The following is a 71,263-nucleotide window of genomic DNA, read 5'->3' as shown; positions in this document are numbered from 1 at the left end:
TGTTTGTTTCATGATTTCAGCCTTGTATTTACGAAATTAGGTGACAAAATGCTCTCCTAGTGGGTGTAGCAAATGGCACTCGTTTGATAGTCTATCCAAATTCCTATCAAAGTCGGTTGGGCTTTCGCAGTCTACAAGACCTGGCTCCCTTGCAGATCCAATATCTTTCCCCAAGATGTCGCTAAGGATGATTTCGCATGCTTTGCCCTGAATTCCAAATTCATTTAGTTTTGACATGACATTGTCTTTCATGTGAAGGTCACACAGCAAATGCTGGGCATATGGAAGAGGTCTCCCAAAACCCTCACCCAATGCCTTTTCTCCGTCGGTCCCATAGACCAGGGCATTTTGTGTGTTTTTATTTAGCCTTACCATTGTTGATGAAAGCTTGTAGTAACTTGATGATTCCTTTTCATGATGAATAAGGGTTGGCCCAATCCAGACAGGATTCTTACTGTCTTTGTTTCAGAGAAGATGTCTATCAGTAGTTAGAGTTATATAATATTTTCCAAAATCAAAAGTGGGATCGACTCCTAAAATGCTAAATTGGCTAGGATTGGTGCAAAATCTTTGAATGTTGTTGAGTTGGTGGTCTGTGGTTAATACTACACATGGATCTGATGATGTCTTGACTTTACGTGAGAAAGCGTTTTCTTGGATCTCTTTCTCCTTGCCTCAGCATTTCAATTAGTTCAAGCATAGGATCCTCTGGTTTTTCTTGGGAATTTCTTTTAATGTTTTTGACCTGTTGCACATTTTTGGGATGGTCTGCCACATTTTTAAAGTCTGAAATTGTTCCCTTTTCTTTGATGCTTTTGAAGAAAGCCGTCTTAGGAGGGTCTGACTTTGAAAGCTCTTTTAACCGCTCCATCGTGGTGTGCTAGGTGCGATAATACTCAGAAAAAAAATTTTCTGAATTGCCATGTGGTTTTAGCTTAACCTTGTGCTCCTCACCGTCAAACACGTATTGAACAAAGACCAAATTGTGAATATTGCCGTTGGGGTCTAGAAAAAGAAAACATTGCTTATCTTTCTGTTTTTATAGAATAACATGAATCATGTATGTATTTACTGAGCTTGAGGTTTTTATCAGCAAGGGGGTGAAGCCACTATTGATCAATGGTATAATTAAACGTCTTCCTTTAATTTCAAGGTTACTCAAGAACTTTTTATATGGCCTAAGGCTCAAACCTTTACCATTCTACACATCATTTTGACAAAAAATGTACCCCCTTGATATACTTTTAGTATTAATTGGTACCCCTTTTACATTCGTGCATGACTTCCCTTAATCCATTAAAGTTATACTCAGTGTTTGTGTTCGAAATATTTTAAAATATCACTTTTAAATACAAAAATGTAAATTTTCCATACTCTTTTGTATACTCCAAGTTATAAAATCAGTACCCCGTCATATACCTACAACACTTTCCGGGGTAGCCTTCTCATAAAGTCAACTATAAGAAATACCTTCCCCCAAACCGCCTCCCCCATCTCAATTCCTCCGGGTCTTTGAGACAAGAGATTTGAGGCGTGATCACTGCTCTGCTAGGCTCAGGTGATGTAACGCCTAGTCATGCAAATTTCATTCGGTCAAATACTGTTTCATTTAAAAAAGTTATATGGCCTTACCTGTTAAATAGATAAAAATCCTCAGCAAGTCAGGGGAGGATTCATTTCTGTAAAAGCTTCTGATGCACTTGAAGACATGTGGCTCATTGTCCTCATATTCAACTTGTGAAACCTTTTTTACGGGATTCCTCTTTGTTGCAGCGCGGTAAAATTTCTGCTTCGTCCCTGTCGGGTTCCATGCCCCAAGATCATCTGCTAAAACATTTTTATAGTGTTTCACATGAGGGGCTGATATGTCCACTACAAACACAGAATTAATGGGGACAGCGGTAGGAACAGCACATGCCACACATTCATGACGCAGATTAAACAGAATATACACAACTTTTTTGGTGGCTAAACCTCTACGTAGCCCCCGCCAGTATATGGGGGCCAATGGGTCATCATGGAGGTATTCCATGCTCTCTTCATCCTCGCTGCCACCACTGGAGTGGCTTAGATGGGGTAACAGCACATCCCTTTCGACAATTTCAACAGCGTCTCTGCAAAGAAAGGCGCTAAAAATTAAAATGTTTCTCAACTGAAAGGTGGTTGTTTTTTGATAACTGTGTTTATTGTCTTTTAGCTTCAGACCTGAGCATTTTAATAGTTACACTATACCGTGCCAAGGCCGTTATCACAACTCTATATATAAAGAGTTTAAAAAGGCCAATGGACGGACAACTTCTGATGACTTAAAAGATAAAAATTTAATGCAATTTAAAACGTTTCGGTCATACGACCCTCATCAGTTACAGTGAATAACGGTTTAAAATTCCTTTTTATATGTTTACATTGTTTGTTGCCTGATTAAAAAGTTTAACAATTCCAAAAGGCATAACGTAACAAACAAAAACATAATTGTAATTGTACGTAATGAACAAAAACATAATTGTAAATTAAGGGCTATCATTTTTTGAAGCAAACATAACACAGAATAAAGTATCTTAGAATAGTTTGGTAAAATGTGAGTCTTCGTTCTGTACAAATGGCACTGCAATAAATAGTAATGTAGTGTTTTTTTTCAAGTCAAGTGCCGCTTTAATGAGAGAAGTAGATTTATTTACACAATTATGAGCATCTAGGGCTGTCGGGGGTTTGAAACTGGCTGATATCTGCCATAAAACTTCTGAACTACTAAACCCATGTTGACAGAATATATGTTGTAGGTAAAATTTGTTCTCAGGTCAAACCAGTATTCCAGCTAGGTCAAATCTGTAGTCTGTATTAAAACTAGGTTAAATCCCTAGCTTGTGATTGATGTGTTGTCTTTGATTAAACTAGATTAAATGTGTTAATTCGACTAGATCAAATGTGTACCAAATGTAATTCGGAGAAAATTTTTTAATGTAAATGTATTTCTATCTAGGTTTTCTTGCTCCACAGGTTTTTTTACAAGTTTAAATTTCATTTAAATAATTGCACAAGTTATTATTGTAACCAGTAAATTCTGGTTTAAGGGTTAGCTTTGTGTTAGTGAAAGGGTCAGCTTTTTTTTATTAATGTACTGTCAGCTTGGTGTTAGGGTTCATTTTTATAGGGCAAGAATTAAGGATCATACATTCTTGAAAGTGAAATAAAAGGAAGCAGTTTTTGTTGTCCTGTGTGCTTTATTTTTGGTCTTGGACATAACAACAAATGCTTACATGCTCCAATACTGATTCAATTTTAAATTACTGATCAATTGCTTTCTTTGACACTGTTGAGAATGGTATTTCCTTGGAAAATTCAAATGTAATATTTTTTCTTGTGCATTTGTTTAATCTGTTTGTGGAAATATATGTGGAAATAACACCAAATTTTGTTACCACTTTTGCATAATCATTTTCCATACATATAATTTTGCCTAGTACTACATTGGGGTGGAGCAGTGATGTTTTATCAACTTTATCAATTTTTATTGTTACATACAGTGTAGTCATCAACTTTGGAACTACTTGGTTTGTTTCTGCTAACTTTCATCTTTTTATTGTATTGGCATTGATTATTCATGACTGATTGTGTTATTGCTTTTCTTTTCCTTGATTCTGATACCTCTGTGTTGGCTTGTTCACTTTCAAATTCCTCCTGTTCAGCTCTTGGGGCTTTGTACTGCATCGTGCTGTTTTCATCCAATGTGTTGTTAATTGGTGTGTCATTCTCCATTTCCACTTGTTCAGTTCCTGTAGTTTCATTTTTCATTACACTTTCTTCTTGTGGTGGTTGGTCATTTGTTTTAGCATCATGACATTCTATGTTTGGCTCTTTGCCGAATGCTACATAGTAAGGTGTTTTCTGTATTGCGCTATGCAGTAATATATTTTTTTTGTAGGCAACCTCATGCACTACTTGTCACCACTCATTTGGTTGATTATCCCTTTTTCTTTTGCAACGTTTGTAATGTTTACTTTGATAGTACTGTTGTTGCACTCTACTTGACCTTGAGAAGAAGGATTTCTAGGTGCACCATGTACAAAATTTTATCTTGTGTCTTTTACAGAGATTCTTCATGTCCTTGATTCTAAATTCACCTCCATTGTCTGAATGCAGCGTTTTGGGGAATCCAAGCATGAAAAACAGTTTCTCTAATTCATAAGCCACTTGTTCACTTTGCTTTACTGTAAGGGGTATCATCCAAGAATATATGGTAAAGTGGTCAGAGACATGAAGAAGCCATGTGTGTGTTTTCTCTTTACATTGACATGACAAATTTCTGAAATCTATTAAGTCAATTTGCACATGGTTCATGAAGCATCTGTTTAAATTGGATCAGTAAAGGAACCACTACCAAAGAGACACAAATATATTGTGGAAGATGCTTGGGTAGTATCCCTTCATCAACGGGCATTTGTAATAGCGAACAATGTCAAATAGTAAATTCCCCGGTCAAAGAATTCTTGGAAATTGATCTTTCTAATCAATTAACTCGTCTTTTCAAAGGTAAGCACTGGAGCAACATTTCAATAATACCATGTCAGCATAACATGTTTTAGTTGTTTTACTGTTTTGTTGGTCGTCTGTTTGAATATTTGGGCTTAGCTTGAGCATGCTTTCAGTCACTCTGGAGATGAAAGACAGAAGTGAGATGGCAGCTTTTTGCCACACGATTTGGATTGCTTTTCTCTTACACAGATTTTTATAAATCATTAGTCAATAAGGCAAATCTTAAATTAGTATAAATTAGCTGATGCAAGCAAACTAGAGTGGAACTAACCACAGCAAACCGAGTGCAACTAACCGCAAACTGGAGTACAACTACTTAAGGTGGCTGCAGAACACAGTTTTCCAATCTTTGAAGTACCTGTTATATCCTGTGCGATGTACACAAAGTAGTTGTTAGATATATATATAGTGTGACTTACATGAAGTATGTGTCAGAATTAAACCATGTGCTTTTAGAGTGTACACATTGAGCTCGAGTGAATTTGGAGTGTTACATTCGCGACAAGGAGAAAAACGAGAGAATTATGACAGAACAAACAGCAGCAACAAGTGGAGCAGTACAAGCGATTCAAGTCGTCACAGAGACTAGAAACCTTTGAACACAGCCATTTATCATTCCCAATGAAGCAAACAGCATTGGCAAAGCATGGGAAGAATGGCTGGAGGGAATTGAGCGAGAATTCTGATACTTCAGAATTACAAAGGCCGTTGATAAGAAGGGTGCTATAATAATTTACGGCGGGAAAGAGATAGCTTGATTAGAAAAGAGCCTACCGGATCCAGAGGTGGAAGATGTGTACCTGAAGCTGCGTACTAAGCTGAATGATCACTTCACTCCAAAGAAGAATAAACATCATGCGAGGTATTTATTTTTGAAAATGAGGCCACACATGGGTGAAACCACAAGTGCATACTCGAGAATGTTTCTCGTGTGCATTCCGATTTGCAATACCCCAAACAACAAAGCAGTGGATCCAATGAAACACAGCGGCCTAGGAAAAAGCACAAATGTCAATATTGTGGATTGTTTGGAGTCCATGAGAACGGAAAAGATTGCCCTGCCTATGGTTAGAAATGCCATAAATGCCACAAATTGAACCATTTCTCCTCTGTATGCAAATCTGAGAGTACTCTTAGCCACAAGTTCAGAAGACAGAAGCAAAGTAAAAGGAAAAGCAGTGGGAGAATTAAGAGGACAACTGAAGATGCAGAATCCACGAGCTCGGATGATGATTTTTTCAGCCAGGCAGTGGAACACTTAAAACAGGCCAAGAAGATAAGAGTGATTGGCAAAAATGGTGATGATTAGCGAACTGTTATGGTGAGATTAAATGATGTGGATGTATTGATGGAAGCTGACAGTGGGGCGGGTGTTAATATTATGGACAAACACCAGTTTAAGGCATTCAGCCACAGAACACATGACAAGCCAATCCTTGCAAACAGTAATGTCAAGTTGCGTACTCTCCAGCACAAACTCAAGGTCAAAGGAGAATTTCAAACTGTGATTCGTAATGAGATGTGTGGGAAACCAACCAAATTTGTTGTAGTGTCTGGAAGGATCCAATCACCTCCACTGATTAGCAAGGAAACACTAATAGCATTAGGAATGCTGAAGATTCAACCAGATGACAGCTTCGCTGAGCCCAATGATCTGGCCATATCTGTGGAGAGACATAATGCTAACACTGTTAAACAGGCAGAAGGTGAACAGGATATGAAAGATTTAATCACCAAGTATAGCCGCCTATTTCAAGGCATTGGCAAGATAGAAGACAAGAAGAATGGTGGGGAGATCCTAAGCCGATTCCATATGAAACCCAGAGCAGTGCTGGTAGCACAGAAACCTAGGCAGGTACCATACTATCTTCAAGAGCCGCTGAAAAAGTGGTTGGACTTAGGCATTCAAGAAGATATCTTCGAGAAAGTACCTGACAATGAACCAGTTACCTGGTGCTCCCCTTTGGTGGTGCAACCGAAACCGAGGTTTGCAGGGTTGCGATCGGACCAGCTGGAGCCACACATGATTAGAGCGAGTGTTGACTTGCAAGTTCCGAACCAGTACATGGAAAGGAGCCGGATCTCACAAGTACCAATAGTGGAAGATTTTATTCACAAGTTCCATGATTGCACTATCTGGACAAAATTGGATCTCCGACAGGGATACCACCAGCTAGTACTACACCCAGAATCGAGATTGGTCGCTACCTTCAGTACCCCCTGGGGTAATTTTAGACCTAAAAGGCTTGTATTTGGCGCAAAGGCATCACAAGATGTATTTGATGAGGCAATGTACAGAATTTTCGGCGACATTCCCCAATGTCTTAACCAGAGGGATGACATCTTGATTGGAGCGAGCAATTGGAAGGAACACAATGAAACACTGGAGTCAGTATTTCAGAAAGCTGAAGATTATGGAATCACCTTCAACGAGCCTAAGTGTGAATTTGGCCAGAAGCAAATCACCCTCTATGGTTACCAATTTGGCCAGGGTGATTGAAGACCTACACTGGAGAAGGTACAGGCCATCCATGAGTGCAAACCCCCTCAATCAAAGGCAGAAGTAAGAAGTTTCCTTGGTATGACTGGGTATCTATCCAAATTTATGCCCCGGTATGCTTTGCTCACAAAACCACTGAGAGAGCTTACTCACAAGGAGGCTAAGTTTCACTGGGGAAGAGAGGAAGATGATGCATTTGAAGAATTGAAAGCCAACATCTCCAGCAAGGATGCAATGGCATTCTTCAACCCCAAGCTACCAGTCATGGTGAGAGTCGAAGCTAGTTACAATGAAGGTTTGTCAGCTGGCCTTTTTCAGCAATCTGCCAGGGGCTGGCAACCAGTGCATTTCATAAGTCGTACTCTGACAGATGTGGAAAAGAGGTATAGCCAGACAGAGAAGGATGCTTCATGTGTTAAATGGTCCAAGGATCGATTTTCTATCTACCTTCTTGGTGCACCCAGGTTTACGATTATTACTGCACACAAACCACTCCTGCCATTGTTTAATAAGCCAACGGCGAAGCTTCCCCCCCGAATCGAGAAATGGTGATGTACATGCAGGATGTGGACTTTGAAATGAAATACGAGCCTGGTAAAGATGAGGCTGACCCTCTAGATTTCTTGTCAAGGCACCCATTACCAGTTGTTGGAAACAATGACACTGAGAAGATTTTGAAGGCAAGCATTGAAACGGAGCATGCAGTGGTGCTAGACAGAATTAGAGAAGAAACACATCATGATAGAGCTTTGCAAAAACGAGCCAAACTATCAGGAAAGGTAATTGGGAGACCAGCAAGAAGGATGCTGACCTGGCACCATTCTACCCGATTAAGGACGAAATTTACGAAGCACAAGGTCTGATATTCAGAATGGAAAGAACTGTTTTACCAATGGAGTTACAGCAGAAAGTCATCAGATCAGCCCACAAGCTGGGACATCTGGGAACTACCAAGACGAAACAGATGCTTAGTTTTAAGTATTGGTTCCCCTGCATGAATGCGATGATTGACCAAATGATAGGTCATTGTTTTGACTGTCAAGTTACTACCAAAGATCGCAGACAAGAACCTATCAAACCATCGGTGATCCTGAAGGAACCTTGGGAAGAGATTTCAATCGATTTTGGAGGACCTTACCCAGACGGTCATTACAACTTGGTAGCAATTGATCAAAGAACCCGATACCTGGAAGTAGAGGTGGTGTCCTCAACAGCAGTAAAACCAACTAAAGAGAAGTTGAAGAAAATGTTTGCTCATCACGGTGTACCCAAACAAGTGCAGTCTGAGAATGGTCTGCCATTTAATTCAAAACAGTTTGCAACCTTTGCAAAAGAAGAGGGTTTTGATCATCATCGTGTGACACCAGAACACCCCCAAGCCAATGGCCAGGTGGAACGGTTTACGCAAGTGTTAAACAAGACGGAACAAATCGTCCATCTCCAGGGAAAAACTGGACTTGACAGGAATATGGCTGTCAGTGATATGTTGATGGCATATAGGGACACACCTCACCCTGCCACTGGGGTTACTCCATACTGAGCTATGTCGAATAGGCCTATTAGGACCAAACTTGATCACACAGTACCAAGAGAAAGAAGTGAGCAGGATGAGCTGATCAATGAGAAAGACCGAGTATATAAGGAGAAGATGAGATGCGATGGCGTGAATATCAAAGAACACAACTTCTGTGTGGGAGACTATGTCCTACTTAGACAAAAGAAAGTGAATAAATGGTTGACCGCCTATGAGCCTATCTTCTACACAGTTATCAGAATTAGTGGTTCAACGATCACGGCAAGGCGAGTTACAGATGGTCGTGAGATAACCCGAGATTCAAGCCAGTTTAAATTGGCTAATGCTATCATGCATGAGGAAGGTACCAAAGGAGGAGATAGTGAGGATTGGAGAGAAACACTACTTATGAATTCTGGCAATCCAAGCACAGTCCAGTCCAGCAGTCCAGTCCAAGCCATCCCTGAACAAAGTGATTCTGCTGAAGAGACTGTTGCAAACAGATCATCAGGGCATGCCAACCAACAGTTGGAAGAGCTTCCTACAGTTCAGACAGAAGGTTCTACTTCCAGCTCTCCTACTCCCAGAGTACAGTCATCTAGGCCCAGACGAGAGTGACGTCGACCTGCTTATTTGACTGATTACGTCACATGACATGTTTACATTAATTTTGATCAAACGCCAGAAGCATTTAGAATATGCAATTGAGTTGAACTGCAGTATTAATTGGATAAGCTTTGATATTTTTGTTATGAGCATACTAACCTACTAACCTACTAGTTTTAAGCATCAATTAATCACATTAAGTCTCAAGACTGGTTCTGATTGATTTAAAGACTCTGGAACATTGAATTGGATTTTGCCATCCTGTGTTATTATTTTATTGTGTGTGGACTGTGTAGACAACCGCAAAAAGGGGGAGATGTTATATCCTGTGCGATGTACACGAAGTAGTTGTTAGATGTATATACAGTGTGACTTACATGAAGTATGTGTTAGAATTAAACCATGTGCTTTTAGAGTGTACACATCGAGCTTGAGTGAATTTGGAGTGTTACAGTACCTATCCTTTATTTTGCACTGACAACCAAACGGTTGCATCTGATGAGCTCAAAATTGGCAAGTTACAAGATAAGCTACTACATTCATAATTTTTGCATGCCACTTTAGACCATGATGCATTACCATGGCAACACAGCTGATTATAAATCAACCAAAAAGATTGAATTCTTTACGATTTCAGAAAATTTAGTCGGAGAATTTTTTCATTGTTTGTGTACACCAAACATGGAGGAATTGTAAACTTTGTAACATCGCGTTAGCAAGGTTAGTAAGCTAGCTTACTTGCATAAAGGAAAACCGTATGCATACAGGAATATATATAGTAAAAGCAAACATGACCAGTAGCATTGAGTAGAGTTTTCTTTTTTTCAAGATTCAGAATTTGTAAAACACCTCAGTCACCGTTTTCGCTACAACTTCTTACATGATGACAACCTTTATGACGTCTTCAGTGGATCAGTGTGCAAGAACCTTCTGAAGCCTGGAGGATTCCTAGGACCAGAGCATCCATTTAACATATCATTTTCCTTCTACACTGATGGTGTAAATCCATTTAAATCCTCCCAGAAGCAGAATTTGTGGCCAATATTGTCAATGATTAATGAACTTCCACCTGAGTTAAGGTAAGTGGGAAAATGAACAGCTTGTATTGTAACAACATTGAACCTTCACAGCCTCACCCTTATATAATCAAGCTGCCAGATACGAAAGTCCCAGTGGACTTTCCTATAACTACAAACCTGGATTGCACTCCCCCTTTTGTCCTGCCTTCAAATATGCAAGCTCTGTTCAGAGTTAAGGTGCATTTTTGTTTATTTTCAAAAAAATACCCGTCATCAGTTCTGTTCTACAAGTATGCATGCTGATTATTTCAACTACAAGATTTTGTCAAGCTATACTTGACCTTACGGAGGCTCAGAACAGGACAACATTTTGTCAAGTATCAAAACAGAGTCTGTTGGTTAAATTAATACATGTATGTTTATTAGTTCTATACCAAACTTTATTGTACAGACAATGCAGGAAGTACCTTCTTTTGGTTGGGTTGTGGTGTTTGAGTAAAAAGCCAAACATGCTCACTTTTGGACAGCCAGTGATTAAAGTGCTATTTGTGATCTCTACCAAAACGGTAAGTACTTTGGACGGAGTCAACCCTGTAAAGCTATTATAATGCTGACCTTCATCTAATTTCTCCTTATGACACCAAGTGCTCACGTAGTATAAATAAAAGCAACAATAATAATAATACTTTATTCAAATACAAATACAGATAAACAATTAGTATTTTTTGTATTTGAAAAGGAGGACAATGAGGTTAACCCTATTTAGGTCCCCTGACTATAGTTAATTAAAATAATTTACAATCTAAAATTTTAAAATTTCTAAAATAAATAAAATTTTAAAATCTAAAGTATCTACTAGAAATCAGTATCTAGCACTGAGGCGGCAGTAGTATATAATAATGGATGTTGATCCACTTTTTTAAGCTCGCTTTAAATCTGTAAGGTAATGTGAGAAAAATTTTGTCTCTTACGGCCCTTTAATGTACTTCAGATCATTCAAAACTATTGTTGTAGGAATTCCTGTTAATGTGAATTCTGGAGAAAAAAGGATCCATGCCACACTGCTTTTATGTACTGAAGATCTTCAGGCCAAATCATTAGTAACAAACATGAAACAGTACAATGGGGAAAGTAGTTGTTCGACATGTTTTGATTCTGGGCAGACTGTAGGAAAAAACAACCTTCACAGGGTATGGCCTCATACTCCAAACATGAAGTACAGAACGCATAAGTCTATGGTGAAATGTGCTTATGAAGCTACAAAATTAGGCGTGTCAGTATGTATGTAATTCTAAACTCAGTTTTATTAGCAAGTTATAGTTAATGTCCTGCATGTATTAATTTATATAAGGTTGCTTTCCTTTAATCCAATTATTACCTGAGATTAATCGAATTCTAGCACATCCGTTAAACAAAAGGAAAATCTGAAAATGGTAAAATGATTAAATTATTTTGCTACTTGTATTCTACTTGATGAATTAAAACGGTACGGTGTTATAAGTGAACAAAAAGCAACATCTGTGCTGGCCCAAACTGGCCGTCACAGGAGCCAATGGGTTAAACCAAGTGTGCAGTTCAAAATAATATAGCCAACATTTTTTTTAGTTTTCTTACTCACTCTCACATTTCCTGTACTACAGGTGAAAGGAATTAAAAGTGCCTCTGTATTTATGCTCTTCAAGGAGTTCAATCTTGTTGAAGGATTTGTACCAGACTGGATGCATGGCATTTGTCTTGGCTTGATAAAGAATTTGCTTGCATTTTGGCTTAATGGAGAACATAAAAGCAAGGACTTTTACATAGGGAACAAAGTATACATGTACATGTAAGGGTGTTGACTAGGTTTAAGCCTAATCAACACCCTTACAATAAATGGCTTAATGTGGAATTTCACAACTGTCAGAACAGTTTAATATTCCTATTTGGTTCATCTCATACTATGAGATTCAGCATTCAATTTAGATGTCACATTTAATTGTTAATTGTTACTTGCTTACAGCGTGTGACTGTAAAGTTTGAAGGTAAAAACAAAAATAAAAAGGTTAAGACAATCAAATCAATTCTTTTACAGATTGCTGCCCTAGATAAACGTCCGACCTCAATCAGAGTTCCAGATGTGATTTCCCAAAAACCTAGAACACTAGAAGACAGAGCACATTGGAAGGGTAATTAGCAGTTATTCATTGCAATGACTTCATGCCTGAAGCTATAGCATGCATGCCATAGGCCTTAACATTACTATTTACCGAGTAAACGATAAGTTGTTTGTAATAATTATTTACATATACCATTATTTCAGCCACAGAATTCAGGGCTTGGTTGCTGCATTTCTCAGTGCCAGTGCTGATGGAGATCCTACCTCCTCCTTACCAACAACACTACTCTTTGATGGTTACAGCAATGTCACTTCTTGTTAGTGAGAAAATTTCTCACAAAGTCCTCAGTGATGCAGAAAAGATAATAGACCTGTTCTGCAAGGAACTTGGCACCTTATATGGTAAATATTAATTTTGCATGATGTAATATCGTAGCTACCTCAAAAAATAAAAAGGAAATCCTAGGCAATGCCTTTACCTTGTTCTTGTGCATTTCAGACTGCTTTTTCTTCACTATATTGTTTTTCTTTGATTAGGTGAAAAGGCAATGACTATGAATGCCCACCAGTTGCGCCATTTTGTCTACTTTGTAAGGCTTTATGGTCCTTTGTGGGTGTACTCTTGTTTTGGCTTTGAAAACATGAATGGCTGTTTAACAAGCTTGATCCATGGAACAAGACACAATGCAGAACAGGTACCTCCAGCCTTAAATTTGTAGTTGTAGTAATAAAAGTAAGAGTTTAAAGGATAGAAATGTTAGTATTCTTTTTAAAGTACGTGATTGTATAAGATTAATTGTTGTGTGTTCATTGAACATCTAAAAACATAATATTTTTTCCCTTTTCATAGGTAGCATTTGCACTGTCAGTCTTGAGGAATCTTCCATCTCTTGTCACAAAACTGAATCCCTCTCTCAACTCTTCATCAGTGATGAAATTTACAAAGAGGTTGTCATGTGAACATTCCAGGTAAATAAGAGCTGTTGCAGAGGAGGATATTAAGAAATATTTTGTAATTCTATACTGTATCAACACTGTACTTTGTTAAAACTGATTATGAAAACAATAACACGAGAAAATTAGTCTCCCTTGTTTATACTGGTTAGCCTTTCCCTTGTTTGTACTGATTAGCCTCCTGCCAGTTGGTGTTTTTCAACAAGTTTATATTCGATTTGCAATATTTGTTTATTTATTTACAGTGTCCACAATAATTAGCACATCAGTGCTCAATACATTGACACTTAAAGTTATTTATTTTATTTTTATAGAATTATTTATTAAAAGTTTTAAGTTGTGCAAATTTTACATGCCATTGATATTGACTATGGTTAAAAAAATTAGGGCTGGTGTGTCGATCATAGTACAAGTGCATTAACATTATTTTGAAGTGAATGAAAAATTATGCTTTTAAGTTTGTGGTGCAGGTCACTTATTTTATTTTGAAAAATGAACATGTACATCCAGAAATTAGTGTCACTTCATTTCCTTTGTCATTGTTGTCTAACAAATTGTCGTTTATTATTATTATTATTATTATTTTTTTTTTTTTTTTGCTGTTTATTTCATTTGCAGCTCTGCCCTAAGCTTTGAATGCCAGCCTGGGTACTTTTTCCTTGGAAAGCCAAAGAGTGAGCATTTAAAGCCAGAACACAGGGAAGCCCTTAGCACCTTTTTTGCCTGTCAAGGGATGTTCTTACTTGCCAACAAAGTTGATTTGTATTACCGCTTAAAGATGAGGAGGTAAACAATCACCGATTGCTATATGAGAGAGCTAAGACGACTTGTAGTTACACAGTCCTATACCAGGACAGCAGTCGCCAAAGCCAGTTTGGAGACATCTGTTGTTATGTCCACCACCAAAGTTTATCCCTGGCCATTGTCAAGCAGCACAGGACAGTGCCTGGTTCTTTCATAACCTACAAGGGCTTTAACCTTTTAAATCACATGTCTAAAGTAGTGTACTGTAACAACTTTGTTGCTGTTAAGTTGGAACAACTGAGGGATATTTGTGTCAAGGTGGAAGTTGCTGGGAAAATGATGTGTTCATAAGTAGATTCCCAAATCTGGTGAAGAGAAATTAGGTTTATCTTACAGACAGAAATCTATGGTTATACATGCAGTGACCAAAAAGAATATGATTTAAAGAAATAAAACATGGCATGTACAAGTACATGTGTTCGTATAATTTTATAAGCTGTGCTGCATCTGGGAGATATAGTTACAAAAATAGTAAAACCTGTTCTGTATTTTTTAATCAGTGACATTTTTTATCAAAAGTAGCTGGCCCATGAATTATAACAGCCTAAATTATCCCACCTTAGTAGATCCCACTTATATATCCTGTCAGATCACAACTCTTTTGCTTGGGATCTCAGAAATAGTTATTTGTACTACTTGCTTGGAATACAGACTTATATCCCACAAATCCCACCCCAGATCCCGAATGTCTCACCCAGGATCCCAACATTTCCACCTGTGATCCCAACTGCCCCTCCTGTGATCCCAACTTTCCTGCCCAGAATCCCTACTGTCCTGCCTGGGATCCCAACTTTCCAACCAGAGATCCCTACTGTCTTACCCAGGATCCCAACTGTCCCAGCTGGGATTCATACTGTCCCGCCTGGGATGCCTACTGTCCCACCCAGGATCCCAACTGTCCTGCTCGGGATTTGTACTGTCCCACCTGGGATCCCAATTGTCCTGCCTGGAATCCCAATTGCCCCTCCCGGGATCCCAATTGTCCCGCCAGGGATCCCAATTGTCCCACCCAGGATCCCGGCTATCCCACTTGGGATTCCAACTTTCCTGCGCGGGATCCCGGCTATCCCACCTGGGATCCCAACTTTCCCGCCCAGGATCCCACCTATCCCGCCCGTGATCCTGCCTATCCTGCCCAGGATCCCAGATTAAGTTTTACATGGGATTCCATGGATACGTTCTAGTGCCATTTGTTGCATTGAGGAACCCCCTTTGAAGTGCTCTTTCTTGACAATTTTGGTCCCTTTTCGAGTGTGATGGTCATTAGAATGCGATGAGGACGAATGGCTCTCCATTCCAGAACTAGAACTGCTGGTAGAACTTTCTATAGCTTTCAACTTTTGTAGTAGCTGTTGTTTTATTTTTACTATTTTTTTTGGTTTATTCTTTTGGAAAAATACGCTGGGGTTTTCAATTCACACTGCACAGTCACTGGGGAAGCATAAAAATAGCTGGGTAAAATCAAAATATTTGCTGGGTACTGGGGAGGCTAAATTTTCACTGGGTAGGGGAAAATAATCCACTGGGTTGGGTTCCACTGGGTCTGTTACAGAGGAGTGTTCTGATGTTTGGAATATATGTTTACTGTTAAATAGGTCTATACTAATTAGGTGTTAGGCTATTACTAATTGATCAATTAGTAACTTTAGAATGCATGAACGTGTCTAAAAAGTCAACTTCTTTTATTGGACGAAAATTTTCTAGCGCTGAAAAGAAGATTTAAAAAATGCTTTTAATAGTTGCAAACACCTGAACAGGTTTATTCTGGGAAAAATTGATTTATTAGAAAACGTGTTATAATAAGAGTGTAAATTTCCTGAGGAATAATATTGCAGTACTCCCAGTGCAATCAAACTCCAATCGTTCGATTGATTTTGTTTGGGTTTGGCAATGGAGTACAATCGAACTCACCAAAAATATCCAGCCAATTGAACACAATCGAACATGTGTTAATCGAACCCTCATTTGATCGAAAAATTACGTTCGATTGACTAAGCCTGGCATTGAAACCCGTTTCAACCGGTTTCTAAAGTTATGTGTGGTCTTGGCATTATAAACGTGAGTACCCAGGCAATGTTGAAACAATTAACAATCCCCAGCATGGTTGTTTAAGGCAACCTCAAGTGCTCTTTCACCAAATGTCAGGGAAAAATTGATTAAATTGGATTGGTTCAATTGAGTTTGGTAATCAAACTGACCAAAAAGTTGGAGTTTGATTACATGTGCGATTGGCGAACCAACCGTAAAACAATCGAACGACTAGACTTCGTGTTACTAAAAAACGATTTGAAACTGATCTAAAAAATCTAAAAGTTAAAATGATGTTATAAAAACTTATAAGAAATTAAATTTTCAACAACTCTCTGTTGCTTTCGTCAGAGTTTTTTTTAGATCAGTTTCAAATCGTTTTTAATAACATTAACACTGATCGCCAGAATAACATCGACTAGACTTCGATTGAGTTTGACTTGTTTTTTGTTATGTTTGGTTCGATTGATTATGTCGGGGGTACTCTATGTTGTGTACGTTGAAAGTAATTTTTTCTAACAGCAGCAATTTTCATTTCGACGTTGTTCATCAGTTATTCTATAATCTATTTTCTTAAGAGTAGTTTTATAACATGTTACAGTTATATTGTCCGGAAATTCAATAACATTTTGTCCAAACTTTTCTTACCTTGATCGAAAACATTGCGGAGGTCTTGGAAATCGGGATGCTATAGGGATTTAAGGGAAACCGTGCTCGTTTTCGGATCCTGGCTCGAGAAAAAGGGCGGCCTGCAAAAAGCTATGCACTGCTTTTTAATGTAAGATATACCTTTATGCTCTATCTTCTGTGTCAAAATATGTTTAACTTATATTCGCAAATCACGTAAACTTCTGTTCTACAGTGAAACCACATAACTATCTTTAATATCTTAACTGTAACTTTCAAAAGTTGAAACTAAAGAAATCTTACGCACATTCCAATGGTGAAATGTCTCACACTAAGGTTTACAAGGGTCAAACACTGTACAAAGACAGTTGTACAACATATTACTTTCTTATGCCACTGTATCAGTAATAAAATAATTAATCTACATGAAGTTTTCATTTTCTAAAACGGTGCAATTAACACATAGACATGACAAAGATAATACATATAGTGCACAGACTACAATTGTCTGTAAAGTGAGGTTAACTTTGTATGAGAGTGTGTCACTCGGGTAACAGAAAAGTGTGTGTTGTCTGTATTATGCAGGCTAATTTAAGAGAAAACATATGAGCTTTTCGACTGCGTGGCGACCGCTATGTCGATGGATGGAGATCGATGGATGGTATCGATCGACACTCAGCCATGGGTGTCAGCAGAGCATCGATAGAGTATCAGACGAGTGTGGACAGCCTATGGACCGACTAGCAGGAGACTATCACCCGACACATGAGTCAGTCGACACTCGACCGACTATCGCCTGTTGTTGGTTGAGTGTCGATCATGTATCGGTCAACATGTAGACTGAATGGCAACCGACATGTCGGTCGCGGGTCGATCGAGGTGTCGATCGCTAGTATCGATTGACACTCGATCGTGGGTGTCATTAGTACACATGATCCAGTTTGCATGCAGAGGGTATGTATGTAATATTCAAAGACTGGGTCCAGGCAATTTAGGGCTGAAGGAGTCTGGTAACAAATACGTAATATGGCTGAGAAATATCAGTGAATTGCCAACGTTCTCCTGTGTGGCTGTGTGGTGAGGCATGTGGACTTGAAATCTAAAGATAGGTGAGATCAAGACTCGGTAAGAAGCACGTTAGAGTTTCTTATTTTGACCATTCAATACAATGTTGGTCAGTGGAGGAGGGGAGGGTGATATGTTAAAATGGAGAGAACAGTAGGTAGGGTAAAAGGCATGATAAGAATAGATGAGGGTTAAGTAGGGGAGAGGAGGCAAGAGAAAGAAGACTAGAGACTGGAAGTAATTTCTTTTCTGTTTATTACATAATTTCCTTTTCATTTATCTGTCCCTAACAAAACAAAATGTGCAGACAGTTGAACCTACGTTGATAACTGATTTGAACTAGGTTGAGAACAAATTTTACCTAGGTAGTTATGGATGACAACCTTAACCTAGTTTGATGACTGGTTTTACCTGAGAACAGATTTTACCTGCAACATATACACTCCTGGGGCAGAAGGTTGCCTACATGTACTTCTCCATGTAGCTTTCCTTGTACCAGATAAAGGGACAAATGAATTAAGCTGTGTGGCCTCTCAATAAAGCACAAATTATCTCCTGAATTTCAAACCTCTAGAAAAATGGTGTCCATGGTGGTCAATGTTGTCACACGAGAGATAGATCATAGTCTTGTGTCACATGGATTTCCAAAAAATGACATCATTTTTGACAATTTCAACTACCTCTCTTACTTTCCCAGGTGATCCTGTCACATCACTGAAAGCTGCACGTAGACTGGAAGATTTTGATCCCATGATGAAGACACTGTTCATGTGTGACAGAATGACTTTAAACATTATAACCCTGACGCTTTCTTACATGATATTTTGCAAGTTCCTTTGTCTGTTACTTAGGTTTTTAGCAACATAAATAATAAGCTGAATGCTTTTAACCTGTTGTTTAATGACATTTTTGACCAACATGCTCCTCTTAAGATCTTTAGAGTACATGGGAAACCTAACCCTTGTGTAACTGACAATATCCGTGCACTGATGAGAGAAAGGGATTCCTGGAATAGACTTGCTAAAAGGACAAACGATCTGATGGCTTTGCCAGTGTAAAAAAACTTCAGGCGAGAGGTAAAACGGGAAATTAGACTTGCAGAATGAGAATTTGTCACTGATCAGATCCAAAGTAATCCTAGAAACTCCAATAACATCTGGAAAGCTATTCGCCACTGCATTCCGAAAAATTCTACTTCTTTGAGAAATTCAGCAGAGACGATAAAACTGTCGCTGAATAGTTAATCAATTTTTTGTGTCCATTGGTCAAAAGACTGTTAACAAGATTAAATCCTTGGCTAATGAGCATTGTCACGTTCTTCACGAGCATCGTTTCACACCTAGACAACACCCCATATGCGAGCAGTTTTCCTTAAGTTGTACTGACAGCAAGGAAATAAAAGGCATAATAGTGTCAATGCCATCTAACAAAGCCTCGGGAATTGATAACATTCCAACCGTGTTATTAAAGTTTGTATTGCACCTATTCTTCCTGCAATTACATCTATATTTAATTCCTCTCTTGGCTCCTCAACATTTCCTTCTTGGAAAATAGCAGAAGTTGCGCCTATTCCCAAAGATGGTGATCGCGAACAAGCAAACAATAATCGGCCTATTTCCCTGTTACCTGTTCTTTCAAAGATTTACAAACGGGTTGCTCATAATCAATTTAATTCCTACCCAACCTGTAAGGAATGGCTATCAAAGAACCAAAGTGTCCACAAGAAATAGCATTCAACTGATGCAACAGTAATTAAATCTACGGACACAATACTTAGCGGCTTTGATGCAAGTAAACTGACAGCAATGGTGTTATTGGATACGAGCAAAGCATTTGATAGCATCAGTCATGAAATTCTGTTACTCAAGTTGAAGGATGTTGGTGCCTCTAACACCTGTCTCCAGTGGTTTAACAGTTACCTCAGTGATTGACAGCAGGTTGTAAGGATAAACTCTACATTGTCTGAGTCCCTGTCATTACGTAGTGGTGTCCCACAAGGTAGCATCCTAAGCTCTATGGGTGTCAGTAAAAGATCTTCTAGGATAACAAGGGAGGTGCAGATAAATGAAGGCTCTGCTGCTTTGATGCACTTCCCACACAGATGGTCATGGGATCTCCATGCTGTTGATGGCATACGACGTCAGAAAGTCTAACAACTCACTATTTGTTTGGACTGTTGCAACTGCATGAGACCAAAAGCAATACCACTTCTTCTTGCACCTATACTCTCCTTTCCCCATTTTCAATCTTGTACTACCACTAGGGCACACACAGTTGCATTGGGCTTTTGAAGAATCTCAACAGCCTTTTCGTATGTTCATTTTAGTGGTTTTAAATGGCTGATGTCCAAAATGCTGAATTTGTGTAACATGATCGTGGACAATTCTTCGCTTCTGTGAACTTCTGACATTGCAGGCTCTTCATAGTCATGTAACACAGTCAGTCCTGCATCAGCTAGTAAGGACAAAACATAGGTGACATCTTCATTGACAGTATCAGAACTCTCCTTGTCACCAGCATCTGACAGAAGCTTTAAGACATCTTCACTTACGTCATCATATCTTCCCACCTCATTAATATTTGACTGATGCTGACATCTGTGAAACAGCTGATAGCATGACTATTTCAACATAGGAATATTTCTCTTTGAACATAACAATCCATGTCTCTTCTAATAGCTGCAAATGCTGCAAGGGTGGATGCAGACAGTACAGCCCCTTGTTGATGATTGCCCACCTAACATTCCGTGCTTGTCTTTCAGTTAGATCTCTCACCTTAACTACATTTTCCACAAAATGCTTGAAACATTTGTCATCCAATAGAAGAACATGAATATGGATAATTCACAGTACTTACCCACAGAACAATCCAACCATTCTTCCACGTTCTCCTCCACTTCTCACACTTCTAGAGTTTACAGGCTTTGTGGTCAGCAACTGGTCCGCAGAGAAGTCAATCTGCAAGTCATACTTATAGTTACAAGGCCATTTGATTACAATTCTTAACTGTTTGAATGTTCTGAGAAACCATTTAAACACTCTTGATGGGCATTTGTTGCCCATTAAGGTGGCCGACAACAGTTCACAGCACTTTCCAAGACTTATGATTTTGATAAGTCTTTCTAACTACTCTTCATCAGTTGATGCATGTCATAGAGCATGTTAAAACTCATTGTGGTGCATGGTGGGTATTCCAAAGAGAGTTTTTTCTTCAACAAAGCAAAACAATAAGTAAAATCTTTGGACCAGGGTTAGGTATCTTACACTATCAATGAATGACTCGACTAAAGTAAAACTGGTGTGAATAAGCATTCTTGGTGAAGCTTATCCCAAAGCTGATAAGAACGTGAAGAGGTCAGTTCTTTATTTCAGTCCCCATTTTGTTCTGAAAATAATTAATTACTGGCTAAAATTACAAGCTGCTAGTTAGGTTTTTGAAAGTTGCTAACATAGCGATGAACTGACTAAAAATAACAGCAACAAACAAAACTAAATGCTGAGATAAAACAACAGAGCCTACCAATTATCCACGTTTGGTGAAAAGGATCCAGAGGCGGACAAGGGTGGAAAGAAAAGGTTCCAAAAGGCATAAATTGACTAGACTGCATGTACACGGGAATTAACAACAACAGTGTTTTTCTTACACTTATGTCCAGGATTGAACGCAGTAACATTTTACAAATTTTATGATTTTTCATTTGAGTTTCAAATTTAACAAAGTTTGCGATTTTTCATTAAACTCTACAAGATTTACAAAAATTCACTGCCTCAACGATTTTTCCCCACATTGTTGCAAAATTTACTAATTTATACTAATCCATCAGCAAGCACCGGCTTGCGGACTTTACAAAATTTACAAAATTTGTGATTTTTCGCTAACTTCACGATTTTTTGTCAAAATTTGCAATTTTTTACACTGCTTTGTAATGCTAATTCCACTTACTAGTGCCGGCACGCAGATTTTACAACTTTTGCGATTTTTTGTTAACTTCTACAAGATTTACAAAAAGTCGCTGCCACACTGTTGTGAAATTTACAACTTTATGCTAATACATCAGCAAGCATGAGCTTGCGAATTTTACAAAATTTACAAAATCTGGGATTTTTCGCTACCTTCACGATTTTTCATCAAGTCATTGCAAAATTTGCGATTTTTTACACTTCTTTGTAATGCTAATTCCACTTACTAGTGGTGGCACTCAGATTTTACAAAATTAGTGATTTCTTGCAATTAACTTTTTTCCATAGTTGGACCTTTTATTTGAAAAAGCTCATATACATATTGCAATTGCCCTGGATCATAGAGCGGCAAGGTTAAATGTTAATTTGACATCTAACAAACGAGGGCCTGGTCTGTGGAAGTTCAACAACTCTCTGTTACTTGATGATGAATTCGTCAGCTTGATTGAGACTAATTTATTCGGCCATAAGTGAAAAATTTTGTAAATTGCATGATAAACAGCTAAATTGGGAAATGATCAAGATGGAATTGAGGGGCTTAATAATTCAGTAAGCAAAACGCAAGGCCCGAAACTCTAGAGATTACCTAGAAAGTTTAAAGCAACAGCTTGCTGAACGGGAAGCGTTTACCAACAACAGTAATGAGGGTGACGGTAACCTAGAAACTAAATTAACCTTGCAGCAACAGCTAAAAGAGAATTGCAATATCTCTACGAAAAGAGGGGTGAAGGTGCAATGTTTCGCTCTAAGCTTCGATGGACCAAACAGGGAGAGAAATCAACAAGGTATTTTTTCAATATGGAGGGGAAAAAATTTAATCAGAAGACTATTACTGAGCTGGAAACTAGTGAGGGAGTTAAAATAACGGGCCACAAGCAATTATTACAAGAAATTGACAATTTTTATCAGAATTTATACCAGTCAGAATATGCTGGTTCACATGAACTCTTTGCAGACTTCGTCCACTCTGTGCAACTTCCTGGGCTGAGAGATGATGACAAAGAAAATTTAGAAGGAGAATTAACCATCACAGAATGCCGTTAGATTTTAAAAACCTTCAATTTCGGGAAGTCACCAGGTGAAGACAGCTTTACAGTAGAGTTCTATACAAAGTTCTTTGAGCTTCTAGCTAGCGACTTAGTTGACAGTCTAAACACAGCATATTCGAGAGGGGAGCTGTCAATTTCACAGAGAAGGGGGATTGTCACCCTCATTCCAAATGCAGATTCTGACACTCTGAAGCTCACAAATTGGTGGCCAATAACCTTGTTAAATGTTGACTACAAGATTGCATTCAAAGCAATAGCTACACGACTTAAAATGGTATTTCTGCAGCTAATACATACTGACCAAACAGGCTTTATGAAAGACAGATTTATTGGTCAGAACATGTGACCTCTTAGAATGAACAGAACTGGAAAATATACTAGGCATTCTCCTCCAGCTCAACTTTCGCAAAGCCTTTGACACAATTGAGTGGCCAATGATTCAACAAGTCCTGTGAATTTTCAACTTTGGTATTTCTATTAAGTGTTGGATAGAAACTTTCTACTGTAATGCAGAGAGTTCCGTTATTAATAATGGTTTCACTACTAGGCAGCTCAAGTTGTCTCGAGGAGTAAGGCAAGGTTGTCCAGTATCACCCTATCTGTTTATTTTATCTGCAGAGATACTTGCAACTAAAATACGGCAAGATAATTCGATTTGCGGCATTTTTATCTTTCATAAGGAAATTAAAATTAGCCAATTTGCGGATGACACCTCTCTCATTTGCAGTACCCTAATATTGGTCCAAAACGCCTTGCTCATACTAAACGAGTTTGGGATTTTGTCTGGCCTAAAACTAAACGAATCCAAAACCAAAGCTCTTTGGCTAGGTCCGTGGAAACAGCGTACCGAAAGACCTCTCAACTTCATATGGACGAAAGAATGGCTTAAAGTCTTGGGGATTCATATATCTTACGATAAGGTGGGAAATGAGAGAAAAAAATGTCAACCAAAAAATTGAAAACCTTGATGCAAAGCTGGGTTCCTGGAGATCGTGCCAACTTTTGATCTTCGGGTGCTGTTTAATCGTTAATTCTCTAGGGATTTCACAGATCTTCACTCTGCTGCGGTGCTAGACATTAACAAGGATTAATTCAATTTTCAATTTTTAAATTTATTTGGAAAGAAAAGAAGGACAAAATTAAAAGGGAAGTTCTATATCAAGATTACGAAAGAGGTGGTCTGCGTGTAACACAAGTTGAAACTTTGTGTAAGGCTTTATGTTTGGCATGGATTCAAAGGTTCCTCTTTAAATTAAGAGACTCAAACCACATCCTAGTCATTTAGCTTGCCAGTCCTCAGGCATTTCCTTTTTTCTTTTGTTTTCAGCATTGCTACTCTTACCAATGTCTTTTAAGTGAATGGCCTATGACATAACCACCGTCAAAGGGTTTCATTTTGAGCCCAAGGGTGAATTTTTTTTGCCTGTCAACCCAGAAGTCACAAAAGACAGTGAATGAAAGTTAAAAAACATTTTCCGTTCTTGTTTTTGAAAGTATTTGAACCCTTAATGAACGACAAAAATTAGCATTTTGCATTTCTCTCTGGATTCCCACCCTCTTAGCACTCTCACTTCCCTCCCTTTCCTCTCCTGTTGCCTGCCCCCTATTCTGCCAGGCTACTGACCCCCTTCCCTTCCCTTCCCCCTCCCCACCATCAACAGATGGCTGAATATCCAGGAGAAGAGTTGCCATATGGACAGCATTGGTCAGTATTCTCTCAGTTGATGTGTTTTTTTTTGTTTTTTTTAATTTTATTTACCAATAACATATGTTATTTATATTAAAGTTACTTACAGAAGAATAAAATATCTACAATTAACTTACAATCAAAAATAAATATATAATTAGCTTACGATAACAACTCTACAATGTACAATGATGAGGAACACACTCATATATTAACTAACAGTACCGAGATTATTTACTAATAGATTATTCGCATGAAATATACAAACGCAATTACATTGCTCACAAAAATTAATACTAACAATACTACAAAGCTTGAAAATTAAGAGATACAACAGAAGGGAGAATATTTTAATTAGCTTTGTGCTTTTAACCATGCAAAAAGAAGAAAGAAAAAGGGAGAAAAAAAAAACACAGTTACAGTTGTCATGCTGTTCAAAAAGTTCAAATAATGATAACACCATCTACGTGATTAACAAAAAAAAATGAAATAATACATAAATTAATTTGGGATTAGTACCCATTTTTTTTTTAAATAATCTTTCTTTTTGATCTTACTTTCCGTTTCATATTTGATGGCAATTTTAGTACGAAATCCTTGAATTGTGGGTTGAATTTGGCATCTTCTGCAGTCCCATATAAGTAGTTTACCAATGATTATAAAATAGTTCAGTAAGTTGAGTAAAGGGCATGGTTTGGATAATATTCCAAATAAAACATCTTGGAGGGAAAGATGAACCTGCTGATTTGAGATTTGGTGCCAGTAACCTTGAAACTCACTCCAGAATCGTTTAACAAAGGAGCAATGATAAAGTAGGTGGTATAAAGTTTCCAGTTCTGCCTTGCAAAATGAACATAGATCGTCTGTTTTAAAGCCTATTTTGTGTAATTTTGAATTAGTGTACAGAATAGAGTTGAGCACTTTGAATTGAAATCCTTTCACATAAGACTCAAGAACAACAGTGTGGCAGACTGAAGATTTGTCTCAGCTGATCGATAGAAAAGTTAAAATCGTTCTGCAGTTTCTTTATGATATTAGGCAATTGTGCTATTTTGCGAACAAGAAGTGAGTAATAGTCTTTTGATTTCTTTTTTCTTACGTCGAAGATGTTGTCGTCAATAAAGAAGGATGGAGGAGCTAAAGATGGACAGGAAATGATTTTCTTTAAAAAGGACGGTATAGAATGGCAAAGGCCAGCCCATTGCAAATAACTAATATTGGCTATCTTGTCAGACCAGTGGCTGAGTGCGTCATTTATAGTTAAATCAAAATGTAGGTCTTGGATACGAATCACTCCCGCCTCAAAATACTTTTTGTAGAAGACTGGTCTTTTTTCGATACGAATTTCCTTATTATTCCAAATAATATTTTGCCAATCTCGTTGAGAGGCAAAGGAATCACGAAACTCCGACCACCACGAGAGCATTTCACTATAGAACTGAGAGAAGATGTTGTAATCCTTTATATCATAGTTACAATTTAAAAAGAAAAACCTCCCATGGGATCCAGCAAGTGTTTTAGATATGATTTCCATGTTCCGTTGTTGTCATCAAATATACGTTTTATCCATGCCAGCCTTAAAGACTTAATCATGCAATTTATATCAATCATTTTTAAACCACCTTCCTCATATTTATTTATAGCCGAAACTCGAGTGACCTTATCCGTCCCATTCCATAAAAATTTGAATAACAGTTGATTCAATTCTTTCACTAATTCTTTAGGTGTGGGCAGTACCGAGCAGACATAAACAAACTTTGGAATAAGAAATGATTTGATGATTGTAACCTTGCCGTACACAGATAATCCTCTAGAGGACCAGATGTTGATAAGTTTTTTAATACTATCCAAACGTTCAATGAAATTCTTTTCTTTTAATAGTTTTGGGTCATACGTGAAGTACACCCCTAGTGCTTTAATTGGCTCGTTAGGCCATTTAATGCCAAACGGTTGTGCTTTGTTTCCTTTTGATGAACCAATCCACATACCCTCGGTTTTTGTGTTATTGATCTTGAGGCCTGAGATATTCTTAAAAAGGTCAAATACTTGAAATAGTACTTTGGCCGAGCATTGCTGTTGTGTCATCAGCGTATTGTAATAGTTTTGTCTCTTCCTTGCCAATAGAGATACCCTTTATAGCTGGATTTTGACGAATGGCAATTGCTAACGTTTCTACGGCTACAATGAAAAGATAAGGAGAAAGTGGATCTCCCTGTCTAACGCCTCGTTCAAGTTTGAAAGGTTTTGAAATCATGCCGTTGTTAATTATGCAGCTTTGTATGTTTTTGTAGAACAGTTTTACCCAGCAGTTGATGTGTTTACAACATTGATTTTGTGGAAATCATCCATGGACAGTATGTAAAAGGATTTCTGCTGAGTCAAAGTAGAAAAAAATGGACAATAGAAGAAGTTTTCTATTGGGAAATCCAGATATAATAGCAATATGTAAACATGTATTTAGAAAGTTATACAAAGTCTCAGCTTCTAAGGGGATGTGTTCATAATCTGGGTGGTCTCATAATCAGAAGATTGCTGTGTAAATACAGGGGTGAAATAGCCTATTAACAGCTGAAAATGAAATTCATTTATGGGGTTTTAACTGGGAGTTGTTATAACCCAGATTTTATTGTATTTTTGTCTTACAATAGCATATGCGTGTATTTTTAATTACCCTTTTTAATAATAATAATAATAATAATAATAATACTTTATTCAAATACAGAGTACAAAGAGTATTTGAAAAGGAGGACCATGAGGTTATCCCTATTTAGGTCCCCTAACTAAAATTACAATTTAAAATTTAAAATTTTGAAATATCTATTACGTAAATAATTAACAATTTAAAATTTAAAAATTTGAAATATCTGCTAAGTAAATAACTGACAATCTAAAATTTAAAGATTTGAAATATCTATTATGTAAATAATTAACAGTCCAAAATTTAAAATCTAGAATATCTATGAAATCTATAATATTAGGTACTGTGGCATATAATTAATGAATATTCATCCACTTTTTAAGGCTTGATTTGAACCTGTTTGCATTAATGTCGTTGATGTCATGTCCGAACAAGTGGTTTGGCAAATTATTCCATTCCTTAATAATTCTAACAAAGAAGGAATACTTGAAGGCATTAATTCTTGCTGATTTCGTTTGGATCTTAAACGGATGGTTAGCTCTAATGCTTTTGCTTCTACAACACTCAAAATAATCGTTAAAGTCTAAACCATTTAATCTGAACACTGTTTTATAACATTCTACTAAGGACAGGTACTCTCGTCGATGCTGAAGTGAGTTCCATTTTAGTGATTTGCATCATTCTTCATATGGCATCTCATGGGGTTTTTGCCCAAGAGCAATTCTTGATGCTATTCGTTGTACTTTTTCAATAGCTAGTATATCTTTGACTAAGTAAGGTGACCATACAGGACATGCATATTCTAGGATCGGTCTCACCAATGATTTGTAAAGCATAGAGAAAATTTCTTTGTCCTTACTGCCAACTGTACGCTTTAACAAGCCCAGCACTTTGTTTGCTTTGTTCACAATTACGTCCACGTGATTCGACCAGGAAAAATCTCTTGACATGTTAACACCTAGGTCTTTATATGAGTCAAAAAATCTTAATTCTGTATTTGACAGGTAATAAGGATGTGTACTTTTGTCCTGCTTATGCGTTATTCTCATTACTTCGCATTTCTCAGAGTTGAACTCAACTTGCCAACTCTTTGTCCAGTTTTCTAGAGAATCCAGGTCAGACTGTAGTGCAAACGTATCATCGACATTGTCGAGTTCACGGTAGATCTTTGTATCATCAGCAAGCAGTTTGATAGTAGATGTAACAACGTTTGGTATGTCGTTGACATAAATCAGGAACAAAGTAGGTCCGAGAATTGTGCCCTGGGGCACACCAGATGTTACCTGGGACCAACTAGAGTAGGTGCCATGTATTACGACCCTCTGATGCCTGTTTGTTAAAAAGTTTCTAAACCATCGCAACAGTGGCCCATAGCTTAGCCCGTAGTGGCTAAGCTTAAGTAGAAGGCACTCGTGAGGCACACTGTCGAATGCTTTCGACAAGTCTAGGAAAATGGCATCTGTTGTTTTCGAGTTGTTTCTGGATAAGCACCAGTCGTGGAAACAACTTAAAAGTTGTGCGAGCGTCGACTTTCCTTCCAAGTAGCCAAACTGATTTGGGTTTAAGACATGGTGGGTGGACCAAAAGGTTGTAATTCTAGAACGTACTATCTTCTCGGCTATTTTACAGACAATAGATGTTAAGGAAATTTGACGATAGTTCTCTTTTTTGTGCTTGTTTCCCTTTTTGTGAATCGGTGTTATGTTTGCTATTTTCCAGTCAGCTGGCAACATCCCAGTCGAGAAAGACTTGTTGAATAATACACACAATGAAGTTGACAATTCTAGTGCGCATTCTTTCAAAATATGGGGTGAGATCAGCTTTGTAAGGCATGTCTTCCCCCATCTTAAGATGATCAGATGTAGTGTTGTACCTCTTGTGGGTTTTTTTAATCTCTCTCAACTCCAATAGCTTTGCAACCAGTTGAAAACAATTTTCACGCTTTAGAGGCACTAAAAACAAAATAAAGAACTGCAACAATTCTTAATTATGACATGAAACAAAGAAACAATAATAAACATGAAAAGTGAATATTTTATTTCTGTCAGCCTTAAGTGTCCTGAAGTACAGTATAATTAAAATTGGATGTTTTATAATAAAACATACCTTGGTAAATTCTTCGTTGAGTTGAGGCCAGATTTTGAAACCTTTTTGGGCTTCAGTCCTACACTAATTGCACCAACACGTCCCAGATTTATACAAAGCATTGCTTTGGCCAACTTGGTCTATAATTATAAAATTAAACAAGCCTTACCTGTATCACTACAGAGTCACATGATCTTCAAAGACCTGCATCAGGAACAACTTATAGCAGTAGACAACATTTAATCTCAACACGAGAAAAAGAAGATGCAATTTTAACAGATCAAAGTGTGTCTCAATTTGGCAGCACTGAACCAAAATTAGCTGAGGTGGTATCAACAGGCTTATCATAAAACTTTCCAAAAGTACTAGAATTAGACCACCCTGCACTCTTCATAATCTATGCTAAGCTTAGACCTTTAGCCTTACAGCTGGATGTTGATGTAGCTCTGCTGCTATGAGGAGAGTATTTGTTAATGTTGAACCCTGCTGACTAGCACTTGCTTAACCCATCTGGAAATGGCATCTTTGGATACAGGTGTAAATGGTTTAACATAACTTATAAGTAACTGGGAGTGCTCCTCTCACAACTGTTTCGTGCACTGTAAGTATTCCTTAAGATGTCGACCACACAAAGTTTTTTGTCACTTTGAAAAGAAAGTAAATCAATGAGTGCTAGATGTCGCCCAGGCTTATTCTGTTTCAGTTTCTCACAAATAGTTATTTTTTAGCGGTCATTCATTTTGTCGATGTAGTTAACATCAAACTTATGTATAGTCTGTCCACATTGTCCCGTAGTTAGGCAGAGTAACAGTCAGATTTAGAGTAAGCTGCTCAAGAGATGAGGATCTTAAGAGTGCAGCAGCTCTCAAATAACCTAACACAATATTGACGTCCAGAATTTCAGTATATTTGGGCAAAGCTGGTTTTAACTCAAAAATCCCTTTCATGCAACAAGCTACTAATGGGTACTCTCCTTACTTTACTCTGTCTTCCAAAACAAGTACTGAAGGGAGTGTGGAATGTGCTGTGTTTATAGCATTGTATCCTAAGCCTGATTTGTAAAGAGAAACAAGAAATTCAATGCCATTTTTTACTCCCGACTGAAAAACATCAATGTTTTTGTCCTGACAGTACTGATTCCATTTGCCAAGGTAAATGTGGTATTGCTTAGAGTTGTCTTCCCTCCATGAGGGCATAAGTACATCTTTTGCCGCAAGTGATAGAGCTGACTTGTTTAGTCCCTCCCTGATAAGTGACATACGAGGAGGTTCAGCTTGTGCCAGGTCAGATGAATTTCCTTAGGGATGGCTTGGCAGTTGAAGTAGGTCTTTCCTGGCTTTTGGATACACTGGTTTTTCTTTGAGTAGCTGGAGAGCTGTTAGGTACCATGGTTGTGTAGGCCAATCCAGCAGCACACAGCTTGTTCAACACTGTTGAAATAACACTAAACAGAGGAAAAGCATAAAAGTCAAAGTGGTACTATGATGAAAATCGCATCTTTCCTATCTAAGCTATTTTAAAACATAAACAAGTAGTTTGCATGAGAAGGAAAATGCTATTTACTATTTTCAAATTTCCCTTTTTCGTTCCAGAGACATTCAAGTGTTTACAATATGCAAATTAGCCAAGTGATGACATCATACACTCAACCAAATTTTGATCGAATATTATGAAGAAAGATATGGTGATTTTTTTTCTTTTTATAGTGCTGGTTTTGGCCTTTCCACTAAAAATCTCTCTTAGAACCTTTAGAGTAATGGTCATGTTAGTTCGAGCTTTGCCGTTTCACTTTAAAAGGACCATTCTTAGATGAGGATGCAAAGAAATGGCTAATTTTGCTCTCTTCTTTCGCATCTTGCAATTACTTTGCTAGGCCGTCCCCAAAAAGGTATTGGCTAGTGATGTGCACTTCAGCCAAGCAAATAGCAGAGTACTCTGCTTTCAATGATGGTTTGATTTCATCTCTTTGCAGCTGGGCTAACTATTTACTAACTTAACTATTTACATGCCCCAGCATTGCAATGGTGTTAACGTGTTTCACCATTATTTTGTTGTTTTCTAGAGCAGAGGGATTTTGAATTTTGAATAGGCACATTAGTTGTTTGTAACGTCGGAAAAGTGATTTTGCTGATAAACCAGCTGCAAATTTGAGATCAAGTCTGTTTTCTTTTTTTTGGCATTTAATTGGTCCACATGTCATGGTTGACTTTTACACCCTCCAAGTCAGTGCAGTTCTGAGGCTGTTCATATTTGTCTAGGAAACTTTTAATTTTGTTAGAAGAGAGCTGCTTGCCCCATCGTTTTAGAGCAATATCAGCCACCTCTTGCTAGATTTTGTCGTTGGTGACGTCTTCCTCGTCAAGGCTCTCAGCAAAGTCTTGAAGGAGCCTTGTCTCCTTGGCAGAGGTTTCCCACCCTTTTTGGCTGGTTGCCTTTGAACACTTGGTGAGCATTTTATTGTCATCTGTGTTGTCCAGATCATCACTAGCATGAAGACTAATATTATTATCCAAGAGACTGGTATGATGCCATCATTTGCCCGACTTGCAAGAGTTTTCTTCAGACCATAGTTAGTAGAGGGGACTGGTTGTGAATGTCGGCAATCTTCAAAGTGCGAAACAGTAGGGCGATGATTTTGAGGCAATTTAAGACCTTCTTGACAAAGATGAAGCACTACAGGAACAATTTTCAACTGTTGCTAGTGAAGTAAGTGCCAATTATATAAACATTAACCCTTACTTAGTCTGTTTCCAAAAGAATTACGGAGCTGCACGCACTGTACTGTCACACCAGCAAAAAAAAAACAGCAAATAAAACATTGATGCAACATTTTTGATGATTCTTTTCCCTCTATAGTCTAGAAATTTTATAAAAAATACATTCACTTTTTTTTAACAGAAGTGCTGTAGATGCCTTAGGTACTTCAATTTGCCTGATCATACTCTGTTTTGAGAAGACTTCACAGGGCATGCAACGACAACAACAAACTCGATATTGACAAATGTGTCTTTAGGAAACAAGAATAGGGACATTGGATCTAAATAGTTGAGGCCTGAAGACTACAATGTTATTGAATTATAATTTGATACTTTTTCGTTTTCAGGTCTAATAAACAGAGATCATGTGCAGTGACTGTGAAAAAAAGTAAAAATCAAGGGGAGGTTACCAAAGGCACAGAGCTACAAAGCACAATTCAAATGAAAACACACATCACTTGACTTTGATGCCAAACATTCTTGATGAGATAGTAAATAATGCTTTAAAGAACATTAGTGTAAGGGAAGTGTTTGCTGCAGATCCAAGGAACGAGTTAAAACAATATGAATATGAAGACCCTGGAGAAGAAACACAAGAATTCACTGTGATAAAGAAATTATTTGAAGACTATTTCAAAAATAGGTCCGCAATGCGTACATGTGTCTAGTGCAGGGTAATAGAGTAATGTGTATATGATTATATAGGATTGCGTTAGACTTCGTGAATGCAATTAGGATTTATATGCCATAGAGTACAGGAGTGGAGGCTGGGGTATAATGTGAAGCTCCAACAGTGTAGCAAAGAAAAATGGCCTGAACTAACAAACGTGTTGAAGGTGATATTGAAAAGTAAGGAGGAGTAGAGGTTGGTCTGCTTTGGGGTGTGGTTGAAATTATTGCAGACATTTTTCTGGAAGTAGTGCTAACTATTATGAATTTGTTATTTTTAACATCACAGTGGCAACGATGAAATGAATTGAACACAACTTTATTTCAAGGCAACTAGGTGAATCTTAAAGTAAGATTCATTGTGACGTCATTCTTGCTTTGCCAGTCTACTTGTAAATAACAGTTTTTGTAACTCTAACGAACAGCTTTCATCCAACTTGTGAATTAACAACAACAACAAAAAGAGGTATTAATTACTATAATAACGTGGCTGTTTACTGACTGACATTCTGTTGTCATTCTTGTCTTGTCATTCACAATGTACATGTAATATAAGATATACGAACAGTTTGTAAATTTTAGTAGCTTTCATCCAACTTGCAAAGTAACAACAACAAAACGAGGAACTCATATCAATAATAAAATGGCAGTCTACTGACTTACATTTTCAACTACTTTGCTTCGTCGATTATAAGTTGTACAGATGGGTGGCAAAGCAATCAGTGTAGATTCTATGTCTGCTTGAGTAAGACCTTTTACTTCGACAGTATCACTAGTAAGCTTAGCAATTTGGTGAATAGCATCTTCAAATAAAGTAAGATCTATTTTGTCATCATTTGTGTCTTGAAATAACACTTGATTTTCAAGGCAACTAGATGAATCTTAAAGTAAGATTCATTGTGACGTCATTCTTGCTTTGCCAGCCTTCTTGTAAATAAGTTTTTCTAACTTTAACAAATAGCTTTCATCCAACTTGTGTATTAACAACAACAATAAAGAGAGGAATTAATTACTATAATAACGTGGCTGTTTACTGACTGACATTCTGTTGTCATTCTTGTCTTGTCATTCTACAATGTACATGTAATATATAAGATATACGAACAGTTTGTGTAAATTTTAGTAGCTTTCATCCAACTGGTGAAGTAACAACAACAAAAGGAGGAACTAATATCAATAATAACATGGCAGTCTACTGACTTACATTTTCAACTACTTTGCTTCATCAATTATAAGTTATACAGATGGGTGGCGAAGCAAACAGTGTAGATTCTATGTCTGCTTGAGTAAGACCTTTTACTTCGACAGTATCACTAGTAAGCTTAGCAATTTGGTGAATAGCATCTTGAAATAAAGTAAGATCTATTTTGTCATCATTTGTGTCTTGAAATAACACTTGAGCAAACCAGTGTGCTTTAGAAGCTGTCTGCTTTTGCTTGAAATGGTACTTGACACATTCTATAAAAGCATGTTCAGGACTGGGATTAACCTTTTTATTGCACTTGCAGCACAACAGATAGGAGGCAACTAGATTTACTCCAATTATTTCTCCATTAACTGTGGTACTTTCAAGGACTGTAAATGGGAGAAATTGTTGAAATTGTGGGGCAGATTCAACTGTGGAGCCAGATTTGGCAGTGTTTAGGCAGATTTCATGGCTCATCTTATCCTTATATACACAGATATCCCGGAAGGTGTACGTGTCACCCTGCTTGATGCTGCCAACAAAGTTCTCCCATAATGTCATTTTCATGGTTCCTGATGGATCAGCAATAATGGCTTGTTGGATTTGTAGGTTTTTGGAACTGACAGTTTTTGAAGGATACAAATGGGTAACTTGGGCAGTTACTGTAACTATTTGGCCAGGACACAGATTTGATGGTGGACAGGTTCATCGTTGTTGGAAGTTTAACCTTATCAAAGTCTATTGCTGGAAAATGTTCAATGGTTACATCATGACCCATCAGCAAATCTTCAGCATTTGATTTTGTGTCAATGCGGAACTTCTTAATTTTCACTGGGGAGTTTGCTTCACTCAGGCTTGTAAATCTCTTCAGTTTTGGTGGCGAAAAACACACTCCCCGGACAGTTTTTTCTTTACCTTGAAGTTGACAGTCAAAGTAACTTCCCTTTTTTAGTGGAGAAAGATTGTGGATGTATCCTACAAACTCCGTGGTTGCCTGATCACATAGGTTTTTCTGTGTGGCAGATACATCAGGTATTTGATCACTATTCTCTTTCTGTCCAGTACCACTGGGTATTTAGTCAGCCATGTCCACCTGTCTCATAACACGAGATGTTAGTATCTGAAATTGGAAGAGAAAGAGAGATTGTCAAAGAAGAAAGTAGTAAGGAAAGAAATATGAAGACTGGTGATAAAAATATACATACCTCAGAAAACAACTGCAAACATGTAAAAACATTTGTTTTCTACATATTTCTTTAAGTAGAGCTTTTGAAGCCATATTACAGTGCTTTTAGGTTTTGCTAAATCTATATATCATTACGCATTATACTATTTCACTTTCATCATGTTCTTAGACATTTATGAAATGTTTGTTTTACAAGAAGGTCACGTTGTTTGAATAAATGCACATATTGCTTTATGGTCCGTGAAATATGTTTCTAAAATGTGTACTTTGACTTCTGATTCAGGCAAATTAGTATAGATATGGTCAATGGTGGTCCTGTTATCAGTAGTATAGCATGAGACTAATTGTCTGTAATTATGGTCTCTCACAAACAAGTTATGAAGTGGGGCTTTGTCTTTTTGAATTAACCAATTGACATTAAAGTCGCCTATAAAGATACAGAAATCAGAGTACAAAGTGAAAATTTGCTTCAATGCCAGACACATTTAACTCACTGGTACTTTTGGGGAGTGATATACACATATGATTGTAACATGTGGTATTGTCACGAGTCTGATAACAGTTATTTCAACGCCATTTGTGTTTTTGCATACTGGATATCCAAGGACGAAAGGGTTTTTGCTGTATACTGCTGTACCTCCGTAAGGCAGTGTATTCAGAGCTGTGGGCTGATTGTCATTTCTAAATAAAGTATACCCTGTGATGGCATAGTCAGTATCTTTGTCTGAACTATTCAATCTTGTTTCTGAGAAGATGTTCATATTAACGCTTGAATAATTCAAATCTTTGCGTACATCTTCAATATGCCTGTGCAATGATCTTGAATTAAGGAAACATAAAGTATTTTGATCTGTCTCATAACTGTAGATAGGAGATATAGAAAGCTTGAGACGGGCTTCAGTTCGTAAATGTTGCATTTGAGCTTTTACAGCAGGATTTACAGCTATTTTACTTTCACAAAGGTCAGTGATATGCAGTCCTTCAATGGTTGTTACTCTACTCAGACCTACATAATGTATGTGAGGTATGGCTCTCCTGGTGTTAAAGTTAACGACTATGTTAGTCTCAGTATCACCTTGTGATCTGTGTATGGTTTTAGCAGCTGCAGGTCTCAGTGGAAACTGCTTTCTCACAGCTTGAGCTGTTCTATTTTTTCCAACTGCAAATTGTGCAGTAACAGGTTTGATAGGAGTCCATGTGCATTCAATACCTTCTACATACAAATGCCTGTTATCATGTCTAGTTTTTTCACCGACATCTGTATGGTCAAATTGTACCCATATTATACCGGAAGGTCTATTTCTGTCATGTAATTGTATTTTTCTTATGATATTACCAGCACCATTTGTCACACCATCATCAGTTCTTATATTTATTGCTGTTTCTGTTCTCTCACCCTCAGCAAGTTGAAGATTGAAAGCTAATTGCATAGTTTTCCTAGGGTCAAGTGGTATTTGCTTCAAAATTCTATCTCGGAGTTCTGCAGAGTTGGCTCCTACAACATTATCTAATGCTTTAATAGCATACTTATCACCAGTTGTTGCCATGTGAACTCTATTATTGAACTCATCGACTTTAGAAGTCTCTTGAAAGTAAATGATCCTATGTGTGTGTTAATGGTGAGATCTCCTGGTGACCTCTGGGCAATGGGTATCTGGTGATATGCTTGTTTAATATCCAACACACTAAACACAGTGCACCCCCTTAAGGCTGAATGCATGTCTTCAATCCGAGGCATAGGGTACGTTTCCACATTCGCATATGCATTCTATGTCACACTAAAATCACCACAGACACGAACATCTTCACTTTCTTTCTTCCCAGTAGCCACGATGGGCGCAACACTAACAGCAGATGTAACACGCTCAATCATGCCGTCTTTTTCAATTTTCAGCAAAGTGCTATCCCTTTTGATTGGAAAGCATAAGGAACAGCTCTGGCTTTGTGAAATTTGGCCCCTTTACTTTCATTTAACACAACAGGCTCACCAGTGTAACACCTGAGCTTGGGCTGAAATAATTCATCATATTGCTGTAGAACAGAGTCCAATGTAGGGTTTCCTTGAGATGCAGACACAGAGGGGAATATAGGCCCAATATGATTCAACCCTGGTAAGTTTTTCCAATCAAGTTTTGTCCATGAGCCAGTTTCATCCAAAAAAAGCAGAAGTACCCTCTTGTACCACTAGTAATGGAAGGGAGTATATAGGTGGACAGCACTACATTGGTCGGTTGCATGTCAACATTGGGGCAAACTCCTTTTGAAGAAACTTATTGGTGCCAGAGACAAGGCACATCCAGTGTCTAATTGCGTACGACAATCATTGTTTTGACTCTCTAGTGGAACGGAAATTTCTGACCTAGAGATGGCATTCACATCGCACAAAATATATAATTTGTCATCCTCAAGCAATGATTCTTTGGTTAACTCATCCTCAACACACAAAGCATTTGTGACCCTCCACGGGATTTCCAGCATAATGGTGATGGCACGGGCACGCTATTTTAGCACGGTAGACAAAAGAAATTTTCGTTAACATGGTAGCAGTGTGCCACGATGCACGCATAATTAAAATTTTTCTTTTGTTACACATAAACAACAAACCGTGTTCAGTTAAACAAAGCAGCGTGTCAAAGGATGCGAAAACAAAAGCCGTGTCATGCCATGTCATATTGCACTCTGGTGTGCGAAATATCACGTTTGCTGTGTTAAATAATAGTAAGACAGAGATCAGGGCAACCATCTGTAAGAACGTTGATCCGATCCAAGTTTTTGTCACAACAGTGTCAACTATGGTTGGCGAAATGGTGCAAAATTCACAAAGTTTATATTCATTCACATTTGATGTTGTTATTATTATTCACGAATATATTTACTCACATTTACGGGATGTATTCATTCACATTCAACGGTTTATATTCATTCACATTCATGAGCGAAATATTGGTTCAACATGGTGCAATATTCATTCAACATTTTCTGCGCACTGCCTTCGCGCATCATTAGGTCCCAGTGCACGCGCTACAATTTCTGAAACGAAAAATTATCCTATCTTCATCACGAGCACGCATTCGTAATATTATTTTTATCATCGAATCGGTGATTCATGTTGTAAATTTCATCTGTTGTCTTCCAATGAATCACAAATGGTCTCATGAAACTTGTTATGTTTTGCCACATTCTTTTCTCAAAACACGGAAATTTATAGCAAGATCAATGATTTCATAATCGAAAAAATTTGTGATAACCAACGGCTGAAATTAGGCCATAGCCGGGACAACATACTAGTATATTAATATTTCCAGCTTTCCGCCGTAATCAAGCCTATTTGTCGCTTTTCATGGCGAGAAAGACAATATCTTTAGTTATTTTTAAGTTGTAAAAAAGTAAAATCACGCGCACGCATTCGCAACTAATTTTTATCGTCGGATCAGCGATCTATTTTGTAAACTTCACCTGTTATCTTTGAATGAATCACAAATTGTAACATGAAACTTGTTTTGTTTTGATTTCATGATCGAAAATGCTGTACTGAAATTTCCCTGGAAAGTTTTGTTTTTTTCGTGGCGAAGCTGCGCTTTTGAGCGCTCGCAATTGCAGCTTTGCCACGAAAACAAAACAAACCCCACTGGCACCCAGGGTAGCCGAAAATAGCTGTGACAACATACGAAGTGTAATTTCCAGCTCTGCAGTCAGTCCCTTTTCACGGCACCAATGACAACACTATTTTCAGTCATTGCTATCCGAAATAACTTCCTTTTTATTTACTTTTTTGGAGTTACGCAATGGTTTTAAATCAAGTTCGAAAGACAGGCTTCGAAAAGCGGCTTCACAAGACTGTGTTCATAATTACCGTTTGCTGTGTTCGGAGGCACTATTACCTCTTCGCTAAAGAAAAATTTCAAACATCCCTGTTCTGAAAGGAACTCTTTAAAAACACAGAATTGCCAAGATACAAGTCTGATCCTCCTAATGTTAGTTTATTTTACATGTCACAAACATCTTATCATAAAACATGCAATATTTTCACTCGAGAACTTCATAAACTTATGTAAGGGGAACAAAATGACCTAACCTATCTTTTTACACTGATATCTACGGAACCGAAAAAGAAAACTTGCCTAATTATCAGTGACTACATACGTTGCAATGTTGTCTCTTAAGAAGGTCAAATTAAAAATTTGTATTTTTCTGTAGTCTTCTAACTACAGTTCGTCTTTCCCCCCTGCGTTTGGTGTTGATGCGTGTTCGAATACTCTCCCACTGGCTAGTAAAAACTGGAGATTCAAATTTCCATCGGAGCGTTGATTCTAGAAAACGGAGCTTTAACTCATCCAGCTGCCGATAGCCATTGGACCCAGAAGTGTTGCCGTTAGCCAATTCTTCGTCTGTGAACAGAACGTCTACGCAGGCCATAGCGGTTGTAATAATGTTACCTCCGAGGGAAACCAACGATTCAACCTTTTGCCGCTGATCATCTGTGGGGCCGTGACTGCGCTGCACAAGTGGGACATTCTGATTAATTGTGGATAGCGGTGATCGCAGAGATGGTGGGAGTGAAAGCGGTGGTAGCATGGCTCCACTGTTAGCAACTGCTAAGGGAACGCTCTGAGTCATGCTCAATGGCGCTGGTGGCGTTTCTGGAACTGGCTGATCACTGGAAAGTTCTGCGTTGAATGGCAAGACATCGCTTAGTGAGTCAGAGAGGATGTCTGCGTCGTTTAACTGATTATTAACCACTTCGCTTTGGTGTTTGTTCTTCAGGGCGGTAAGATCGGCCACGATCTTAGTCAGCTGTCTGATTTTGTTCCTTCAGATCATCCATTATGTCTGGGAACTCGGTCTGCACAGCCACTTCTGATCTTTCGAGGACGTCTCGTCTGTCACACTGAATGGATGCCGTTTTAGTTGTTTTAGCCTTCTCACTATTAATACGCTGCTGTTTTAACCAGGCCTGTTTTTCATCCCGCTCTCTGATGAATTCATTCAACATCTGCAACTACCAATTCAAAAAGTATGGGCGGTTAATTAGGTGCAAAACGAATAAAAAAACTTTGCCTCCCGTTTTAACCTGATTTCAAGACTGCGCGCGCACTTTGATGATGCGCGCACGTTTTTTTCTTGTCAGAATTGCCGAATTCAGCAGATAACAGAAGACTGACTGGGAAGTTTACTTTTCGCATGAAGAACACCTCTATACCACAGGTACTTGCGTTACGGTAAGATAGCGTTACATTAGAGTTACGGTAGTAATTCACAATCGTCAGAAAACTAACTCGAGAACTAAGTAAAATCACTAACCATTATAGTTCAGGGGGCGAATATTATTTGTAACAAAAAATTACAAGTCGCGTGTGATGTAACTCAGATAAATAATATCGTATTTCAGCTTCAAAACATTAATTAATATTCCACGTAAAAGACGAGGGAAAAATTTCTTCGATACCCATGGTAAATCACAATAATTACATTTGCATTACATTTACACAAAGGGCATCCCAAGTAATTCAAGGAAAGTCCTGGATGGGAGTGTGTATGGCATGAATCCACTTCAAAACTCGCAACGTCATTTTCAGCAAACTTTGCATTACATAAAAACATCTAGTTCTGCAAAGATTTTCTAGCTCTGCCAGATCTCTAGAGTAATTGGTTTACCATAGTCAACACTTTTAAAGTTTTATAGATGAAAGAAAAATTAACATGCAAGTTCAAAAGCAACAAGTCAAATTTTCCCCGCCAGACAACGAAACGATGGAACGCTATGTTGCGATAAAGATTAAATTACACTCTACGATCAAAAAAAAATGTGAGAAAGCGAAAAACGTTCTTTTCAGGCAATCATTGTTATGCTTTGCAGGCCAAGATTCAAGAAAGATGTCAAAGACGAAATTTTTCAGCTGCCAAATGTACGAAATGTAATCTGAAACAGATCATGCAATCGAATTGAATTCAAAACATTTTACCCAGATACTGCATGTTCACGCTCAGGGCTCGAAAAACCCCCTGTCCGGTCGACTAAATTTTTGATAACGATTTTGACAAGAAAAGATAAATGTTAGGCTCAAGGGTAATCAAGTGTTTAGATGAAGCTTGATTACAATTTATTACAATTTATAGCGTTGTTTTGTTGATCGCGTGACGCGCGGTCACTGCTCAGAAGTGGTTGCCTAGCATGTGATCAAAATCTGCCCCGATCAAATTTCTTTCCGGGATTAAAGAATAGCCACGTTGGGCACAAAAATGCTGTGTTTATTACTTAAAATTTTAGCAATTTTCTGCGAGCATTTTGCAGTTTCTCTGTACAAAACTTAACTCAACAACGATATATTAAAGCTGTAGAAATTGTACGCGAAAAGAAGCCGCATATTTCTACCGTGAAAAGGAAGCCAGCATTTTTGATGCTAAAATCCAGGTAAATCTCTGTTTACGGCAAAACATGCAAGTTTGCTGGTGATAACATACTTGGGCGCTGCCGTGCAAAATGAAAAGTATTATATTATTAGAAATGGATGAGTAAGTCATCAGAATACTTTCAGAGTTCCTGGAAGATGACTTAAAATAGTGTTTCTTTCAAACGAAGACGTTTTCCGTCAACTGAAACTATTTTTCATTCACCCAAATGAAAAAATATGCCTTCACTGGCTTTTTCAAATTCGACATTTTCACTTATGCAATCAAATTGCCTTCAAACTATTTTTCGTAAATTACGGTAATTCATGACATTTCTAAACAAATTGAACAGCGCGCGCATTTAGGTAAAGTCTATCCCCTGCGAAATAAATTCCCAGTAGTCTGGGAATTCCTAGGAATTCCTAGGAATTCCTGGGAATTCTTAGGAATTCCAAGTTATTCCAAGACATGCAAATTATGCTTTAACCAAGACCTTGGAATTTCTGGGAATATTTGGGAATAGTGGAAGTATGACTGGGAATTATTGGGAATTCCTAGGAATTCCAAGTTATTCCAAGACATGCAAATTATGCTTAATCCAAGACCTTGGAATTTCTGGGAATATTTAGGACTAGTGAAAAGTATGACTGGGAATTATGGGGAATTCCTAGGAACTCCTATTATTTCCCAGACTGTTTTAAAAAATGTGTTTGGAATATCTGGGAATTTTGGGAACAGCTAAAACACATGAAATATCGTTTTTGAAATTTCTATAAATTTCCCAAAATGTCAAAATTAAAGATGAACTCAATGCATGAATCAGTTTCTGTGAATTAGTAAGAATCAACAGGATCATTTCCCTGGAGTTCCATACCTTTTTATTGTTGTCAAGCTCCAAGGTAATTATTTCCAAACAAATGTTACTACATTAATTCCAGTTTAAGTCTGACAACTCAACATAAAACTATAGCACTCATAACATTGCTTTTTAGATCCAACCTGATTTGTTAGTGTATATGTGCCCGTATGGACCCTTAAATCAAACACCCCGAGTTTAACTGATAGCAAAATGGATGCTCTCAGATTTGATAAATAGATTAAGCAAAAAATTCCTGTCAGCATAAATGTATATATGTTATTTACAATTTCAATAAAACCAAAAGTATATATATGCATGTATATATTTAATATAATTGTAGATTCACACACATACCCATCACAGCCCACTGTTGAACAATTTTTGACTTGATCCTTTATGACTTTAGGAAAAAGAGGAAGAAGACATCTCTCACAGATGTCAGAAATGAAAAGCTCACAGTTTCCACACACTTGCTGTACATTTGTAAAACTGTACTGTGACATTCTCTGGACAAATTACCCGTAGTTTCATTAAAACAAGGATATCTTTAGCAGCCTCTCATTGTCATACAATGTCTTGAAATTAAGGCCAGAATAGCCATACAGGCATATTCTTTGGCAGAAAATGTTTTTTCTTGTGAACAATTAGTTTCACTTACATCAGGGGAGTCCAGTGAATGGCCGTCAGTGTCAGAGTTCTCAATTTCTTCAGAGGAGTCAGAACTAGAAACTTCAACATCATTATCTGAATCACTGTGTGTATTACATCAATTGGTATTTCTGTAGTCTTTTCAGGTACAGTGTATAGGCAACTCAATTTCATCAAATGCTTCTGTGAAGCTTCAATTCTTGCATAAAGGTTGACTCCATAGTCCATCAAAGCCATCCACAACATTTCTGCCAACAGCCATCTCACTCAGGCGAGCCGAAAACTCCGAGGTGTTCTGTTCATGGTGCTGGAAATGATCTCCAGGAAAAAGTGATGCAAGAGAGGGAGATGACATCAACTGGCCCGGGAAGACTGCTTTAAGCAATTTATGTGGTCAAATCTTGTAGATTTTGGTATGGGTAAAGTGGGATCATCAATATGTTTCTTGTATTTCCTTGTCCTCGCGGTCACTTTAATTCATGACACAACAAAATCAAAAGAATAAAAAAGATTATGAGTCAGTGGGAAACAAATAAATAACTGACATAAATAAATGACAAATAAAAAAAACCCTACATCTTGATGTATTGAAAAGACTATAGATCTCATATAATGTTAATCCTTATAAATAATTCAAAGGAAAAAATGATAAGCATTGCAAATTTCTACTTGCTGCATTGTGCTGACTGGGTGTTGAAACAAGTGGGCTCTCAAAATAGATTTGGTGGACTTACAACAAGCTTAAGCTTATTTCGCAGAATTTATCTCGTTTTCTCAGGTCGATCTGAAACCTTTTAGGTGAATCTCGGCTTTTGGGGTTTTTAAAGAGCACACAATGCATTGCTTAGTTTGATTTATTTAGAATTATAGCTTATCATAACAGAAAATCCCTATAAAATTGGATTCCTTACCTTTGCAGTGAACTTGATTTAAGTGCCTCACGATCCTTTGTTATCTTGACAACCGTCGGGAACAGATCAACTAGTTAAAGTACGTTCCATTTTCCTCGATTTCTTCGTAAAAGGTTTGTGTAGTTTTTTCCTTTTGAAGCAAGACCCATCTTTCAAAAGACCACCAAAACAGCGTGGAAAGGGGAGCAGACTTACCATCGAAAGCGACTGTTCTGGCAACCTCATTGCCAGTCTCTCTCTCCTTCTTCTCCAGTTTCCATTCTCTCCTCAACTGATCAGCTGAACCAATCACAGCACGCGAATTTTCACATGACTATCCTCGTGACTGAACGTGACAAAGATCGCGTTAGTCATTCTCTTTTGGCGCCCATCTTTGAATTCAGCGTTAACGGTTGATCGCTCGTGCGTATTAGTAGATTTCACTTCCAAAATTATATCAAAATGGTTTTTGCTGCGGTCCTGTGACTAGAAGAAAACAGCGTGAGTGTCATTAACGAGAAACATGTTATTCTTGGCGAAGATTTGGAGCTAAAAGAAAGTCTTACTGTGGATGTTTCAACGGGGAAAAATTCAAAGGGCAGATTACCTGTATACAAAATTATTTGGCGAGTAATTGAATTCAAGTAACCTTATATTATACAACGTAAATTCTTGTATTTAGACAAAAGCTTTTGAATGAACTTTATCATCACGAATCATACACGAGTGGGTCACTCAGTCATAGCATGAAATGAATTCTGGCTAAAGCAAAGTTGAAACAATTTAGGTTGCCCAGAGTGCGTGCCTAAACAATTTGATTTGCGAGGAACAAGTCGTTTCTCTCACCTCACTTGTTCAAACGAAATAAATATAGCAGTTCTCTCTGATCCCAGTCAGAGTTCTTGACAAAAACTCCAACGAGGCAGCCACAGTGTGCATGAGTTTGATGTCTCCTGTGTGTTTCAGCCTGACTGTATGGCAGTCCGTGTTGATCTTCAATTTTTGTCCATCTGTATATTCTTTTGTGTTTACTCTATTATTTACAGTGTAAATGTTCCTTTAATGTTTTAAGTGTCTTTTTTAATCTTTCTAATGTCTAAATTTGGCTAAAAACCGTGATATATATATAGTGTATCCTCCAATTCGAGAGTTGTTGATACACTTATAGAAGAAGGAAAACCTTGATTTAATCTCCTGTAGGCTCAAGATTTATGTCACATATTTATCAATAGTATACAAGCACCTTCACAATTATCAAGTCTTCTCTTTTAACATTTCAACCAGCTTACAGTCGGGTCTTAATTAGCTGCATGTATTAAACTGTGAGCACATAAATATTTGGATCTCAGTCTTACAGTACCTCATATATATCGCAATGTAATGTATTTTTTTAATTTTGTTTTAGGTGTCATACAACAAAGATGAACATGAAGAGGCTAGCTGTTGACACCCTAATTAGAGGGCAGCAAAAGAAGCTTCGGAATCAACAGAAATAACTGAACAGCAGCTAAGTTTGCCCAAACTCAGCCTTTTTTTTAATTTTAAGGATTGTTTCAGTTTTGTCCTTATCATTGATTCCTTACATTCATGAAAATCCAGATTTGTTCCACATAATAACAATAATTTAAGCTAAAATCTTGTGTATGGAAAATTGTTGGATTTGTAAACCAAAAAAGTAAGTAAATTATCTGAAAAAGTTCTCTTTTTATCAAACATGTAAAAGTTTGACCTTCATATCTGTTTTCAGTTTTACTTTTGATTCTTGATGTAATGAGAAAGAAACAGGATAATTATTCTTGTTTAAATTCATGAAAGCCAATGTAATAAACCATTCATTTAAAACCTGTTTGATGTGATATCAGTGACTTTATTTGTTATTTTAATACTGGGCATTAATCATCAAAATTTTGTCTGACCTACAAATGATACAAAATTCCCAGTTTTTCTCAGATTTTCCAATAAATTCCAACCTATTCTCAAAAAATCCTACAAATTCCAAGTTATTCTCAGAAATTCCTAGGAATTTTTTAGAATTTTAAGGAATTTTCAAGGTGAGTATATTTCAGTTGGAATTCCTAGGAATTCCGAGTCCGAATTACCGTGAAAATTCACACCTCAGATTCCTAGGAATTCATAGGAATTCTTAAAGTTATCTCACAAGGGATGCTCGTTGGCACTTAGCGTTAGCTACAACTAGTAGTTATGAATAAATACTATTGAAAAAAAAGAAGAAAAAGAAGAAGAGGCATTCAAACCAGTGAAAGAGCGGTTACCGGTCGTTTCGATACATGGACGTACTTGGTTTACAGAACTAAGAATATTCACCCCCGGGTATTCACCCAATTGTTTTTCTTTTTCACGCGTAAACTATACTTCAAGTGATCAAAATTTTTGTGTAACTTCAATGCTTGAGGTCATATCGAAACGACTTGTATCAAAACAACTAACTTTATATTGGAACGACTGGTTTCCTATAGCAAACATGACTGTTAACAAAATAAGGGGCTTCGACTGGAAGCTGCATTACTTAATAATCTCAACTGACATAAATTTATAATCAGTCCAACTCCAACATCAAAACAAACAGTTCATGACAAATTTCACTAATTTCTTACATGGAGCGAAGTAACTTCTGTATGGAGTGAAGAGACTTCGACTATGGAGCGAACTGACTCTTGGTTGGGGCGAAGTGACTGGGAGCAAAATGACCATGGGGCGAAGTGACCGTAATTGAATTTAACGAATAATTTAATGCTCGTTTGATGAATCTTGATAAAAAATTGCTCAACGCTACAAGCTTACCTCGTCACTAGAAGTTTTTCGTTTTTTCGACGCATTAGCATCCTCGTCTTTGTTGCTTCTTTTCTTTCCAACAGAAACCACTTCCGAGTCAAAAAGCCCTGCGTTCGTTTCAACGAAAGCCCTTTCCTCTTTATTAAGGTTATCTTCGTTTTCTAAAAATTGAGAAAATGCAATTGTCATAAAACCTTTAAGGACAACAACAGTTATAGCAAAAACTTGAAACGCAGCGAAACATCAGTAAGGTTCCTTAACAATCATCGAGAAAAAGATCGGAAAGGGCGAAGACTACTTACCATCTGTCGCAATAACCATAGCTTCTAGCAGTTTGCCTCCACTTTTGACCGTAACCATGTCTCTTGTATTTGGTGCAGTCTCCGAAAACAGCTTCCCTGTCTCTTTCGATCGAAGTTTTTTCGTTTCAATAACGCATGCACTTTTGTCAACAGCAAAATACACAAGACACAGTTGTGGAACTTTGGTAAGGTTGCGTAGAGCCATTACGAACCTCTAGTAACAATCAAGCACAAGGCTGTAATCACAGTGATACCCTTTTGCTCGTCTCAGGCTTTTATGCCTGAGCAATAAATGATTTATATTCAGTCTTTTGTCTTCTTTTAGCCACCCCTAACAATAAGTGCGATAACTACGAGGTGCTACTTTGATAAACAATACCTTTTGAAGAAGGCAAAACTAACAAGTCTTTTGGCGGTGGAAGCAAAGCTGCCGTGGCAATGTCCACGCGAGTACCGCTTTATAAACTTAATAAGTGTTGACAAAAACACCCATTTAAGATCGTTCATGTGTGGACGGCAAGCTGAAAACGCTAAGTTTGCAACCGTTTTATAAACTCGCATCGCAAGATTTTTTCTTTATTTTTATTATTTTTAGAGCTCAAAAGGAGTTATTTTATTTTCATGTATTATTCTTTAATTACAATTGGTTAAAACTTCTTGAAAAACAGCCAAAAGTGAAGGCAGGGATCTAAAAGTGTTAACTTTTGTATCATTTCCGAATCATTGAATGCTTTTTGCGGTCAACGCATCCTTGAAACAGTTCATGAAGCTAATGTCGGTTCGAATGTCAGACAACTCGCCCCCTGGACAATTCGCCCCCAATCTTCAGACAACTTGCCCCCAATATAAAAACACCTATGTTACGTTGGACAAATATATTTTTATGCTCAGAAGGTAATAATTTCTTGAAAGAAGAAGAAAGTTTGTTTTTTAAAGTACATTACGAGACCAAGACTTAGGTTTGTAGCCTTGATTGTAACAATCGCGTAAACACAAACGTGACCATTTCGTAATCCAGCCACAACATTTGAAGTAATTGAAGTGAAACAGATCTAACTGTTTATGTTTTATGTTTTGGAGTATTCCGCTGTGAAAGAACAAACACCAGACGCAAATAAGAAACAATTTTGATCGCAGACGTAAACATAGCCGCCATAAAAATATATTTGTCCAACGTAACATAGGTGTTTTTATATTGGGGGCGAGTTGTCTGGAGCGAATTGTCCAGGGGGCGAGTTGTCCAGATTGGGTCGGTTTATACGTCCGCAAGCAAAAAGGATTAAATAAAAACTCGAAAGCCCAACACTTTTTCAAACTGGATTGTTTTCAGAAGCTTTTCCCGATAAGATATAAGGAATTTCTGATATACTAGTCTTATCGGTATTTCTAGATTATTGCGGTATTCTCGGTTCGATTAGGCCATTTTCAAACGTCTTGCTACTCCCTTGCTAAAATAAACCGGCTCGACTGTAGAATGACTCTAGCAAGGGCCTCGAGTGGTTTTCAGAGGTCAAATTTAATTCAGCTGTATTAAATAGATGCTGTCAAAAACAAACCAAAAATTAGGAAAACGATTTAGCCACCTAGAAAAACTTATTCTAACAGGGATCCTGACTCTCCTGATTGTTTCAACCTTACGTGTCGTAAATTACCGCGGGTAAAATCAGGTGTCATACTATGGAAATCGGGGTAGAGAGCACTACAAAATCAAAATCTTGTTACTTTGTTAGAATTAAACGTTTGTAGTCTGAGAACAGTGCTGCCTGGTTTTAAATTATGGCTTCGGGCTCGAGAAACAATACCCACACACACTTGTAAGTTTACAAAACCTTACATTTTGTTTAATTACTTGCAATAAGTCTTCAACCACATACATTAATGTAAAAAACCGAATAAATAGGCACTGCATCTTTACGAAGATAATTTTACAATACTCTCAATTAGCTATCAGTCACTCGCAATAAAGTTAACAAGTTCTCAATCTGAAACAGGTGGAGCAACCAAATTTTTGGTTCCGTCACGACAAAACTCTCTGATTTCTGTATAAAGATACTCGGCACGCTCCCAGTTGATGCCTTGGGGACTGACTATTTCGGGGAGCTGACCAGGTTGCGGGAGCTGATTTCTGTTTTGGAGAAGGTTAATGGCCTTTTCTTCCGAGAACCAGTATTGCTTGCAAAATACAGCTCCTGGGAACTCCTTGTCAAATCAAAAATGATAATATGATTTAATGTTAGGTAATTTCTTGTAGAATTGTCTTAGGTAAGTGGCCCAGTCATATGTAGGGACACGAACTGCTCCGTTGTGTAAGCCGACAAACTCGGCAACGTTAACTGAAGCAGATTCTTCGACCGCCCTGGCATTGTCAAACAGAGATGAAATAAAGGTACGCCTTGTCTTTCGCTTGACTAAACCAAAACACCAGTCAGGGGCAAACTTTGTGTGTCCGGGCAACAGAAAGTCATAGTTTATACTACTGTGCAGTTCATTGTTTACACGCCACAAATAGTACCACAAAAACGGAGAATTTTTGTTTTGGGCCCCGCAGTTGTCTGCATGGATTTGTGTGTGAGTCTCGCCTAATCCATGCTGCTCAAAGAAGTAATGGACGTAAGAAATTGTACTGTTTGTTCCTTTCCCTGTCAAAACGTTTTCGTCAATAAGAAAATTGACTTGGTGTGGAATTGCTTCACAGCATATGCCAAAGAGTCCACATTTTCTTGGCGTCTTAAAATAGATTGGCCCTGGCTAGTTAGGATTTGCGGGATAGTGCAGCTGTTGTGCGTAGTCGTACGAGTAATGTACTGTTCCATTGTATGAGCAAGGTCTCTGTCCAAACGCAAAATCGGCTTCTTCAAGATGTGCTTGAACATGGGCTTTCGTTTCCTTACATACCATTTTGTAATATTCTTGTTCTCCTGAGGTTAGACGGAGATGTTCTTCTTGTCTTCTGACTGCATCCACTTTCTCTGCTTCAGATAAATTGGCACTTTTGTTAATCTGACTGTTGTTTTTCTGGCATGTCCAACATAAGTCAGTTGCAGGCCGCATAATCAAAATAAACGGACATAGCTGATTCCACAGGTCGCAGAATTTCGAATAGCCCACTGATGTTTGTCCCGTGCTCGTACAGATGTCAAAATACTTCTTCCAAAGACTGTTTTGTGAGGTTGGATGGTAACAGCTTCACATCAATCCTTTTGAAACCTGGAACACGTCCAGGGAGAAGGAGGGCTTGTTCCTCAGCTACATTTTTAATGAATTTGACAACTTGTTCCACTGTTTCGGTAGACGAGGCACTACTCAGAAGCCTTTTCGAGTTTCCATGGGTGCGCAAGGTCAATCCATTCTTCCTGTAGTGCTTAACGAGACTGTGAAACCGGTAGGATTGAAGACAGTGCAGAAATAGGAAGGTTTTCTTGCAAATTCTTTTTCTGTGGTAAAAGAAGCACATTCTTGTGCTTTGGTGATTTTTTTCCACTCTGCCGGAGATGCTGGTTTCGTTACAGTGTAAGGAACTGTGAATGATTCCCAGTATGACCAGGTCCAGTTCAGCAGATGATAGTTCATTGCAGTTGTTTCGACACTGTGACATCATCTAGGCTCAGCGTTGCACTACATGCCATCTCTCCCGCACCCATTTTACATTTACAGGTTTCGGAGTAAAATACTTGCACTTTAGCACATTCGGTTTCGTAAATTTCCATGAGCTCAAAAGCATCATCTCCCGGCTCATCTTGATCAGCGACACCTTCATCGTCAGAACTGCTGTTGGAGTCTGAATAATCATCCTCTTTATCCTCTTCCTCGACCTCTCTCGTTTTGAAGTACATTTCCTCGACACTTTCTAATTGATCTAAATCTTCCGTTGTGAAACTTAAACAGTGAGAACGTTCTGTTGCGTTGCACGCCATGTTTACTGTGTTGTGTTTTAACGTTACAAGATGTCAGTTTCAAGTAACTATGGTAACGAACGGAAATCATACCCAATAATAAGACACGTTTGCAGCAATCGAAACACCTAGCTCGCAGTCTGTTAAAAGCACAAGTTTTAGGTGAGTGATTTATCTCTCTTTCGTGGTGCCAACTACAAGCCTTACGTAATATTTAAATGGTACGAATGCTTGATGTTTAGTACAGTGTAATCATGCGAACATTTTACGCACAGAAGGAAAGTTAAAATCTTCAATGCTGTTTTGGCTTTGTTATGTTCACAAGACAAATTGTATCGACAACAAGTTATATTTTTTCAAGAGCCACATAATGGCTCTTGATTTTTTTCAATAATTTACGGTCGTGTTATTTCATTTCTCATCTTTCAGCGTAAGGTGCGAGCGCTTGTGCTTGGAAGAACTTTTTACATCAGGCGCCTTTTTTGGCGACCGTGATTCAATTTTCATTAATTAAGTAACTTTCACAGCGCTGTAAGAGGCTTTCTTACTTAACCTCTTCGGTGCTACCGTGCCATATCGCACGACTTTAACACGCTATGAAGCGTGTCTTTTAACACGCAGAAAATAGTCAAAAGATTTAGCGTGTTAAGATGTGCAAAAGAAAAGCTACCGTGACACTCTTTGTTTCCTTATTAAATATGTGCATATGCGTGTCAGATGTCACGCTTAGCGTGCCGTGTCATCGCACGCATGCCCGTGCTATCACCATTATGTTGGAAATCCTCTGGAGGGTCACATTTACTCCATTCTTCCTGCAAGCACAAGCAATATGTCCTCTTGTGTTACAGTTGCGACACGTGGCATTTCTAAATATGCATTTTGTAAAGTTATGGCAGAGATCAGAAAGATAACTTTTTATTCCAGCTAACGAGTACGAGCACACGTGTATATTCTGTCTCGTCCTACTGCGCATGCTCAAAACCTGATATGTTTACATCTCCACCCTAAAAACTTTGCCGGGTGAAAGAAACAAACTTGGTTTCTAAATTGGAACCTAAATAACGCAAGTATTGTTCAAATTGAATCCAACGCAACAAAATTCTCAGACGGCTAAGCCGAGTTGTTCTGATTAACAAAGTTTAAAGGTCCAACCTTAATGGCTTCTTTACAACACGACCACTTCTGGTTGTCAGATGTTGGTCGGCACTTCCCTCACCAACTGTAGCTGGTTTCTGGGGTGTCTGGGATAATCCTGGTGACGGGACTTGGTGAGATGTAAATGTAGGTGCACTGGGCTGTGGTGGATTGTCTTGGCTAGAGAGCAGTTGACCTTCAAGGCTTGGTGCAACTTGGCCTGACGGTTTTGACTGTATTCTGTTGCGCCTTAGTTCAGAACCACTGTTTGTCTCTACAATGTAGGATCTTGGCTGGTTCATTTGCTCTTTCAGTGTTGCCGGAGTCCAGGTCTTGGTTTTTGGTTGAAACACGGATACTGGTTGGCCTGGTACTAGCTTTTGTAGCTCACGTGTGGACTTGCCATCATGCTGCTGTTTCTGAACATCTTGGCGGTGCTGCAGCTGATCTTGGTGGCATTCTTTTGCTTGTGACCGTTGGAGTCGTCCACTGCTGGGTAGTTGTGTGCGATATTCTCTATTGTTCGGTAACTTGGCTGGTGATGGTAAGTTGCTATCGACAGGTGTGGCCCGGTATGACAAGAGCGCAAGATACGGGTCCTGTCCTGCAGCCTCGGACTTCCTTAGAAGGTTCTTTACGGTTTGTACCATCCTTTCTATGAATCCATTGCTCTTTGGATACACTGGTGAGCTAGTAATGTGATTGATACCCCATTGGTCACAGAACGCTGCAAATTCCTTGCTGCTGTATTGAGGGCCATTGTCAGATACCAGGGATTCTGGTATGCCATGTTCTGCAAAGATTGATTTGAGGTGGTTGATTATTGCAGCAGATGTCGTTGAGCTCAACTTTCTAACGATGGGGTATTTGCTGTAATAGTCTGCGACTAGTAAGTATTGAGCTCCTCCATAGTCGAACAGATCGCATCCAAGCCTCTGCCATGGATAACTGGGTACATTGTGTGGATGCAATGTTTCTTTTGGTTGCTGTTTGGAGAACTGTGCGCATGTCGGACAGTTCTCTGTCATCTGTTTGATGTCCCTTGATATGCCTGGCCAAAACAGGTTGTCCCTTGCTCTCAGGAGACACTTCTCTGTTCCCATATGTCCTTGGTGTATGATTTGTAACATCTGTGGGCGTAGCTTACTGGGAATTATGAGTTTGTGTCCCTTGAGAATGAGGCCATGTTCAACACTCAGGTCCTCTCTGAAGTTCCAGAACTCTTTCAGGTCTTGTGGGCACTCATTTGGATATTCTGGCCATCCATGATGCACGACATCTTTTAAGTGACTGAGTACAACGTCTTGATCAGTGTACTCTCGTACTTCATCTAGTTTGGCAGGGCTGGCTGGCAGTGTTCGAGAGATTGTGTCCAGTTCCACCACGGGGACTTCGTTGTCTTCTGCAGGGGGCTCCATGTGGCTAATCCTGGAAAGGGCGTCTGCTATCACGTTGCTTTTTCCTTGAATGTACCTGATCTCCACGTTGTATTTGGCCATTTTAAGTAGGAGCCTCTGAAGGCGTGGTGGTGCGCTCGATATGCTCTTCTTCCAGATGCTTTCAAGCGGCTTGTGGTCAGTTTCGATGACCACCTTCTTACCAAATACGTAATGGTTAAGCTTTTCAAGCGACCAACAGGCAGCAAGTAACTCTCGCTCTATGTTGCTGTATCGAGACTCAGTTTCAGTTAGTGATCGACTGGCATAGCACACTGGTTTGCCCTCTTGCGTCAACACACATCCAATGCCTTTAAGGCTTGCATCAGACTGGATTAGGTTCTCCTTTTCTGGGTCGTAATAGGCTAGGACTGGTACTTCAGTGATTGCTTGTTTGAGGTTCTGGAATGCCCTTTGGTGTTCTGGTTGCCACACGAATGGTACATCTTTTTTCATCAGCTGTCGCACAGGTTCTGACACTTGGGCTAGAATGGGTGCGAACCTGTTCAGGTAGTTAATCATGCCCAGAAAGCACTGCAGCTCTGTAAGGTTCTTCGGGGATGGCATATCACGGATTGCTTTGATTTTGGTTTCGCCAGGGCAGATCCCGTCGGGGGTCCATGTGAGCCCGAAGAAGGATGCTTCCTTCACTTTAAACTGGAATTTGTCCGGGTTAAATCTCACATTGTTCTCTCGCTGTGTCAAGGACAGTTAGTATGTGCTGATCATGTGCTTCGGCCGTGCCATAGACAAATGTGTCATCTGCAATACCGCTGAGCCCTTCAAGTCTGCCAAAGACCATATCCATTTTTTCTTGAAACACATCTCCACTGCACGTAAGGCCAAATGGAAGTCTTGTCCATCTATGCTTTCCCCATGGGGTGTTAAAGGTGCACAGCCTACTGCTTTCCTCGTCAAGACTAACTTGCCAAAATCCACTGCGTGCATCAAGGATACTGAAGTGGATGGAGCCGCTGACTTTCGGTATCACATCATCTATGGTTCTCACATAGTAGGGGTTGCGCTTGATTGCTTTATTGAGATTCCGAGGGTCCAAGCACAGACGGATCAACCCGTTGGGTTTGATGGTGACCACAGCAGAGTTAACCCAAGGGGTATATTCATCTTGGACCTCAACCAGAATTCCAGATTCTTTTAACTGGTCTAGCTCTTCTATGTAGGCTTTCTGTAGTTGTACTGGAACCTGTCTTGGAGCATGCTGTACTGGGGGAATGTCAGGGTTAGTTTCGATGTGGTACGGGGGTCCTGGAAAGCAGCCAATTCCTGTAAAGACATCCTGATATTCTTCCAACAAATAGTCCTTTGTCAGTGGGAAGGGGTGTTGTTTGCCTCTGATGTCAAATAGTTTGACAGTATTTGCATTGGGCATGGGCTTTTCACTTTGTACAACATTCTGGGTGGTTGCATTTGTGCTGGCTGTGACTGGCCAGTTGAGCTTTAGGAGGTTCAGGTCTTGTGCAGACATGTTACCAATTATGGCAGGGCCATCAACGTCAACAACTTCTGCTTGGATAACTCTGGGGTTGGAATTGTTAGGACCGTTCACATATATCTGGCAAGATCCAAGATTTGGGATCTCGGCTCCACCATCAGCAGTTAACTTCACTGTAGGTTGTTGTAAGCTTAGTGTCTCAGGGCTTAGTTGCTTGTATAGGGACTTGGGTATAATGTTTGTTTCAGCACCTGAGTCTATTTTACAGAGTGCATTCATTTGTTTTCCTTCTGGCTTCAGTGCCAAGGAGACTTCTAGCAGAGCCTTTTCTCTACAGGATACAACGTTTACACTCATGGCCAGGGGTGTTGCTTCAATTGGGCCCAGGAACACATAATCATCTAATGATTGGGTAGGCTCTGACTCAGGTATGGCATTGTTATTACTAGTAGCTTCAATCTCATGCACATCCTTCTTTTTAAGTTTTGAAAAGCATACCTTGGCAAGGTGTCCCACCTTTTGGCAGTAATGGCACGTTGCATTTCTTGCTGGGCACTGTTCATGAGAGTGAGGGCCCCAACCACAATTCCTGCAGAGCTGCATTTTTCCTGACTTGTTGCCTTTTGGGTTTTGCCTTGATCCACCGGCTACTGGGTTCAGCTGGTCGCTTTGGAATTGGTTTCTCCTGGTTGAGCTAACAGGGTGTACTGCTGACACTACTGGGTTCATTAGCTGAAGCTGCTTGTCTGCTGATTCGTCTGCTTTTGCCATTTCTCTAGCTTTACTAAATGTCAGAGCATTTCCTTCTTTGAAACACTCCTTTCTGACATGGTCTGAATTCATGCCGAGTACAAGGAAGTCTCTCAAGAATCGATCATGATGTTCCGATGGATAGTTGGCCTCTTTGACAAGGATTCTAAGCTTTGCAATAAATTCTTCTAACGATAGTGTACCTTGTCGAAGATTGTGTAGCTCCCAGGCGGCGATCAGCTCGTTTGAGTGAGGTTTCACGTAGTTTTCGAATTTCTTCCAGTAGTTTTCCAGTTTCTTTTGTTCGTCTGCCGAGAGGCCCCAGCTGTTGAACAGCTCCAAGCCGTGCTCACCGGCCCAGTAAAGCAGGTGCTTACACTGAATTTCTTCGTCAATTTTGGCCATCGGGCCCGTAAAGAGCAGTTCACAGCGTTGTTTCCACATTTTGAAGCGTGAGTATAGGTTTTCATCCGTGCTCCAGTCCATGGTTGGACCCTTGTCAATGAATGAGGCGCTGGCGGCCATGTTGTTTTCTTGAATCGATCGTACACGTGTCGTTCGGAAATTACTTCACTCTTCCACCTTCTCCAGTGTATCGAGCTAAATGGTATGTTTGGTTACTTCGCTATCCCACTTCTGACACCATGTAAAGTTATGGCAGAGATCAGAAAGATAACTTTTTATTCCAGCTAACGAGTACAAGCACATGTGTATATTCTGTCTCGTCCTACTGCGCATGCTCAAAACCTGATATGTTTACACATTTGGATCGCACATGGCCAGCATTTCCACGTGAAAAACAAGCATAAAAATTCAATTGGAGAGGTGTAGGCAAGTTTGGACGGATACCTTGACGTAAAGGAGGAGGTACATGAATTCTTGGAAAAAGAATTGACCGATAGGGACAACAAAACGGAAGAATTCTTGGAAACAGAATGTACAGATTGGGTCAGTTGCTGCTGAATTTGTATGCTTTCCTTTGCTACAATTTCATCTGCTATAACCACTTCCAAGGCTTGTTGAAATGTGTGATCTTCAGTGAGGAGCTTTTTACGGGTCACTGGATTTCGAATGCTGCAGACGAACTGGTCTCAAAGAGAATGGCTCGGGAATTCCCAAATGTGCAAGTTGTTACCAGACGTCTCAAATGGGTGCTGTAAACAGAGACAGTTTCATTTTCTTCTTTAAAGCAATGATGGAATCTATAGGATTTTGTGACTTCCAATTGTTTAGGTTTAAAATGCTGCTGTAGTAACTCACATACCTGCTCGAATGTTTTGTCTCGAATGTTTTTCGGATTCACCGGACTGCACAAATCACAAAGAATGCTGTAAGTCTTCTTGCTGATCACAGAAATCATTACGGCCACCTTTTTCTTTTCTGCTGCAGCAATAACTGCTTCCGATGCACTCGTTGGATAGCACTGCCACACTGTGGTAGCACCCAGCATTTTCTTGTCTAAGTGCCGCAAACTTTATTGGGGGATGTTGTAGAAGGCACAAACGTTGTAACTGGTCACAAATGTAATAGTCACAAGTGTAATAAGGTTTGGTCACAATTGTAATAAGGGTTCAGACATAGGCACAAACATGAAAAGCCCTGCCATTCAAAGTTGATGTCGTCATCAGTCAAAATCACTCTAGTTTTGTTATTTTACACATCATCTAATGCCTCAGATGCACTTATTAATTAACTATAAAGGTTTTGTACAAATTAGGTGCTGCTCTCAACTTATAGCGTCATAAGGTATATCCAAATTAAATTTTAATTTGCTTCAATTTCATTAAGTGCCACCAACAAAACCATCAGTACAATCTGAGTGATTCATAAAAGAAAGGAAAACTGTCAAGCAATAACATGAACACTATTCAAATGCTCAATGTCCTCAACTGAGGAAGTGAAAAAAATCCATTGATCCAGTGTGATAATTTGAACTTGAAATTCAACTTAAACAACACAAGTTACAATACGCACAGGACGAAATATCAAGAATCCATAAACAGAAACGTGGTAGAAATATGTGAAACCATGGCGGAAACACGATGGTTAACACACGTTTCCGCTGGCGATTTGGTGACGTTTACTCATGTTTCCATCGCTGCAGTCACAGCGGAACCGTACCACTTTTTTACATATTTCTGTCAGGTTTCAGTTGAAGGAAATAAGCGTTTCCGCAAGCGTAACTTCATGTTAACATGTGCGGAAACACAGGGTAATGTTCCAGAAATGTGAATTTTTTATATTTCCGTCGACGTAATCAGACTTAAACGTTCACGGAAATACAAGTTTATGTTCCGGAAACATTTTTTTTTTTTCTTGTTTCCATTGACGTAATCAGACCAAATGTCAACAGAAATACTAGGTTTCTTTCTGGAAACAGGTTTTTTTCTTGTTTCTGCTGATGTATTCAGATATAGAGGGGACAGAAACACTAGGTTTTGTTCTGGAGACATCTTTTTTTTCTTGATTTTTTAATAAATCGGGTTCTTTCAGCACTTGTTATTCTTGATCTTTCTTTGTCATTACAGGACAGGTAAATATGTTGTGATTGTGGTATTTTATATGGTTATATCATATCTATGCTCTACTGTTAAATCACACAAATATAAGAGCGATATTTTCTTTGCAGCGTCAATCAATTTATTTTATTATTTTCCTTTTCATCAATCGATCGACCGGTTACACCTATTAATTAATCTTTTTACTTAAAAAATACATGTATATTCGTTCCTCATCATTTGAACATGACATGCCTGAAATTCCTTTCTTAACAAATGAACATCAAGACAAACTTACAGCTGGTATGTATAAAATGTCAAATGTTCTGAAAATGTAGCGAATTAGTCGCTGCGGACTACCCAGCAAGGGCCATTAGGTGGGTGTGGACGTGGTGATTCCTCTTCAGTCCGGCTGACACGTGCACTTGTGCGACGTTTCTCAGTTGGTTGGGCCAAATATGCCTCGTCCAGTTTCGCTTTAATATTTCTCATTTTACTCTTCTCCCGTGGAAGCTTTCTGATCTTTCATGGTCTTAGGCCACTCCTTGGCTCTACTGCGTCTTTTTCGCAGCTTTCCTCCAACAAAATATAATGTAATGCGTCTGGGGAAGACAGAATTTCTCTTGCCCTTCTCTTGTCTCCTTCAGACAGCACTGTCAAGGTGTCCAGACAAGACAGTCGTCGGGAAAGTTTCTAAAGGAAATAATTGATCAGGACAGGTGAGAATCTTGTCAGAGTACTACTGAGATGTTTAATCGTTGCTAAAGCTTCAAAAACTACTATTTCAGTAACATGATTTTAAGGAAAAGCTTGATCATGAGGCTAAGCTAATGCTTGATATAGAAAAAAGACATGGAAATCAGCTGCCTTAAGCTTGAGAAGAAAACCACATTGACATTGTAGCAGCTGAACATCAGCGGAGGATGCTATGAAGCAATTTAACACACACAAATGATTGATATCAAGAGATAATTGCATTATTAATCATATTTTCTCTTGTTGTTTTGGATTTAAGTGACCCGTCCTGAAACATCAAAGACAAAATAGCTATCAAACTGGCCTCATACAATTGATTTATAATACTTACCCTCTTTAAACGATTGCTTTGCTTGATTTGCCTTCTCAAAACTGTTGTTTGTTTTCCTTGTTTTATCATCCCTCATGGTCTCCAATGCTGATGAACAGCAGTTAATTCAAAATGAATAGAACATGCTAGTTGACGAGGTATAATGTCGGTACAAATTGGTAGAAATCACTCCAAGAAAAGGGGGTTGCCATCCAAATGCCATTCATTCAGCGATAGGAGCTTACAGTATTGAGTCGTTTTTTGTATATTATGTGGCTAATTTGACCTTAGCCTATGAGCAGTCTCTCTAAATAAAGTCAGTGAGAATAAACAGGAAAATAAGTAAAAGTGCTCGCAGAGCCTTCGGAAAAAGAGCCTCTTCTTCTGGTGCCCATGCTCCTAATAGCTCACAGCTTTGTCGCTTGTGTAATGCACGCTTTCAATATTTTCACCTTCTTTGCCCCTGATGTTAGAGCAGAGACTGTCCACAGTCTACTTTAATGTAGTTGAGATAGGCTCGATTGTCTGTACATAGCACTTTCAAAAATGCTCTCATAGAACAAAACCTATGCAAATTCTATGGCCAGCTGGTGTCTTATTGGAGGAAATTCTGCTGCTCTTGTAAAAAAATTAGGAGAGAGGCTTACCTTTGGATGGTTAGAGGTGTATCGTACACCCTGTATGTCCCAGTGTGGCTGAATTTTACTCAGCTGTTATTTACCACAAAATCACCCAACCACCTCAAATGACCCAATCTGTTCCAGCAACCTAATTGGCCCAAATGACCTGACTGCCTCAAGTGAACCAATCTGTTCCAGCGACCTAATTATCTGAAATGACCTAACCACCTCTAATGACCCAATCAGCCCAAATGACCTAACAGCTTCAAATGACCCAACCATTCCAGTGACCCAAATGTCTCAAATGACCCAACCACCTCAAATGACCCAATCAGCCCAAATGACCTGACTGCCTCAAATGAATCAATCTGTTCCAGTGACCCAATCATTTCAAATGACCCAACCACCTCAAATGACCCAATCAGCCCAAATGACCCGACTGTGTCAAATAAACTAATCTGTTCCAGGGACCCAATTATCTGAAATGACCTAACCGCCTCTGATAACCCAATCAGTCCAAGTGACCTGACAGCTTCAAATGACCCATCCATTCCAGTGACCCAATTATCTCAAATGACCGAATTACCTCAAATGACCCAATCGGCCCAAAGGACCCAATCTGTTCCTGTGATGCAATTATCTTGAATGATCCAACCACCTTATTTGACGCAATCGGCTCAAGTGACCTGACTGCCTCAAATGACCCAATCAGCCCAAATGACCCAATCTGTTTCAGTGACCCAATTATCTCAAACGACCTAACCACCTCTAATGACCCAATCAGTGCAAATGACCTGACTGCTTCAAATGACACAATCCATTCCCGTGACCCAATTATCTCAAATGACCCAACTACCTTTAATGACCCAATCTGCCCAAATATGACCTGACTGCTTAAAAACCTCAAATGACCCAATTGGCCCAAACGACCCAATCTGTTCCAGTGATGCAATTATCTCGAATGACCCAACCACCTCATTTGACGCAATCGGCTCAAGTGACCTGACTGCCTCAAATGACCCAATTAGCCCAAATGACTTGTTTGCCTTTTAAGGCAAACCTTGTTAAAACAAGGTTATTGGCCGCCAATTTGTGAGCTTCAGTGTCAGAATCTGCTTTTGGAATGAGGGTGACAACCCCCCTTCTCTGTGAAATTGACAGCTCCCCTCTTGAATATGCTGTGTTTAGACTTTCAACTAAGTCGCTAGCTAGAAGCTCAAAGAACTTTGTATAGAACTGTACTGTAAAGCCGTCTTCACCTGGTGATTTTCCGAAATTGAAGGTTTTTAAAATCTGACAGCATTTTGCGATGGTTAATTCCGTTTTTGAATTTTCTTTGTCATCATCACTCAGCTTAGGAAGTTGCATGGAGTAGACGAAGTCTGTGAAGAGTTCATGTAAACCGGCATATTCTGACTGGTATAGACTTTGATAAAAATTTTCAATTTCTTGTATTAATTGCTTGTGACCAATTCAGTAATAGTCGTCTGATTGAAATTTTTTGCGTCCACATTGAAAAAAAGCTTGTTGGTTTCTCTCCCTGTTCGGTCCATTGAAGCTTGGAGCGAAAGATCACGTCTTCACCCCTCTTTTCGTAGAGCTATTGCAATTCCTTTTTTTAGCTGTTCCTGCAGCGTTAATTTAGTTTCTAAGTTACCATCACCCTCATTACTGTTGTTGATAAATGCTTCCGGTTCAGCAAGCCGTTGCTGTAAACTTTCTAGGTAACCTCTAGACTTTCAGGCCTTGCGTTTTGCGTATTGAATTATGAAGCCCCTCAATTCCATCTTGATCATTTCCCCTGTTAGCTGTTTATCATCCAATTCACAAAATTGTTCACTTATGGCCGAATAACTAGTCTCGATCAAGCTGACAAAGTCATCATCAAGTACCAGAGAGTTGTTGAACTTCCACAGACCAGGCCCTCGTTTGTTGGATGTCAACTTAACATTTAACCTTACCGCTCTGTGATCCGGGGCAATTGAAATTCCAATAGTAACATAAGAAACTAGATGAGACATTGAGTTTGCAATTAAAAAGTGGTCAATTCTCGATTTCATTTTTAACGGTTTTGATTCACAAGTAAATAGTTTTGCATTAGGCCTTTTCTTCCTCAACATATCAATCAAATCTAATTCTTCACACATTGCAATTATATAATCACGGTATGTCGTTGGTCCCCAAGGTATTCCACCCCTCTTGTCGATGGCACCGAGAGCAACATTCCAGTCACCCCCAACAATAAGTCGGCTGACATTAGCTTTTAGAGAGTAAAAACTGATTTAAATCTTTCACAAAGGTGTTTTACACCTGAAGGTTGTTTTGGAGCATGAATATTGCAGAGGGATATTTTGAACAGAATTTATGTTATGTTGGCCACAATGATTCGCCCTTCAGAGTCGCTGCAAGAATATTCGGTTTGAAAACCGTTAAGTTGTGGGCTTATCAAAATCCAGATGCCATGCAAGTACAGAATTTCTCCTCCCCATTCACTTCTCCAAACAATTTCGTCTTCAGGTTCCGAATACTTCTCCTACAGAAAGTAAGAATGGCAGTTTTGGTCTTTCAAATAAGTAAAAATAGATCTGCGTTTCTTCCTATTTTTTAAACCTCTCACATTTAACGATAGAAATTTGCATTCTGTTGGATCGAGCATAAGTGGAAGATATAACGTAGCTACGGTAAATAAACGAGTTTTCTAAAAGAACAAGAAAACAGCAAAATAAAATAATAAGTGAATAAAAATAAAGAAAGAAAGAAATAATAATATCAATATATCCCAAAAGCTAGATTAAGTCTGGTCCCTGACAGGAGAGGCTAACGAAAAACCAAAAGTTCCAAAAAGCATAAGATATAACGTAGCTACAGTAAATAAACGAGTTTTCTAAAAGAACAAGAAAACAGCAAAATAAAAAAAAATAAGTGAATAAATATAAAGAAAGAAAGAAAGAAAAAAAGAAATAATAATATCAATATATCCCAAAAGCTAGATTAAGTCTGGTCCCTGATGGAAGAGGCTAACGAAAGACGAAAAGTTCCAAAAACGTCCCTTAACACTATAATTATAATAATAAGCACACATTGCAGTTATCAGGTTCTAAAGTTTATACTTCCCTCAACAAGTGAATAGTTTAAAGATTGTCTAAGTCTTCGTCGCAGGATATTCTAATTGGCGAGCCTTCAGAGACATCTCGACAAAAACCTTGCCATCCATCGTCCAAACACTCAGCAGTACCTTTTTCCTCCATTTCGTGTTTAACTTGTTAATGAGATGATGCCTGTAGGCCGTTAGACATGTGTATATGGTTTCACTCGGTTCAAGAAGATGCTGGACAGTGCTGAAAGAGGCCAGTTAAGGACACATTGTTTGACCTGGTATGTGCTTTGTATACTCGGGATTTAACTTTATGGCTGACAAATTATACTATAATCACCTCGGTGTGCTTGCGCCCTATGTGATGGGATATTTCGATGTCTTCAGGGTGAACGATGACATTAAGAGCGCTTGTCACCTTAAGCACTGCCTGTTCGGTGGAAGAATATGCACCGCGTGGGATTCCATGCAATTCCAAGGAGTTATGTGAGAATATTGTTCAAGGTCATCCTGCTTACACCACATGCTATCAATTTCCTCTTGCTGTTTCCCAACTTTGGAAAGAGCAACATCCAATTCCTCCCTAGCAAATCGCTTTGAGCGACCGCTTTCGTCAGTTGTTGCTGTGTTTGTTTAAGGTCGTGGTCCTGCGTGCTCATCGACTCTTTAAGTGTCTCAAGGCCTCGTTGTATTTTCCTATTATCGGACAGAACTGTAGCCATTTGACCTTGGATAACTGCAAGCATTTCTTTAATCTCTTTCATGTCAGAATTTATCTCGGGAGAACAAGACTGGAGAAGCTAGTGGTGCCGCCGCCATGTTCTCCGGATTACTCATGGTCATCTTCTTTGTGCAGAGGAATTTTATTTATTCCAAATTGCACTCCAAATCATTTGAGTACTTGTTAATAATATACATACAAAAATTTGAGTCTGATTCTTTGATCGAGTTTATTTCATGTCACGGCTCACTGGTCCCACCTACATTAACATTATTGGTCGAAAAATGACAGCCTTGATTGACATGCCAAAACTTGTAAAAAAAGTACAGAGCAAAAATATTGTTCAATTGACAAAGATCAAATTCTGGAAGCATCTATCATTCTAAAGCGTTTTCAATTTAAGAACCTCAAAGAGAAAGGAGGACTGAAAAGACGTCAAAACTGGTTCACTTAATAATGTTTCCAGTCGATTCTAATTGAGATCAACATGTTCAACAATTGAAGTATTTCGAAAACTGAACTGATCAGTTAGAAATGTTGTCCTTGCCATGCGGTGCAGCTGACTGTGGCTTTTCAGGAGCTGCCGTGCTTCCGATGTTGAAAGTGACTTGACACTGGTGCAAATGGTTCATGTTCTTTAAAGACTGATACTGATCATTCTGGCCAGAGATGTAACTTAGCATCTGAATGGCAAAACCTGCTTGGTTGAAGTTGTTATTGCTGGAGCTGTTGGTGCTACTATGAACCGAAGTGGAGCTGTTTCCTTGAGCTAACTGGCTGTTGATGTTTGTGCCGTGGCTGATGGTGTGGGAAAGCTGTTGTTGTTTATTTTCATCTCCTTCATCATAGTCATCCAGTGACTTCTCGTTTCGGTGGCCCATTACTTTTACAATTGAACTTCGCTCTAGTCCTGCTGTTTTGAGCTTCTTTACGACTGTTTTCCTGGCGCTGTGGTTGGAAAAGGTTTTCCATGAATATTCCAGGGTCGTTACTTTGATTACGGTCTTCATCATGTCATTGAGCTTGTTCACTCCCATCGGCTGTCGCTTGTACCAAACTTGTGAGGATGGATTTGACACACAAGACAGATAAAGTGGACTGGTTGCATGTATTTTGGGAGGACGACGTGACAGAAACTCTTTGAAGATTGTAACGAGACATCTATCACCTCCAGTAGCACACATTTTTTTGAAGGAAGCTTCTGGGCTATGCGGATAGTCTGGACTGGCGTGCTTTGGTCAGGTTCTCGATGAATTCGACGTACTCCGTGTTGTTTTCATCTAGTCCAAAGGAGAAATCTTCGACCATCATACTGTGGTGTTCCTGGCGACCTCGAAGGCCAAAATACTGGGTCAGGAGCCACCAAACTGTTTGGACGAGAACTTGCGGACTTCCCTTTCCCACCTTCTTTTTTTCCCACAGTTCATTTCCCTTGGTTGTTGTCAGACTTCTTGCCTTGTTCGGCCGCTTGCCTTTGCCTTGTTGTCGCAGTAGCCTGGATTTTCCCTTAAGAACTTGCTTTGAACTTTTAAACTCTCTGTCACGAATGATGGAATGTTTGTACTCTTTCTCTGTGAAGTATTGGTCGATAGCAGTAACCATGCATCACACGAAGGCTATCAGGTTCGTAATCGTCCCCGTCCTTCTTACAAACTGTTGCGTAAAACCGCTCGAGGATTTTGTTCAGGGCCTCCAGTTCCTACTTTTTAAAACTTTCGTCATAGCCCTTTTGAGCAGCCCAAGACTTCCAGACTTTTACCCAGTTATTTGTACTTTGTAAGGTGCTTTTGTTCATAGCATGCTCCTTCAAACTCTGTATCAAAATACCATCACTTTCCCCTGAGCTGCCCGCCATTTTGTCATTTCTGTTGGACTTTCGCAACTTTCCTGTCAATCAATTTAAGGACATTTGCTGGGGGTCACCGACTTCGTTTCAGAGATAAAGCGTGTGGAAAACTACCCTGATTTTGAAAAATTGGCGCACGTAATTCAGCATGGTCTACAGGGGTTTATAGTAAAAAATATTGAAGGTGAGTCAACGGAGGCAAACGATCCTAGTCATATTTTGTAGAAGTGGGTCTGTTAGGTAAATAATTCCAAGCGTTACAAAATTCACAAAATTTAATGCTTCAAGAGGCATTTGAAACCGTTGCACAGATAAACCAAGAGCTAAAAAGAATGGAATTGGATAGTGCATTTTGCAAAAAATTCAAAATTCTAGTCGATAGATTTTCTTCATTTTTTCGCTAAACATAGAAAATCGGCAGAGAAAATGATCCATGAAAAGAAAAATAGGGGTCACCGAACGTCCAAGATCGTTAAATCCAGACAAAGCTATAGCAAATGGCCATCTGCCCTATCATTGTTTATTTTATTACTTAGCATGTGCTCTCATGCATGACGTGGCGTGTGAATTTGTGTGCACAGTAAGGATGCGCAGAAACAATTAGATTCTTAGATTCTGCAAAGGAAACAAATTACGTTACAAATCTAAAGAAGATGATTGTTTCTTATTAGATTTCTTTCCAGCAAAAAGCTGTAACCTAATATAAGACAATAACAGACTCGTGAAGACAATTGTAATACTCTTGTTTGCATTCAAGCAGCATTGAAGACAGTATAACCTTGCTTTTCCGTTTTCACACACGTGTTTCACAACAACAAGACCTATCCCATGATACTTGTTACAGGCAGCCACAGGCAGCCCAGCAGACACTACAACCCTTCTTTTCCTTGGATTAAAGTACTAATTAACTGGTTAACAAATTTCAACAATACTGGAATAACTCTGTTTGAACGTTTCGACCTGGAAAACTCTCAACAAGTTCACTGTTCAGTGTCCCGTTTCTTGCTGTTCAAGTTTCAACAGAGTTCATAAGCATATTAAGTAACTCAAAGTGTTCCACTCCTAACATCGATAGAGTGCATAAAGTCCAATAGAGTTAATAATCGAACTAAAGTAACTCCAAGTGATCTCCTTAATGTTAACAGAGTTCATAATCATTTAAATACTCTGGTGCCCTCCTTTCCCTAGTTGGCCTCAGGGGTAATGCTGGAACCTCTGACTCAGCAGTTCCACCTGTAACGCTGTCTCCTGTGCTTTGTTGGTCTGGTCCATCGCTTGCCTTCAGGTACTTCTTCACCTCAGTTACATTTCTCTTGTAGTTAACTCCTTCAGGTAATGTAACTGTGACTTCGTTGCCATATTTATTGGTGACCTTGTGAGGTGCATCCTCGAAAGTGGTTGAGAGCTTATTTTCCTTCCTTTGTTTCACCAGCACTTGATCGCCAGGAGCTAGACTGTTCTGCTGCACTCCCCTTCGTTCATCGGCATAGTCGGTTCTCCTCTGTTTCATTTCTGCGTCTCAGTCTCGTGCTTCACTGTCAATGTATTCACACTTTGTCAGCTCAGGGATCTTTGACCGTATCTCTCTGTTAAACAACAATTTGGCTGGAGAGACTCCAGTGCTGCTATGAGGTGTGGTCCTGTAGGCTGTTAGGAACTTCCTCATCTCTACCTTTAAGTCCTTCTTTTCTGCTTGGGCAATCTTCAAGGTTTTGAATAGACTTCTGTTTTGGCGTTCTACCTCCCCGTTTGCTTGGGGCCACAAAGGCGTGGAGGTTCTATGCTGTATGCTGTTTGTTTTAAAAAATGTTCCAAATTCCTCTGACGTGAATTGTGGTCCATTATCTGTTTTTAGCGACTGCGGGAGACCGTGCGTACAGAATGTTCTCTCCAGGCTTCCTATAATGGTGGCAGATGTTACAGACTTGAGGATGCCTACTTCAAAGTAACGACTATAGTAGTCTACGACGACGAATACATACTCTCCGGAAGGTAGGGGCCCCATCAAATCTGCTGCTAGATCTTGCCAGGGCTGACTGGGGAACTCAGTATGTTTGAAGGGTTCCGGTGGTGTGGGCAAACCAACTAACTGGCAGCCATGGCAGGTCTTGCATTTTGCTTCAACTTGTCTATCAATTCCAGCCCACCAGACCTTGCTGCGGAGTCTCTGTTTTGTCTTTGTCAACCCCTGATGTCTTTCGTGTGCCAGATCTACCACTCTGTCGCGTAATTTTGCTGGAATAAGCAATCTTGTTCCTCTTAGGACTAGCTTGCCTAGAATGGAAAGTTCACTTCTTACGGATTTATACTGTGGTGGGGCATTGTCCCATTCTCCTGCTGTGATGCATTCTCTTAACTGTGACATTTCTGGGTCGAGCCATGACTCTTCTTCAACCTCCTGCACAGACATAGCTGCTGGCGTTGACGTTTCTGCCACAAACCGGATAAATTCTTCTGCATCGTCATTCATGCATACCCCTTTTCCTTTTCCAAGACGTGGAAGTGGGTCAGCAATGTTTTGTTTACCAGGTATACTCTGCACCTTGAACCTGTATGGCTGCAGTCTCAGGACCCAGCATTCTATCCTTGTTGAATTGCGGGAATTAGTAGAGTAGATAACCTCAAGGGGCTTGTGGTCAGTCAGCAGGGTGAATTCCACTCCATACAGGTACACGTGAAATCTCTTGCAACCCCAGACAAGTCCGAGTGCCTCGTTCTCTGTCTGAGAGTACCTACACTCAACATCTGTTAGACTACGGCTAGCGTATGCGACTACTCGTTCGCATCCTCCTGGAACTTGTGTAAGGACCGCTCCTAAACCCACAGGGCTAGCATCTGTGATAAGTTTGGTTTCTTCTGCATTGCTGTCGAAATATGCCAGGGTTTCTGCATTTGCCAAGCTGTCTTTCGGAGCATCAAAAGCACATTGTTGCTCTGTGCCCCACACAAAGGGAGTTTGCTTCCTTGTTAGCCTGTGAAGTGGTTCAGCAATGCTTGCTAAATTGGGGATGAACCTGGCACTAAAGTTCACTAATCCCAGAAAACTTCGTACCCCCTCTGCATTTTGAGGCTCTCTTGCGTCAATGACTGCTTCCACACGCGACTCTGTTGGCCCAATCCCTTGGTTGGACAATAAATGTCCCATCAAAGTCAGTTTTGACATGCTGAACGTACACTTGTCCATGTTCAAAGTAAGCCCCTTTTCTTGAATACGTTCGAAGGTCTTCCTTAACCTGACATCATGCTCTTTAACAGTACGGCCATGAATAATGATGTCGTCATGAATGTTGTAAGCACCTTCACACCCCTCTAATACTTGTTGGATAGTATGTTGGTAAGGTTCTGGTACAGAACTGATACCAAACATCAGGCGTTTATACCTGAACAGCCCCTTGTGGGTGATAAATGTGGTGATATTTCTGGACTGTTCTTCTAATTCAATCTGATGAAAGCCCCATCTTAGATCGAGCTTGCTGAATACCGTGCTCCCATTGAGTTGGTACAAAACATCATCAACTGTGGGTATGGTGTGTTGCTCCCTTACTGTGGCCTGGTTAGCTCTTCTCATATCTACACAGAGCCTAATGTCTCCAGAAGGCTTAGGGACTGCGACAACAGGGCTCACCCAAGGGGTTGGCCCCACAACTGGCTCAATGATGTCATGGCTCACAAGTTCTTCTAGTTTCTGCTCAATTTTCTCCCTTAATCCAAATGGTGAGGGTCTCAACTTTTAGGCAATGGGCTGGACTGATTCATCAACATGAAGTTTGGCCTTAAAGTCTCTGAGTTTTCCAACTCCAACAAAAATCCCTTCAAATTCCTTCAGCAAATTCTCCTCACTGACAGAGTTTATCTCGATTTTCAATGTTGCCAACAGTTCAGAGGTCTGTCGGCTGAGTATTGGCCTTGCCTTCTCTTCCACAACAACGAAACGTGCTGCACATTGTCTATCTTTATAACACAATTCAGCTTCAAACTCACCGGCAGTGTTGAGTGGTTCCTCCGAGCCATAAGAGTACAATTTCTTGTTTGATTTCCATGACTTACACTTGATTTTCTTCATTTTAAGCACCTCCCACATCTCCCTGTCAATGACATTGCAAGTGGATCCTGAATCAACAAGCACGCCCTTCAGTTGTACTCCTCCAAGTTCAATGGCTACTGTTGGTATGTTTCTGGCACCTAATTGAACTGTAAATGCAAAGTCGTCGTCTTCGGTCACGTGACGAACGTTTCCTTTCTTGGTTTTATCTTCGCCCTTGGTCCTGCAAAACTTTGTGAGATGTCCAGTCCTCTTACATTTTTTGCACGTAACAGATCTGGCCTTGCATTCCGGGTCTCGTGCAAAGTGGCCTTCCCACCCACATCGGTAGCAATTTGCTCTCTTCCTTGTGCCCTAATCAGCTTGTTTATCCTCCAATGCGTGTACATTGTCACCCTTGGAATCATTCTCTATCAATCTTGCTTGACTTTCAGCCGCTTCGAATTCCGTTGATCTTGCAATCTCTCGCGCCTTTTGGAGTGTAAGCATTCCGCTTGCTTCCAGCAATTTCTTGCGAAGGTTGTGTGACCTGCATTTGTCGATCAACTGATCACGGATATGTTCCTCCTTGGCTTCTCCAAATTCGCAGTTCTCCGACTGCTGAAACAATCTCAGCACGAATTGATCCGCTGTTTCTGACTCTTCCTGTTTTGCTTGAGGAAACTGGTGCCTTTCAAAGGGAATGTTAACCTGATGTGCAAAATGTGCATCTAGCGACCTCATGGCTTTTGCGTACCCGGAGTCGTTTTCTGGAACCGGTCCTGGGTCAGTCAGGGTGTCGAAAATATCCTGTATGTCTTGCCCAGCGAAGTGAAGGAGCAGTGCCTTTCTCTGGGAATCCTCTTTGACGCCTTTAGCTTCAAAGGAGAACTCGACGGAACGTTTCCAACGCCGCCATCTTGGACCAACGCTAGTTGGGTTGCCTTTGCAGTCGAACGGACTGATGTTTCCAAATTCAATGTTTACCGCCATTTTCGATACTTTTCCTCTAGGAGACTATTGACGATTGGTTTTCACACTCATCGCCAGTTGTAATACTCTTTGTTCGCATTCAAGCCGCATTGAAGACAGTATAACCTTGCCTTTCCGTTTTCACGCACACGTGCTTCACAACAACAAGACCTATCCCATAATACTTGTTACAGGCAGCCCAGCAGACACTACAACAATGATAAGCTTCTTATTCAGGCTTTCTAGTAGTAAATTTAGCTTAATTTGTATCTTTTTACAGTACTAGAAGGAAATAAGAAAACCTACTGAAAGATAGTTACTCTGAGCTCTGACAAGCTGCTGTATTCTTCAGAATTTACTCAGATTAAATGAAAGCCATATTCATGAAGGCATATTAGAAAAAAAGAATAATTATTGATGTTTCCCATTCTACTTAATTTCCTTTCCTTTCTAACGACATTAGAAAATTGGGCGCTTAACATATGTTGTAGGTCAATTTGTTTCTAACTAGGTTAGTTTGAACTCAACCTAGTTCAGTTTGCTAATGTCTGTGTCTGGGTTTTTTTTTTTTTGGTTTTGTCGAGATGTTTAAAAGTTGCTAATAATTGCATGGATTGTCACTGTCTATGTACTTTGTAATAATAAAAGGACAATATAATGATAAATCGAAGAAACACTTGATATACTTTGAATTTTTGGAAGAAAAAAAGCTTAATTTTAACAAGAGGACTTGATTGTCCGGGAAAACATAAAAGAAAGAAAAACAACAAAATTGTTATATTTATCCTTAGTGAGCCTCACTTGTACTCTGGTGGATCTCTCGGGAGTAAGTGACAAGACAAGACAACTGACATTCAGGAGGTTAGTGGGCGAGTTTGATTGGAATAACAACATTGCCTTGGCTCGAAGCCTGTGTGG

The 71,263-nt window shown here is 39.1% G+C and overlaps 6 protein-coding genes, 1 long non-coding RNA gene and 6 pseudogenes across 8 annotated transcripts in view; 2 read left to right on the top strand and 11 right to left on the bottom strand.

Moving 5' to 3' along the window:
• Positions 1 to 2,189, bottom strand: part of LOC149110932 (uncharacterized) — a 5,126-nt gene extending 2,937 nt beyond the window's left edge. The window contains exons 1-2 of the mRNA XM_089292874.1: positions 1,633 to 2,189; positions 1 to 1,005 (exon numbers count right to left, since the gene is read on the bottom strand). The exon at positions 1 to 1,005 is cut by the window's left edge and continues 2,937 nt beyond it. Coding sequence (XP_089149000.1) covers positions 881 to 1,005; positions 1,633 to 2,032 — 525 coding nt within the window. The 5' untranslated portion in view covers positions 2,033 to 2,189 and the 3' untranslated portion in view covers positions 1 to 880. The remainder of the gene's footprint in view (positions 1,006 to 1,632) is intronic.
• A 6,382-nt stretch (positions 2,190 to 8,571) lies between these two features.
• LOC110039905 (uncharacterized) lies at positions 8,572 to 14,436 on the top strand (annotated as a pseudogene). The gene is made up of 8 exons (XR_016208181.1): positions 8,572 to 10,231; positions 10,623 to 10,737; positions 11,812 to 11,982; positions 12,243 to 12,336; positions 12,471 to 12,668; positions 12,804 to 12,961; positions 13,117 to 13,235; positions 13,839 to 14,436. The product of XR_016208181.1 is annotated as an uncharacterized LOC110039905 (transcript).
• Positions 8,577 to 9,574, top strand: LOC149110931 (uncharacterized). Its single transcript, XM_089292872.1, has one exon. It carries the CDS (start codon positions 8,577 to 8,579, stop codon positions 9,162 to 9,164), a length of 588 nt encoding a protein of 195 aa, XP_089148998.1. The 3' UTR covers positions 9,165 to 9,574.
• Positions 14,437 to 29,442: 15,006 nt separating the features above from the next.
• Positions 29,443 to 30,641, bottom strand: LOC149110930 (uncharacterized; annotated as a pseudogene).
• Positions 30,642 to 30,807: 166 nt separating this feature from the next.
• LOC149110929 (uncharacterized) lies at positions 30,808 to 31,684 on the bottom strand (annotated as a pseudogene).
• A 1,206-nt stretch (positions 31,685 to 32,890) lies between these two features.
• On the bottom strand, positions 32,891 to 34,968 carry LOC149110928 (uncharacterized; annotated as a pseudogene).
• Positions 34,969 to 34,985: 17 nt separating this feature from the next.
• LOC149110927 (uncharacterized) lies at positions 34,986 to 37,519 on the bottom strand. Its single transcript, XM_089292867.1, has one exon. The coding sequence runs from the start codon at positions 36,504 to 36,506 to the stop codon at positions 35,445 to 35,447; it is 1,062 nt and encodes a 353-aa protein (XP_089148993.1). The 5' UTR covers positions 36,507 to 37,519; the 3' UTR covers positions 34,986 to 35,444.
• Positions 37,520 to 39,629: 2,110 nt separating this feature from the next.
• LOC149110925 (uncharacterized) lies at positions 39,630 to 46,836 on the bottom strand. Its single transcript, XM_089292875.1, has 2 exons — positions 46,549 to 46,836; positions 39,630 to 39,958 (listed from the first exon to the last, which is right to left on the bottom strand). Exons 1-2 carry the CDS (start codon positions 46,726 to 46,728, stop codon positions 39,746 to 39,748), a joined length of 393 nt encoding a protein of 130 aa, XP_089149001.1. The 5' UTR covers positions 46,729 to 46,836; the 3' UTR covers positions 39,630 to 39,745.
• LOC149110926 (uncharacterized) lies at positions 42,211 to 45,705 on the bottom strand. The gene is made up of 2 exons (XR_016208182.1): positions 43,768 to 45,705; positions 42,211 to 43,326 (listed from the first exon to the last, which is right to left on the bottom strand). It is a non-coding gene; the product is annotated as an uncharacterized LOC149110926 (long non-coding RNA).
• A 1,430-nt stretch (positions 46,837 to 48,266) lies between the features above and the next one.
• Positions 48,267 to 49,957, bottom strand: LOC149110924 (uncharacterized; annotated as a pseudogene).
• A 4,020-nt stretch (positions 49,958 to 53,977) lies between these two features.
• Positions 53,978 to 56,032, bottom strand: LOC149110923 (uncharacterized). Its single transcript, XM_089292349.1, has one exon. The coding sequence runs from the start codon at positions 56,030 to 56,032 to the stop codon at positions 53,978 to 53,980; it is 2,055 nt and encodes a 684-aa protein (XP_089148475.1).
• A 6,790-nt stretch (positions 56,033 to 62,822) lies between these two features.
• On the bottom strand, positions 62,823 to 63,880 carry LOC149110922 (uncharacterized; annotated as a pseudogene).
• Positions 63,881 to 64,010: 130 nt separating this feature from the next.
• On the bottom strand, positions 64,011 to 64,690 carry LOC149110921 (uncharacterized). The gene has a single exon (XM_089292348.1). It carries the CDS (start codon positions 64,688 to 64,690, stop codon positions 64,031 to 64,033), a length of 660 nt encoding a protein of 219 aa, XP_089148474.1. The 3' UTR covers positions 64,011 to 64,030.
• Between the last annotated feature and the right edge of the window lie 6,573 nt (positions 64,691 to 71,263).

This window comes from Orbicella faveolata, unplaced genomic scaffold, assembly GCF_042242905.1.
Source record: "Orbicella faveolata isolate gen_17 unplaced genomic scaffold, um_ofav_v1 contig_24, whole genome shotgun sequence".
Classification (NCBI taxonomy): domain Eukaryota; kingdom Metazoa; phylum Cnidaria; class Anthozoa; order Scleractinia; family Merulinidae; genus Orbicella; species Orbicella faveolata.
Note: the sequence above shows the minus strand (reverse complement) of the source record. Positions and strands in the feature narration are given on the sequence as shown.

What these genes read in the sequence shown, in the direction of transcription:
- LOC149110931 (XM_089292872.1), top strand. Translation starts at nt 8,577, where the DNA reads ATGTCGAATAGGCCTATTAGGACCAAACTTGATCACACAGTACCAAGA.
- LOC149110923 (XM_089292349.1), bottom strand. Translation starts at nt 56,032, where the DNA reads ATGGCCGCCAGCGCCTCATTCATTGACAAGGGTCCAACCATGGACTGG.
- LOC149110921 (XM_089292348.1), bottom strand. Translation starts at nt 64,690, where the DNA reads ATGTGTGCTACTGGAGGTGATAGATGTCTCGTTACAATCTTCAAAGAG.
- LOC149110925 (XM_089292875.1), bottom strand. Translation starts at nt 46,728, where the DNA reads ATGACAATTGCATTTTCTCAATTTTTAGAAAACGAAGATAACCTTAAT. An exon ending in GAAAAACTTCTAGTGACGAG is followed by an intron (nt 39,959 to 46,548) that starts GTAAGCTTGTAG and finishes TTGAATTGGTAG; the next exon opens with TTGCAGATGTTGAATGAATT.
- LOC149110927 (XM_089292867.1), bottom strand. Translation starts at nt 36,506, where the DNA reads ATGGCAACAACTGGTGATAAGTATGCTATTAAAGCATTAGATAATGTT.